The 69,550-nt window shown below is 50.6% G+C and overlaps 3 protein-coding genes and 1 long non-coding RNA gene across 12 annotated transcripts in view; 2 read left to right on the top strand and 2 right to left on the bottom strand.

The window, feature by feature from the left end:
- Positions 1-5,259, top strand: part of SIGLEC11 (sialic acid binding Ig like lectin 11) — a 7,822-nt gene extending 2,563 nt beyond the window's left edge. Inside the window, exons 5-9 of one of the 4 annotated variants that reach the window (XM_073886441.1) lie at positions 1,654-1,911; positions 1,994-2,278; positions 2,516-2,612; positions 2,850-2,931; positions 4,523-5,259. In XM_073886441.1, the coding sequence (XP_073742542.1) occupies positions 1,654-1,911; positions 1,994-2,278; positions 2,516-2,612; positions 2,850-2,931; positions 4,523-4,606 (806 nt within the window). In that variant the 3' untranslated portion in view covers positions 4,607-5,259. Of the gene's footprint in view, positions 1-1,653; positions 1,912-1,993; positions 2,279-2,515; positions 2,613-2,849; positions 2,932-3,651 lie in introns of all 4 variants that reach the window. The other 3 variants (XM_025850008.2, XM_025850009.2, XM_025850011.2) reach the window with 3 other exon arrangements.
- LOC141371403 (uncharacterized) lies at positions 1,194-3,382 on the bottom strand. 2 transcript variants are annotated; one of them, XR_012376345.1, is made up of 4 exons: positions 3,326-3,382; positions 2,510-2,625; positions 2,148-2,326; positions 1,194-1,279 (listed from the first exon to the last, which is right to left on the bottom strand). It is a non-coding gene; the product is annotated as an uncharacterized lncRNA (long non-coding RNA). The 2 variants fall into 2 exon arrangements; XR_012376346.1 differs by lacking the exon at positions 1,194-1,279 and adding an exon at positions 1,894-1,949.
- Positions 5,260-10,184: 4,925 nt separating the features above from the next.
- On the bottom strand, positions 10,185-43,305 carry VRK3 (VRK serine/threonine kinase 3). 5 transcript variants are annotated; one of them, XM_025850013.2, is made up of 15 exons: positions 43,140-43,305; positions 42,117-42,180; positions 40,354-40,499; positions 36,280-36,417; positions 35,031-35,351; positions 29,863-29,924; positions 28,225-28,291; positions 27,159-27,243; positions 26,795-26,900; positions 25,013-25,105; positions 23,564-23,696; positions 22,301-22,421; positions 16,519-16,577; positions 13,110-13,258; positions 10,185-10,541 (listed from the first exon to the last, which is right to left on the bottom strand). In XM_025850013.2, the coding sequence occupies exons 3-14, from the start codon at positions 40,496-40,498 to the stop codon at positions 13,110-13,112; spliced, it is 1,479 nt and encodes a 492-aa protein (XP_025705798.1). In that variant the 5' UTR covers position 40,499; positions 42,117-42,180; positions 43,140-43,305; the 3' UTR covers positions 10,185-10,541. The 5 variants fall into 5 exon arrangements, with proteins under 5 accessions (XP_025705798.1, XP_025705799.1, XP_025705797.1 ...); XM_025850014.2 differs by lacking the exons at positions 42,117-42,180; positions 43,140-43,305 and having other exon boundaries at positions 36,298-36,417; positions 40,354-40,522; XM_025850012.2 differs by lacking the exons at positions 42,117-42,180; positions 43,140-43,305 and having other exon boundaries at positions 40,354-40,521.
- Positions 43,306-43,760: 455 nt separating this feature from the next.
- On the top strand, positions 43,761-61,555 carry ZNF473 (zinc finger protein 473). Its single transcript, XM_025850007.2, is given in 5 exon segments — positions 43,761-43,869; positions 53,027-53,153; positions 55,282-55,371; positions 56,611-59,095; positions 59,097-61,555. Coding segments are annotated over 4 exon segments (2,745 nt in total). The 5' UTR covers positions 43,761-43,869; positions 53,027-53,053; the 3' UTR covers positions 59,167-61,555.
- The last annotated feature ends 7,995 nt before the right edge of the window (positions 61,556-69,550 follow it).

Below are 69,550 nucleotides of genomic sequence, written 5' to 3'. Positions count from 1 at the left end.
GGATCATGACCTGAGCCGAAGGCAGATGCTTAACCGACTGAGCCACCCAGGTGCCCCTCACATTCCACTCTTGATGGGCACTTGAGTTGTCCACAAATTTTAGTTTTCATGATGATGCCGCTTCAAACATTCCCCTCGTGAACAGAAGAGTGTTTCCCTAGGCCATACCTCACAAGCCCTGTTGAGCACACAGGTTTCTCAACCATCTTGTGACAATGCAGATGTGACTCAGGCGGCCCGAGGGGCCTCTGGTTCTGCATTTTTCTTTTTTAAAGATTTTATTTATTTTTTGACAGACAGTGAGAGAGGGAACACAAGCAGGGTAAGTGGGAGAGGGAGAAGCAGGCTTCCCGATGAGCAGGGAGCCCGATGTGGGGCTCGATCCCAGGACCCTGGGATCATGACCTGAGCCGAAGGCAGATGCTTAACTGAACCACCCAGGCACCCCTGGTTCTGCATTTCTAACCAGCTCCTGGAGGGTGCCAGTGCTCTGAGGGCTGGGACTGTACATTTTATGCCCAGGAACAAAACTGTGGGGTCTGGGGGATGTATATTTTCAATGCTCCTAGATAAGGCTGTCATAGAATAGTTCTGGAAGGCCACACAAGAAACGGCAATCAATGTTGCTTTTGAGGACGGGGGTTTGTTGCCTGGGGAGTCAGCATGGAAGGGAGACTCTGCTCTGAACTCCCCTTCTTCCTCTGTGAATTTTAGAATGCACAATGTGGATGCCCTACTTATCCTGAGACAAGGGGGAAGGCAGGGGGAAGGAGTTGAAGAGGTAGAGGTCACGTCCTGAAGAGCCTTGAAGTGTTTGGTACTTGACTTTTGGATACTCGAGTAAGGGGTGTTCAGCATTTCAGAACAGATAAGGAGAAGTGTAGTTGAGAATGTTCGCCTCGGGGCGCCTGGGTGGCTCAGTCGTTAAGCGTCTGCCTTCGGCTCAGGTCATGGTCCCAGGGTCCTGGGTTCGAGCCCCTCATTGGGCTCCCTGCTCAGTGGGGAGACTGCTTCTCCCTCTCCTGTTCCCCCTGCTTGTGCACACACTCTCTCTGTCAATAAATAAACAAAATCTTAAAAAAAAAAAAAAGAATGCTCACCTTGAAGAAGTCAGTGTCCATCAGTGGATGGATAAGCACAACGCAGTCTGTCCGTGCGATGAACATGATTCTGCATGAACACGAGCGAAGCCCCAGCAGGCGCCACAAGATGGGAGAACCTTGGAAATGTCATGCGACGCAAAAGGAGCCAGACACAAAAGGCCACGTGGAGCATGATTCTATTTACAGGCAATGTCCAGAATAGACAGATCCATAGAGACATAATAAAGTAGGTTAGGGGTTGCCGGGGGCTCGGGGCTTGGGGGTTGGGAGGAAGGGGGGAGGCAGCTGGGGGGTACAGGGTTGTTTCTGGGGGGTGACGAAAATGTTCTAAAATTGATAGTGGTGATGGTTACCCCACGACTCCCTATAAGTGGTGTGTAAATGGAATTGTCTGGTATGTGAGTTATATCACTATAAAGCTGCTTGCAAGACTACTCGTGGAGACCCCTTCCCAACTTAGAGGAAATGGAGAGGAGAGAGTGAAATAGGATCCAGGCTTCAGAGCCTCCGGCCTGGACTCAGAGTGCGCATTTTCTCTCCTCCCCCGCAGAACTGAAATACCCGGGGAATGGCTCGTCTCTTCCAGTCCTTGAAGGGGAGTCTCTGCTCCTGGTCTGTGCTGCTGACAGCAATCCTCCCGCCACACTGAGCTGGGCCCAGGGGAGCCGGACTCTGGGCCCCTCCCAGCCCTGGGAGCCGGGGGTCCTGGAGCTGCCCCGAGTGCAGCTGGGCCACGGAAGCAAATTCACCTGCCAAGCTCAGAACCCGCTGGGCTCCCAGCACGTCTCCCTGCGTCTCTCTGTGGTCTGTGAGTGTGGGGACCCCTGGGGGCTGACTGCCCGGGGCCTGGGGAGGAGAGACACCGCTGACCCCTCCCCTCCCTCCCGCAGACCCCCCGCGGCTGCTCAGCCCCTCCTGCTCCTGGGAGGGCGAGGGGCTGCACTGCAGCTGTTCCTCCCGAGCCCAGCCGGCCCCGACCCTGCGCTGGCGGCTGGGGGAGGGGCTGCTGGAGGGGAACCACAGCAACGCCTCCTGGACCATCACCTCCAGCTCTGCGGGGCCCTGGGCCAACAGCTCCCTGAGCCTCAGCGGGCCGCTGGGCTCCGGCCTCAGACTCAGCTGCGAGGCCCGGAACGCCCACGGGTCCCAGAGCGCCGCCTTCCTGCTGCTGCCAGGTCCGGGGGCTGTCGGGGGCCGAGGTGTAGGGGAAGGGAGTCTGGGTCCTAGAAAAGATGGTCTGGGTGGGGCTGGGGCCTGCAGGGGAAGGGGTGAGAGAGAGGAAGTGTGTGTGGGGGGGGCAGAATCCTGGTTTTCTGCTGGTCGGGGGCTGAAGAACTGAGAGCCTTGGGAAGAGGGAGCACCAGGGTCCTGGGGCTCGGAGGGAACTCACCCGAAACCCCACTCACCTGCAGGGAAGCCTGAGCTTGGGGGAGGATTCGTTCTGGGGACTGTCGGGGGCGCTGGTGTCGCTGGCCTGCTCAGTCTCTGTCCCTGCCTCATCTTTTTCATGTGAGTGTTGCCCCTGGGAGAAAGGGTGAGTGTGTGGGGCGGAAGGGGTCTGAGCCCTGGGGTCCTGGGCAGCCCCGGCCGGAGGAGCCTGGATGGCGCCCAGGCCCTGAGAACTGGGGATCCCAGCCATGCCCATTCTCACAAGTCGACAGGCTCTGTACGTCCCCTGTCAGCCTCTTAAGCCTGGGACGGTAGTGAGTCAGCTGGGCGGCTGACGGGTCCTGGCCTCCCCCTCAGGGTGAAGATCTGCAGGAAGCAGGCACCGGAGCCTGCAGCTGGTGGGAAGGATGCCGCCTGCACGTTGGGTCCCCTCTCCCAGGTGAGTGATGAGTCCTCTGTCCATCAGGATGCCATCTAGCCACCACCCCGGGATGGCCACGGCCGCACCCCTCTAGATGACTTAGATGGTCGTCATGCCCCAGACTTTTGTTCCCAGGTCCCCATGGACTCAGTCACCCAGGCCAGCGACCTGGGAGTCCCTCTCCCCTCTGCTCTCTGACGTCTTGCAGAGCTAAGGACCACTCACGTCTGTCCATCTTCCTGTGTTCACCTGGACCCTCCCCTACCCCCGCCTCCTCATCCCTTCCTGGACCCCAGACCCATTTTCCCCTCCTTCCTCTCTCTCCTCCCCCACACAGGATGCTAGAGGGATCACCCCAAAATGACAGAGTTCAGGGGCCCCCCAAAAGACACTCTCAGGTTCAAGAGCTCACCAGAAGGACTCACAGAACTCACTGGGATCTGTTATGTTCGTGGTTAGGTTATTACAGGGAGAGGACACAGATTACAGCAGCCAAGGGGAGAGCCACCTGGACTCTGCCCAGGGGCGTTCCGTGCACGAACCTTCCAGGTCTCTCTCCCGGCAGAGTCCCATAGACATCGCTGATTTTTCCCAGCCCCGGTGTGTGATAAGAGGTGGAGGGCAGTGCTGTTGCCACCAGAGAAGCTCACCCTAGCCTTGTCTCCTGGGTTTCTACTGGGGGTTGGTCACGTGGGTATGGAGCACGTGTATGTCTGACCTTTGTTACCCGGTCTCCAGCCCCTCTAGAGGTCAAGCTGATACTGTGTGGCCCAAGGCCCCAGGCGAACAGAGACGTACGCATCAGGAAGGACCTTCCATTGGCTTAGAGGTCCCCTCCCAGTGCTGGGGCAAAGGGTCAAACCTTTCTTTGGGCATGATGAGCCATTTACTGCGCAGTATCTTTTGCTTTTAGAGGTTCATGGTATCATTTTGTGATTGTGTTTGCCTGAACTTCTGATTCTGAAATGCTGAGTGGTCCCTGAGGGCAATTCAGTTCTGAGCAAATCCCTGTCCTTCTCACACCACCCACCCCATTCCTGAGCATCCTATCACAATCTGCTATTAGATAGTAATATAATTGACTACTACCGTAATGTCAGCTTCCCCCAGTGCGAGCTAGCTGGAGGTATTGGATGATGTCTGCTTTGTTCCCCACCAAAGAGCCAGGGCCTGGCACGGGTCAGCTGTTCCAGAAAGTGGCAGACACTGGGGCCAGACAGACCTGGGTGCTAATCTTGGCCCTACCAACAACTCAGCGTGTGATTTTGGGATATTTACTCAGCCTCAGTTTCTCCACCTGATAAATGGGGATAATTGTGTCTCCCTAATGGTTTGTTGTGAGGACTCTAGGAGTCTGGCAATTGATTACCAAGGACCAGGCATTATTATTCTCAAATACTTATTGAAATGAATGAATGAATGAATGAATGAGTGAATAGGGGCGCAGCCAATGTTTGCAGGATGAATAGATGAAAGACTAAGTGCTCAGTTTCTAGGTCTGCATGTGGATCCTCTTTGCTATCTGCCAGCTCCCATTACCCTAATTGGACCCCCTTCTTTGCTTCCACTCGGGGTTACCAGCCCGAGTATCCGTCAGATATCCCCTTAGCCTGCCTGCCCCCAGCCATGGCTGCCCCCACCTTGGAGGAGGACCAGGAGCTCCATTACGCCTCCCTCACCTTCCATGGGCTGAGGCCCTGGACGCCTCAGGACCCTGAGGGCCTCAGCACCACCAAGTATTCAGAGATCAAGATCTGCAAGTGATGACCCCAGACTCCAGCGAGCTCCCACGACCTCTGGGTAGAGGGCCCAGGGCTTCTCAGGAAGGGAGACATCGGGGGACAATTCCTCAGAGAATAGTTTGCCGTGGACACGGGTTACCAACTAGTGAGTGGGCATCCCACTGGTGTGGTGATGGGCAGAACGGGGCTCAAATTTCAGCCCGGCCCCAATTACAAGCCCGAGTTCGAGCAAGTCACGTTACTTCTCAGCCTCCCCCTCTGTAAAGCGGACGCAATAAACCTGACTCACAGGGTTGTGGTGGGGCGTCAAGGTGGCAGTGAACACGAAGGGCCCAACAAGGGTGCAGGTGCGGAGAGCACCTTGCCCGAGCTCACGCCTCTTCCCAGGGCAGCCCACCTGGTGTAAGGGTCTGCTCTGGCGGGGACATTCTGCAGGGATGTTCTAGCTCCAGAGGCCCCACCCCCACCCCCCAGGATCCCTGACCCCTGGGGTGCTTCCTCAGGAACACTCTGAGCCTGCTTCCTGGAAACCCAACTTGTGTATTTTCACCACACAGAAAATCATTCATGGCTTTTCTGAAATAAACGACAGGTTATCTAAATTCTATACCATTTTCTTTATACGTCCCGGATGATTTTGTTCTCCTCAACAGTGTCTTCTTTTTGTAGAACTGGCTTATAAAACTCCTTGCAGTTATGGTCTGTGTCCCATTAACATTGCAATATGGTGTTAACCTTAAAGTAAAAACCGCCAGCTCCTTTACCAGCAAAAATGGATCTACTGGGTGAATAAACGAGAGCTTGTGCAACAAAAAAAGTGCCTGCCCCCAAACCATAGGCAAGTCTGAGGATCAAAACAGAAGAACGTATTTATGGAGAAAAGGGGCAAATGGGGAAGGCTGTTATAAACTAAAAGTCCATTGGAGTAAACTGGGAGTTGGAAGTATTCTGGCTTCTCATTTGGGTCTGCAATTGACTATGCGTGGTAGGACATCAGAGCGCTCCCTGCCGAACCCACCCACTTCATTTCAGCGTGGGTTTCTTGTTAACTAATTTTCACTGTAGTTTTTGCAGTGATCACATCCAGTTTATTCCTTTTTTCCTTTGAATGTCCATTTACTTTTTTTTCGATTGTGTGCATTAATGAGAAAACGCGCTCAACCTTAGCATCAGGACCCAATATAGTGTCGAGGGGCGCCTGGCTGGGTTAGTCGGTGGAGTGAGTGACTCTTGAACTCGGGTGTGTGGGTTCGAGCCCCACACTGGGTGTAGAGATTACTTAAAAATAAAAATCTTTAAACAAAATTTCAGTGTGCCAAATTCCATCTTTCACAGCACAATTCGCTTTGCCCTTCTTCAGGATTATGCTGCATCACCTGATCGACATTGCTTTTTTAAAAGTGGTGTCTACTGACAAAATAGAAGCATTTTTCTCATTTCTTATTCCCTTCTTCAACACTGATTCCATTTGTTCCCATGCAGGTATTTAGTGACGTTCATGTAAAAGAATAAAATTCTTCAGGGATTAAAACCGTTTTGGAAAGGTCATCATGGAAAGGCTGCAGTAACTATCCACTTCAAATCAGAAATTCTCTTTCTGTTCTAAGTATAGCCTTGATAGGGGCGCCTGGGTGGCTCAGTTGGTTAAGGGTCTGCCTTCAGCTCAGGTTGTGATCTTGGGGTCCTGGGTTGGAGCCCCTTATCGGGCTCTCTGCTGAGCAAGGAGTCTGCTTCTCCCTCTCCCTCTGTGCTCACTGGTGCTCTCTCTCTCTCAAATAAAAAAATCTTAAAAAAAATAGCCTTGATCCATAAAGAGATAAAATTTTCATCAATTCTTTCTTTAACATATTCAAGAAGTGTGTGTGTGTGTGTGTGTGTGTGTGTGTGTGTGTGTGTGTTTTAAGACTGACTGACTTTGAGACAGAGAATGAGCAGGAGGGGCAGAGGGAGAGGGAGAGGGAGAGAGAGAATCTCAAGCAGACTCCATACTGAGTGCAGAGCCTGACCTGGGGCACCATCTCACCACCCCGAGATCACAACTTGAGCCGAAACCAAGAGTGGGGACGCTTAACACAGAGCACTTAACGCTGTTCTCTGTTCTTTCAATTTGCATAATTCTATTGCTAAACAGATATTGGAAATTAAAAGTAAAAAAAATAAAATAAAAATAGGCTTCCCAACATGGATTACTTTATTTTTTAAAGATTTTATTTTTATTTTTAAAAAAGATTTTATTTTAAAGTAATCTCTACACCCAGCATGAGGCTTGAGCTCACAACCCCGAGATCAAGAGTCACACGCTCCACCAACTGAGCCAGCCAGGCGTCCCCGTGGCTTATTTTAAACATCAAGAATTTGGGCGGCTTTTCTTCAGAATGAAAATATAATTCAGCACTTCAAATAAACAAACTGAGGATTTTCTCAACTTTGTTAAAGAGTATTTTCTTCAGAATGAAAATATAATTCAGCACCTCAGATAAACAAACAGGATTTTCTCAACTTTAGTTGTTAAAGAGTGCTACTGGGGGGTTTTGAATGAGAGAGAATTGAAAAATACTGCTTGCCAGCAAATCGCGACAATCCTTTGATCCCTCATTTGCAACAGCACAAAGGGTAAGAAAGGTTTCCCGACACTTCAGTGTCAGTACAAGAGCCCACAAGGCTGTTTGAGCGGCATTGTGTAGAAAGGCAGGGCAGCCAACGCCTCCCACAGAATCCTGCTCTGAATAAATATTGTCTACATCTTCCACAAACAGCCAGCAAAATTTATATTTGTAGTATCTCCCATCAAAAGCAGTAAAATTCTTCCTGTTTACTGCCAACTCATTGTGAAAAATAGGACAACAGTCCCAACATGGAGTTGCTTATGCTAAGCCCCACGTCCCCAAACCCAGGCATACGGTTTCGGCTCTCTCATATGCGGAATCTGAGTCACTCAGGAATCGCCCTGATTGGCACACGTCAGATAATCTGCCTGACAGACCCCTGAAGGAAAGCAACCTTGCAACAAGCAACCTGTTTTTTGGCCTCCTGTAACTTCCTTGCTCCTGCCCCCTTCGGCCCATAGAAGTCTTTCACTTCGTCCAGCTTGCTGGAGCACCTTTCTCTTTGCTCCATTGGATGCTGCCCAATTCATGAATCATGGACTAGAGCCAATAAGATCGTTAAACTTTGCTTGGTGGAGTTTTGTTTTTTTAACCTCAGTAAGGGAGTCTCCGTGAACATTTGCTATTGTTTCTGGGGTCTCATCTGGAAGGGATTCTACTTGTACAAGTCTTAGAAACAAGCTTTGATCACAAGAATAGTATTTCAGAAGTCAGGGGAAATGATTTTGTCCTTCCCAGCTGCTTACTGGGGGCCCCTCTTGGAGACATACCACATACCTGCATTTACTGAAGGCTCACAGGTGTCCTGTAGTAAAAATTATTTTACTTTTTTAAGATTTTATTTATTTATTTGAGAGAGTGAGAGAGAGGAGGAGCAGAGGGAGAGGAAGAAGCAGACTCTCCGCGGAGCAGGGAGCCTGATGGCGGGGCTCGATCCCAGGACCCCGGGATCATGACCTGAACTGAAGGCAGGTGCTTAACCGACTGAGACACCCAGGCAACCTGTAGTAAAAGTTATTAAAAAACAAACAAACAACCCCCCCCCCAAAACCCACCACCAGCCCCTGCACCATGAACATCTGATTAACTTTGGGCCAGAGTTTCACTTGGGGGCGGAGGCGAGGTGGAGAGGACAAATGGGTTCCAGCCACCCTCCACCACAGGGTGGCATGCGAGTCATTCCCACTCCCTTGGGCCAGGGGGTGCTCCTCTAATGCAGATGACAACACCGTCCTCTTGCAGAGGTCGGGGGACAGGATGCCAAGACACACAAGGTCCAGAACCTGGGCTCTGCAGACAGACAAAAGCGGGTTCGGAGGCAGAGGGAAACTGTTTACACTCTCCCTGCTCTGCCTGGTTGTGCGATTCTCCTGCTGCCTGAGCAACGCTGAGTCCCAGATGACTGCTAGCTCAGAGATGAGGGCAGAGGGCAGAGGGCAGAGGGGCTGTGGGCCAGTGCACCACGTGGCAGGGGGATGGGAGGGCCAGATGTTGACACTGTGACCATCCCGTGACCTGATACGGGGCCCTGAAGGGCAGCTGACGTCCCTATTCTTTTGTGGACAGACTCTTTAAGCAGGAGATTTTCAGGTGGGTTTTCTCTCTCATTGAGAAACATCCCCTTCTGGAAAGCTCTATACACATCTGCTTTCAAGTAGGAAATGATCATCAGTCTGCTAATCTAGCCTGCGTCCCCTGAGCAGGCAAGAATCGGGGAGAATCAGAGCAAGTTCTTCCCCGACCCGGCCTCTGACCTCCCCGATGCCAAAGTAATGGTGGATGAGGGGCGCCTGGGTGGCTCAGATGGTTAAGTGTCTGCCTTTAGCTCAGGTCATGATCCCAGGGTCCTGGGATCGAGCCCCACACTGGGCTCCCTGGTTGGCGGGGAGCCTGCTTCTCCCTCTCCCTCTACTGTTCCCCCTGCTTGTGCTCTCTCACTCTCTCTTCAAATAAATAAATAAAATCCTTAAAAAAGAAAAAGTAATGGTGGATGATTCCAGATCCTCAAGAGCAAATCTTGGAGGTGAATGTATCCCTCTGTTCTGAATCCCTTCCAGTCTAGTCACTGACCACACACTGCTGGTTGAGCTGCCTCCAAAATCTCTCCACAAGCCCTCCCTTCCTCCAGCCATGGCCACTGCCCAGGCCTCACGCTCCCAGGGGCGGCGGCTGTGCTTGCCTCCTCCACCGTCTCTCTATCCAGGCTCTCTGCAAAGGCGCCTCCCCTCCCTGGGACCCTTGGTCTCCATCACAGCACCGTGCCTCCTCTCCAGTGTGTGGAGCACAACCCAAAGTTGTCTCATTTAATGCCTTCTCCTTCCACTTGACTGGAGGCTTCATTAGCTCAAGGACCTCAGTGTGTCTTGTTCATCAGGATCCTCCTTGCAGCATGAAGAGTGTCAAGATATGCCTGCTGAATATTTGTTTCCTACAAAGAAGGGTAAACGTATGGAAGAGGAAGGGTACATGGATGGGAGAATGAGCAGATGGATGAAAGGATGAAAGGTGGGTGGGAGGGTGGATGATGGAAAAGTATATGGAAGGATGGATGGGTGGATAAATGGATGGATGGATTGATATATGGATGGATGGCTGGATGGATAGATAAATGGATGGCTAAATAAATGGATGGGTGGATAAATGGAAGAATGGATGGATGGATGGATGGATGGATGGATGGATGGATGGATGGATGGATGGATGGACGGATGGATGGATAGAAGGATGGGTGGAAAGATGGGTGGGTGGATAAATGGATGGGTAGATGGGTGGCTTGTTGGATGAATGGAAGAATGGATGGATGGATGGATGGAAGGAAGGAAGGAAGGATGGATGGATATCTGCATGAAACTTTGGATAGATGGAGGAAAAAAGGTAAACTTTTCCAAAAGGAACTCCTTTTGCAGACACTCAACTCTCCAACTGCAGTGAAACAATTTATTACCAAAGGATAGTGGTGATAAGAGTAGCAGGACGGGTCCCCACTGAGGGGGTGGCTCACCCCCAACCACGAGTTTCAGGGTCTTCTCTGTCTACAACCCCAGTGGCTGGTGAGAGATGACAGCTGAAAGGCCGGGACAGTCGAACGGAGGAATTCACATTATCTGGAGCTTAACTGTGGGTTCCCCAATGCTAAGCAAGACTGATTCAAAGTGTTGCTTAAAGTAGCAGGTATGCACATTCAAGGGATCTTTCTAGAAGCATATCTGTGATACTACAGCAGGCCTTGAGTCACATTTCTTGTTTTGTTTTTTCTGTTTCAAACCTCGAGTCAAAAGTTCTGGAAGACAATAAAAATGGCTGTTAGTGTCCTATTCATTCAAGAAGCACCCATGAAGCCTCTACTGTGTGACAGGCACTTTCTAGAGACAGGCAATACTACCATAAACAAGAACCTTTGCTGGGCTTATGATTTAGAAGAGGGGGTAGAGGGGCGCCTGGGTGGCTCAGTCGTTAAGCGTCTGCCTTCGGCTCAGGTCATGATTCCAGGGTCCTGGGATCGAGCCCCGCATCAGGCTCCCTGCTCCGCGGGAAGCCTGCTTCTCCCTCTCCCACTCACCCTGCTTGTGTTCCCTCTCTCGCTGTGTCTCTCTGTCAAATAAATAAATAAAATCTTAAAAAAAAATAATTAAAAAAAAAAAAGAAGAGGGGGTAGAGACGCTACAAATTGAACACACGCTTCCCTCCTGAAGGGGATGGGGCTGTGCGGGAAACCGGTAATGTGATGAGAGGGGTTGGGGAGGTGCCTCCCTGGGGCAGTCAGGGAAGGCTCAGGTCTGAGAGTCAATAATGAGGAGCCAGTCATTCAAAGATGAAGGGGAAAAAAATGGGAATGGCAAGTGCAAAGGTCCTGAGGTGGGATCAAGCTTGGCCTGGTTTAGAATCTGAGGGGAGGACGGTGTGGCTGGCACAGAGTGGACTTGGGGGTGAGGGGAGGTAGGTAGGTCAGCCTCAAAGGCCAAGGCAAGGAGCTGCCATAAAGCTGAGGTGGGATAATCTTCCAGTTACTCCAGGTCACCAGGCCCTTTGAATAGCACCTCCTCATTAAGTTCCTAACTATGGCACAAACCTGCTACTGAGGGGACTTACTCAGTTTTAGACCCCAAACCACCATGATCCTGGGAAGGGGCTGTTAGGTATTTTTAGTTTTAGTTTTTTTTTTTTTTAAGATTTTATTTATTTGTTAGAGAGAGAGAGAGAGAGAGAGAGAGAGCACAAGCGGGGGGAGGGGCAGAAGGAGAGGGAGAAGCAGACTCCTCACGGAGCAGGGAGCTCGACACAGGACTCCATCCCAGGACCCTGGGATCATTATCTGAGCCGAAGGCAGACGCTTAACTGACTGAGCCACCCAGGTGCCCCTAAATAAAATCTTTAAAAATAAAATAAAATAAAATTTCCATTGCACCACGCAGACAGGAAGGTGCTGCAGGACCGGCCAGCACTGACATGAAGCCTGGAGTCTCGGTCGGTAAATATGGGTGGGGTCTCCGTGCGTGTGGCCATCGAGGGGCCGGCGGGATCGCAGACACAAGCCAGACAGAGGAGACCCGCCCTCACGGAGCTCACCACCAGTAGGCGACTATGCCAAGTGACTGTGCCGCTCTTGGCCACCCCCAGGGAGATCCCAGGAGAAGGGGGGAGGCAGAAACCCGGGGGAGATGGACCAGGGAGGCTGGCCACTGCCTGGAGGGACAGGATGAGTAGATGAGGGTTGTGGGACAGGGTGGGGGGCAGGCGGTCTCCTGGACAGCTGTCTGCTGAGCTGGAGAGAGGCAGCGGGCAAGCTGTGTGGGTGGAGAGGGCCATGCCGTCACTTTTGGAGAGTCTCTGTGGTGGCGGCCCACTGTAGATCATGGGGCATTGAGTGGTGTCCCCAGCCTCCACCCACTCGATGCCAGTAGCACCCTTTCCCCGGCCGTGACAACCAAAAGTGTCTCCAGACGCCCCCTGGGGTCAACATGGCCTCCATCTGAGAACCCCTGGCTTAGACAAACACTGAGCTCTGATTCCGGCCCCGGGGAAGCTTCACTTCAGAACCCGTCCACGCAGCCTTGCCGGAATTAACTGGTGAGTGAACTTAGTTTATGTAGTTTTGACCTCCCCCAAATTTCTGTACACCCTCCCAGGGGCTAACGGGAGTGCAAACAGGTACACGGCTCTGACAGAGAGTGATCCAGTTCTCTTTCAAAATAAGAACCCCCTCCACAGACACACACGCACACCCGAGTGAGGCCCGTGCACACAGGTGTTCAAGGCAACGTTGCTTTTGTAGAACAAGCACCCAGGAAACCAAGCAAACCAGCCCAGCCGCTGGTTATGAAGAGTAGCCTTCCACCCACAGGGGAATATGGTGCCGCCATAAACAAGGTCGTGGACCTTCTGTGTGGACAGGGAAGAGCTGGGTGTGGCACCGGGCACAGAGCCAGCGAGTTTTGTGATGGGGGCAGGGGACGAGGGGGTGGGGAGTCAACCCAAAGGAAAGCAGAGGCTGCAGGTGGATGGATGGATGGATACAGGGATAGAGAAACAGAGGGATGGAGAAAGAAAGACGGAGAGAGCGATGGTGTCTTGATTCTATTTTCCTGGCCCTGAATCCAGTCATGCCTAAAGCTTTCCCCTTGGAAGTTTCTTGCTACAAGAGCCAATCAATCCCCCTTTTCCTTAAAGCCAATTTGAGTTAGCTTCAAGCTACTTGCCATTCCCGAGGGCTGGAAGGTTCAAGAACCCTGCGGAAAAATCCAGCATTTAACTGGGAAGTTGGCCCTGGAGTAAATGGTGTCCGGGAAGCAGGGGTGGGGGCATGGGGGGGTGGGGTTCAGACTCACAAACTCCTCCTATCAGAACCCACCTATGGAACCATGTGGACGTCCACGGGGTCGTAGGCTGACACCCGCAGATCCCGCAGCAGCGCTTCTAGACTGTTCCTCAGCACGGTGTAGGGCGGCTTCTCGTCATACTGAAGGGCCATCACCACCTTCATGTACTCCTGCAGGGTCTCTATGGTCAAGACATCCCCCACCATGAGAGAGGCCTGAGAAGGGCCCCTAACCCAGAGCCTGGGGGGCTGTGCCCAGTCTCCGCCATGGTACCCATTTGCTCAGCGCTTCCTCTGTGCCTGGAACTGCCTCAGGCACTTCGATTAAATTTTTTTTTTAAAAAAACATCAAACATATGTAACAATAGAGTGGTATCCAGCACCAGTATACCCCATCACCCAGTTTCAACAACTACCATCTCACAGCCAATCTTGTTCATCAATACCCCCATCACTTCCCCCTCTGGCATTGGGGTAAAGCAAATCCCAGCTAATTATATCATTTTCCCTATAAATATTCAGTGGGTATTCCTAAAACAGGGGCCAGCAATCTTTCACTGTAAAGTGCCAGAGGGTGACAGTTATGGCTTTGTGTGTGGGGGGTGGGGGGTGGGGGGTGTCTGTGTGCCTAGAAGTAGCCACAGATGACATGTAAGCCGATGGGCACGGCTGTGAGTGAGGCAACACAGGTCTGTTTATGGACGCTGCAGGCTGATTTTAGGCAAGGTTCACGTACCATGAGATGTTCTTCTGATTTTTTCCCTCGGCTATTTAATTTTTTTAAAGATCTTATTTATTTATTTGAGAGAGAGAGTGAGAGCACACACAAGCAGAAGCAGGGGTGCTGGGGCAAGTGGGGGGAGGGGCAGAGGGAGAGGGAGAAGCAGACTCCCTGCTGAGTGCAAAGTCCCCCCCAGGGCTGGATCCCAGGACCCTGGGATCATGACCTGAGCCCAGCCGAAGGCAGATGCTTAACCTCAGCTATTTCAAAATGTAAAACAAATTAACCAAACAACCCTCCCCCCACCACAAAACAGGCAGTGGCGCCAGAGATACAGTTTAAAAGGGCTACTTTAAAAGATAAAGGTCCTCTTGTTTTTTTCCCCCTAAATAAATACAATAGCATTATCACACTTTTAAAAAGTGCCAATTATGATACTAACAACAACAGTCAATAAGAGCTTGCACCTGGGGACTACCTATTGCAGGCTGGGCTCTCAGTTAGAAAGTACATTTAATTAGGGTTGCGGCAGAAGCCAAGGCAGCGCCCCTGAGTGTTCAGGGCAACTTGGGAGGTGGGGGCTTCATGGGCCCCATTTTACTCAATGGGGAGGCTGAGGCTCAGAGGGGCATTTACCCACTGAAAGTCCCCTGGCCGGTAGCGCAGAGCGGAGTGGTGGTGGGGTGCAGAACCTTCTCCTCCCCCCACACCCCGTGACCAGCTTGGTTTAGAATGGCTGAGCCTCAGGGAACTAACCCAGGGGCTCATTCCTCATGGCCCAAGAACCCAGGGCTGGAGGGGAAAGTGACTTGAGCAGAGCCATGATCTGAACCCAGGATTTCAGGTAACTAAAAAAATGAGCCCTTACGGAGCTAGAAGGGACAAGCTACTTCTGTCTTTTCTGCCTCATGTTTAGAGAGCAATGTGGAAGTTCTACAGAAGGGTCACTAGGAAAAAAAAAAAAAGGAAGAGTCTAAATTTCCAGTCATGGGGATTGGCTTTTTTTTTTTTTAAGATTTTATTTATTTATTTATTTGAGAGAAAGAATGAGAGAGAGAGAGAACACATGAGAGGGGGGAGGGTCAGAGGGAGAAGCAGACTCCCTGCTGAGCAGGGAGCCCGATGCGGGACTCGATCCCGGGACTCCAGGATCATGACCCGAGCCGAAGGCAGTCGCCTAACCAACTGAGCCACCCAGGCGCCCGGGGATTGGCTTTAAAAATGATGGTTTTGGTGGGGCGCCTGGGTGGCTCAGCCGTTAGGCGTCTGCCTTCTGCTTGGGTCATGATCCCGGGGTCCTGGGATCGAGCCCCGCATCGGGCTCCCTGCTCGGCGGGAAGCCTGCTTCTCCCTCTCCCACTCCCTCTGCTTGTGTTCCCTCTCTCGCTGTCTCTCTCTGTCAAATAAATAAAATCTTTAAAAAAAATAAAAATGATGGTTTTGGGTCACCTGGGTGGCTCAGTTGGTTAGGCGTCTGCCTTCAGCTCGGGGCATGGTCCTGGGGTCCTGGGATCGAGTCCCGCATTGGGCTCCCTGCTCAGCGGGGAGTCTGCTTGTCCTTCTCCCACTGTCTGCCGCTCCCTGCCTATGCTCTTTCTGTGTGTCCAATAAATAAATAAAATCTTAAAAAAAAATGATGGTTTAGCCAAATCATGGATATTGTGTGGCTATTTAAAAAAAAAAAAAAGGTTGCGGTGGATCTAGGAGTAAGAACACAGAAAAGCCAGTGTCAATTAATGAAAACAAGATGTTGACCAAAATGTATGTAAGGCGAGCCTATTTTCATTTTTAAAAATAATAGTTTTGTGGGGCGCTCCGTTGGTTAAGCGTCTGCCTTCGGCTCAGGTCATGATCCTGGGGTCCTGGGATGGAGCCCCGGATCAGGCTCCCTGCTTGGCAGGGAGTCTGCTTCCCCCAGTCCCTCTGCTGCTCCCTCCTGCTTGCGCCCCCCACCCTCTCTCAAATAAATAAATAAATAAAATCTTTAAAAAAATAGTTTTGTAAAAACAATGGTTCTGTAAGACAAAGCCAGGTGTGCACGTATTTATCTGTGTTTGCTTCATACATAGAGGAAGCCCCGGCAGCAGCTTGCAGAGGTGCAGCACCTCCCATCTCTGCCCCGTGTCCCTTTGCCATGTCTGCTGCTTCTCCCATATCACGGGGTGGAGCTACTTGGCCACCTCTAGAGTCTGGGACGGCCTTGGTGACTTGTTTGAACATGGCAGAGTGATTTCTGGGCCTCTTCTGCTCTGCAGAAAGCTGCCTCTGACAGAGTTTTGAGGAGAAGCCTAGAGCTGAGGCCTCCCAGACCTGCCAGTGACAAGCCAGCTCCAATGGCCAGACAGGAGAGAGGAGCACTGAACAAGCCCGCCCCGGTCGAGCTGCCGAATGGTGGCATCAGCATGCATTCCCCTGCCCCGTGGGACCAGGAAAAGAAGCACCTGACAGAACCTGGCCCGTATTGCTATCCCAAAGAAATTTTCGTAGAGAAATACAATATTGTGTGTGGCTGTGTGTGGCTGTGTGTGTGTGTGTGTGTGTGTGTGTGTGTGTGTGTGTGTGTTGTTCTTCAGAGACACTTCTGGATTTTGGGGGGAAGATTTTGGTTTTTCTAGAAGAGCACAGATGCACATACAATTTGGAGAGGCAACTCCAGGATGGACCCCAAGCCACCTGTCCCCACCATGGCCCCCAACTGTTCCGTTGCCCTGCAGGACATACCTGAGGGACAGATCCAGCGACTGCACTGTCTCACGAGGGTCTCCGGGTTGTCAAGAAACCTGACGGGACAGAGGTGTATGCAAGAGGTCTTTTAGGGAAGGGAAAGCAAACTTTTAAAGCAGAATGTCTAGCAGATGTACCATAGACTCCTGTTATTTGTGGTAGTTATGCCCTATAGTGGGGCTGCCAACACCCAATCAGTGAATGCTTTTAGGGGAAACGCAGCATCAGGTTCCTGCAAGGTTCTGGTTACAATGTTTTCCTTGTGACTTCAACTGATCCCTACTTAACTTTGTCTTACGTGTGTTTGTGTTTAAAGATACCTTGCTTAATATATTGTTAATTTACTCACATTGAACTCACAGCCAGCAGGACTATAACTCGTGCCTGAAGGATGCCCACCTAACACACCTGTTTTCTCTGTAAGGCACATCCCAGCCTTCTTACACTTTAGGAACACTAGACAGCTCTTCAGCACCAGGTGCGGGACCATTTTAAAGGGCAAAATCACCAACGAAAAGCACAGAAACCTGGCATTAAATGGACCGCATAAAGGACCCTTATTTATAGGGTGAGATTCAAAATGAGAAGGCAGAGCATCACCTTTTTTGACCTCAGCTGGGATTGTGTGCATCAGACAACTCAAAATTTTCTCTACTCTGCGTGTGTCTGAGAATGATCTGGAAAGCACCGTGAGTGCAGAATCTGCGGTTACAAATACCTTTCGGCGAACAGGCAAATTCACAAATACGGAAGTTGTGAATCATGAGGATCGATTATCCTCCTCTTTATAAATGCGCACATGTATTTGTACACACACACACACGCACACGCACACGCGCATGCACACGCAAAACCTCTTGGCCCACTCAAGAAAAAACAGACATTCATCTACTTCCTTTGTTCCGTCCTCACAGTCCTGGCCCACTGTGTCTTCTCTGGCCTGGACCCCCAGCATGGCTCCCCACTATCCACACAGTGCTTGGGTGCTGTCCGTGTCTCCCCCTGCCACAGCCCAGAAGTCCCTAAGCTCCACCCTCCTGCTCCCTGACCCTCTCTGTCCACTTCAGGCCTCATCCTCTCTCTCTCTGGAGCTCAGCCTCTTCCCCAGCTTCCCGTGCATCCCCCACATGGCGCTGGAGTTTCTATGCCCAGAACTGACTCTGCCCCTTCCTGCTCACAGCCCTCAGGGGACTCCCCAGTGCCCTGGGGGAAAACCCCTAGCATGCAGTGCTGCCAGGCCCTCTGGCCTTGCCGCTCTGACTTCCTCCTTTCATCTCATGCTCCGGTCACACCAAACCCTCTCAGGTCCCCTAACTAGGTCCAGCATCCACCCACGTCTCTTGGCCTTGGCACATACTGTTCCCTGGACAGTCTTCCCCCATCTTGGCCCCCAGCAGGTGACTGCTCTCCCTTCTGGACACTGCTCAAGGGCTGGTCTCCTGGAAGCCTCCCCATAACCCCTCCAGACAGAGAAAGAGATCCTTCCCGGGTGCCTGGGCACTGTGTGCATAGTCCCTGGATGCCCTAAGGCAATTGTCAAAAGACACAGGAAGGGCCATGCAGGTCTGACCCTCATCTCTCCCGGCAGCCTCAGGATATGTGTGGCGAATGGCTGAGTGATGGCACCAAAGAGCTGTGGCCCTCGAATGCCTTAAATTGCACGAGTAACTCTACCACTGGCTGTTGGTGTCTGTGGAACCTCCCTGCCAACCTGCAGCCTTAAGAGCGGGGACCAAATCCCACCGGCACCTGGGCTTTCGCAGAGGGGATTTGCACACCAGAAAGCCCTGGAGAACCAAAATGTCTCTCCTGTTTCTTTTATTCATTCATTCCATTGCGAACTAGAATGTACAAAAAATGAATAAATGTTGAGTGAATGGAAAAAGGCCATGCACACCAGGAGGACGCCCTAGAGGACAAGTTAGGGTTCCAGAAAATGTGCATGTGGCAACAATGCCCCTCGTAGTCTTTTGTGTTAGTGCACTCGAGGCTGGGCGCAGTGTCTATAATGAGCTCATCACCACCAACCCCATCCCCCTGTGGAGCATCTTGATGTTTCGGACCTTCCCTCTGTGGTTGTGATTGGGAGCCGGGGCTCAGGGAATGAACCGTTATCTGAAGTCATCTATTTTTAAAATTATTACTAGGACCTATCTTATTTACTCTGCACTAATTTGGTGAGTGCAGAGCCTCTTAGGGAAGCACGTCCCACTCACTGATGATCTCTTGTGAAGTGAAGGTGGCAGAGATGTGAAAAGGGGGATAGGGCTGTTCTTAGGAATTAGAGGACGCAGTGGAAGGAGGATTCAACCCAGTGAAGCCTCGAGGGGTGATTTCACCGATGACAAGTGGTGCCCTCCGCTAATTCACATCTGGGTCTTCAGCATTTCCTAGCACAAGGACCGGCACATAAATGCCCTCGGGAAACAGATTCTGGATGAATGAGTAGTTCATGTACGTGCTATCCTATCTGCGTAGACATCCTGCCTCCCTTGCCTGTCTGGGAAAGCCCTCTGCCCTGTACACACTGGGTCAGGCATCTCTTGGGTAAAGGCACCCAGTGGCCTGAGGCCGGGTGACCTGCCTCCCCTCTGCTCCCACGGTGCTCCTGGGGCTGCCTCCACCCTCATGGGCAGCACCTGCTTCCTGCCCAGGCGTCTCCTCCCAGCCTGGGAACTCCCCAAGGCCGGGGCCGCATCTGCCTGACCTGTGTGTCCACATGGAAGCCTGGGCCGGTGAATGAAGGCTCACGCATGCTTTCCTTGTTCATTCGTTCCGCAACTATTCCGTGAGCACCCACCATGTGCCAAGTGCTGTGCTGTGAGCAACACAGTGAGGGGGAGAGCTGCTGCGGTCCCTGCCCGCACAGAAATTTGGCTGAAGGTGGCACCGTGGAGGGGTCTCTACCTGCTGTCCACTGTCACTTCTCCCCTTTAAGGGCACAATCCCAAGGGTCAGCAGCCCCAGGCCAGAGATGTTTCCTAGCCCCCACTGCAGCTTGGGGTGACCATGTGACCAAGAGACGCATGCCATTCCCAGTCCTGCCCTCCAAAAGCAACGAGAGACGGGGGTGGCAGAGCTAGCCCCACAGGAGGATATATGCATGTTGAAGCGGCCAAGGCTCTGTTCCCGAGAGGGAAGTAAACATCTACCTCGTCTGAGCCACCGCGGTTTAGGATCTCCTTGTAAGAGCAGTTCAGCTTTGTCCTTAATACAACGGAAGTGCGTGAAGGAGCCGTTCACAGGCTTCGGGCACATTTAATGCTTTAGCAGTTGGGCCATACGCTCCTACTGCCACTGTTACCAATTCTCTGACTCCTTTTTACCTGGCTTCGCTTCAAAAATGGAGAGCTACTGGAAAACTAGAAAGATAGTGCAAAAATAAATTCTGAGGAAATAGGGCAATGGGCTCATGTTCTGGTGGGTTCTGAGGCTGGCTTCTGAGGCAGGGGTTGCTTGTGGAAGCCTGGAAGCCCAGGGCCTCTCTCTGTGTGTCTCTCCCTCCCTCTGCAGAGAGGTCAAGGGTCAAGGGCATGTCAGCGCCAAAGTGAGACATCCTCCTTGCCTTACTGCCCATCTGGAGGCGACTCACCTGTCACCATTGCCCGGAGACCTGCCCCGGCCATTAACTCTAAAGGAGTGGTGTGTGGCCACACCCTGACAGTCCTCTTGGTGGGCACCCAGGGCTCTGGCCCGACGGTCCCAACCAGTCTGGCCTGTGACATGCTCTGTTTCACTCTTTGTCCCTTTACTGTCACCTCCACTAGGATATGAGTTCCCAGAGGGCATTTGTCTCAGTTATTCCCGTAACCCCAGGGACTAGACCGCGGCGTGGTGCATAATAAGTGTTCAGTGAGTATCTGATGAGTGAAGGAAGGCTGCATCTGAATGCCACCAATCCATCTGTGATAAGCCTCCCACACAGCTACGAGGTGAAAGAGCCTTCTCTGGAGTCAAATGGCCTGGCTGTGAGTCTAAGGACCTCTCCTTAGTGGCTGTGCGACCTGGGCTGAGTCTCTCTGTGCCTCAGTCATAAGAGCATTTATCTCAGAACTGGTCGGAGGATGACACAGGAAGCACTTGGCACAGTGCCTGGCACAGACAAATGTATGATAAACACTGGCCTCAAACAGGTCATTATGAGCAAGCCAGTGTGATGGGGGCAGGTCCCTGCCTCTGAGCACCACAGGCAGGAAACCTGAGGCCCTCCCCTGGGGAGTGACTGAGCAGAAATCTGAAGGAGGAGATTCAGGGCATGGTACCATTTGTGCCAACCAAATACACACCCAACAGCAACATCACAGATTTTTCGAGATCTAGATACATCCAAACAAACAAATCCAGGAGCAGTATTTGGAGGCACTGAACTAGCAACTTAGCTAAAGTTAGAAAATACAGCACTAAGTGAAAGGAAGCAAGAAACAGAATGAAATTTAGAGCTCAGTACTATTTATGCAAATTAAATACACTCATCATAGATTATTCAAGGTCACAAACATGTCTATACAACTCATTGAAAAGCAGGAATCAGAAGCAGTAAACGCAATGCACGTGTAACGATGCGGCTAAAGTTGAAGAACACGGTGCTGAGTGAAAAATGCCAGAAACAAATGACATTTAGAGCAGAATAGTATTTATGCAGGTCAAACGCACATAGTGCCGCCACTACCACACGAGTTAAGGATACAGATATACTTAAGTAAATGTATTAGTAGAACATATGTTGAGTACGATCGAGTGGGTGTCCATGGTTGAGACAAGATGGTGGGGGGTTATAAAAGGGAAAAATACAACGAGAGAGAGGCTCAGCATGAACCAGCGACACGGCACACAGAGAACTGAGAAGCACGAGGGACTCGATGCCGTTCCCTGGAGTTTTCCCTCCTCCCACCAGGCACACTTTCCCTGGATAATCCCATTCTCTCCCAGGGCTTCTGCTGACGACTCCTGAGATAGCAATGAGGTCTGAGTCTCTGTTTAGACTTCATTCCTGCACTTCACACATGGATGGCCAACCATCTGCTAGATGGGCCCTCTGGATGACTCCTGGGCAACTCTCACCCCCACCCCCACAGCTGTAGCAGATCTTGAATCCCAACCTCCCGCAGGGCTTCCCTCGTCCCGGCTGTCTACTGTCCTTGGTGCTGAAGACCAAAGTGGCCGTGTGCACTTCCCTCCCAGCCCTGCTGCCTGCTGTCTTTGGTGCTGAATGTCTCTCCAGGGCCAGCTAGTCTCCCGCTGTCCTTGGTACTGAATGTCTAAACCAGAGCTAGCAGGATCGAGTGGTTTTACAAGCAGAGGGCAGGGACAGGAAGTGTGGACTCGGGTGGCCAGTGTTGCCACATGCTGAAGCAGGGCCCAGGCTTCACTGCCCAGGTTGCCCACTTGTCTGTGAAGGAATGAATGAGTCATGGTGTCCTGTGCACCATGAGAATTTTCTACAGGTCAGGCTCTGTGCTGAGTGCTACGTACCTGACTCCCCTGAGGTAGGTGCTAATAAGATGTCATCCCAGAGAGAACACCGAGACTTGTGGAGGTTATTAGGCTGCCCACCCAACACACTGCAGTGGTGGGGTCGGAATCTGACCCCAGGCAGCGTGACTCCAGAGTCCACGCTTGTCTGGTGGAACGGATGCTACGGGACACACCTGAGTACTGCAGAGGCCTTGGCTCTGCTGGACGCCGCCTCCCTCTTTTTGTTCCCTGCTCGGTTCTGAGCTCCTGCCCCACTTTCGGGGGTGCTGGGCCAGTGCTGGGTTCTGCTGACCCCCCGACTCACTTCTGTTTCAGCTTCATGATATTCTCGATGTTGGGAAGGCAGTTTGTCCAAGGCAGGGTCCCACAGAGCCACTTCAGCAAACAGTAGCCCAGGGTCTGGAGGTCACCGCGGCGGGAAGGCCCTGGGGAGGGAGGGCGAGAGGTGGCAGCTCAATCCGAATGCTCCATGCACCGACACCTCCACTCCTTTTCTCTGACTCAATGCACTCAACCATCCATGCGCACAGGCTCTCGTCTGTTCATTCACTTTTCATTCACCTGCTCTTGTGCTCTCATGAGTCTCTCAATTACTCTCGTTCACTCTCTCGGCTGTCCTTACCTCCCTGCTTTCACTAGCTTACTCCCTCGTCTAGTTGTCTTTCATTCATGCACTCATTCATTCAGTGGGTCCTCGGAGCTCTGTGCACCAGACCCCATTCCACATTCTTAAATCCCAGGCAAGAATTTGGTTGGCTCCTAACCAGTCTAACCCTTGACAGTCTAATGGAGACAAAGTATGGTGTGGGATTACCTGAGCTACAGAGGAGGCTTGAGGGAGCCCAGAAGGATGGACACCGAATGCAGCCTCAATAGAGGAGAGTAAAAGAGACTGTGGGATTTTTTTTATGCTTCCTAAACGGCATGATTTACACAACCATTTGTGTAAGCATATAACAAGGACCAAGAGTTGATTGTGCCGGACCTTCTGCTCCTCAATGCTGGAGGCACAGGCACCACCCCTTTCCTGGGGGAGCTCAGTCTGGTGGGAGGACATGGGTAGACACGTGGATGGCCATGACATCAAGGGATTTGGGAAAGAGGCTCAGCCTCAAGGAATCTTCTCCTTGAAGTACTCTCTTCATACTTACTCTGCACACTTTCCTTGGATAATCTCATTCCTCTCCCAGGGCTTCAGCTGACAACTCCCGAGATACTGCTGATATGTGGGTCTCCATCCAGACTTTCTCCTGTGCTCCAGGCATGGACAGCCTCTCCTGAATGACTCTTGGGCAACTCTCACGGGTTCCAAGTCTAAACCAGACCTTGAATCTGACCCCTGGACCTGTGGAACCTCCTTGTGTCCAGCTGCTTGCTGTCCTTGGTGCTGAATGGCTGCCCTACAACTCCCTAATGCAGGCTGTCCATGCTTTTGAATCCCTATTCTAGCTTGCTTAGCGTGATTCCTGTGTCTGGCTACCTGCTGTCTGTGGTTATGAAAACCTCGAGCTGCCCTTGTATGAGAAGCATGTCTCCATGGTCCTGAATCCCTTCTCCGGACTCTTACCACATCCCTTGTGCAGGTCAAGGCTAATGAACTCAAGATCCCCCTCATGTGGGCTCCTGCTGCCTTCCACGTACGCCACGTGTTTGCCGCCGGGGGCATAGCGGAAGGCGAAGCCGTAGCCTGCCAGCATCACCTGTGTGGACATGGGGAGAAGCCATATAGTTTGGAGGTTAGGAGCTTGGACTCCAGAGTCAGAGAAGTCAATCATGGGTGCAATGTGAAACAACTGAACGCCAAACAGTACAGAAGGGTGTGAAGTGAAAAGAACCAAACCAACCACCTCCAGCCCCCAACCCATCACTCATTAGTAACCACTAATAATACTAATTTCTTATGCCGTGTTTCAATCAACTTCCTTTGAATAACTGGTAAACACAGATGGATGCAGAGTGGGCTCTAGTTTTCTTTTTTTCGTTAAAGATTTTTATTTATTTATTTGACAGAGACACAGCGAGAGAGGGAACACAAGCAGGGGGAGTGGGAGAGGGAGAAGCAGGCTTCCTGTTGAGCAGGGAGCCCGATGCGGGGCTCGATCCCAGGACCCTGGGACCATGACCTGAGCCGAAGGCAGACGCTCAACGACTGGGGCGCCTGGGTGGCGCCCTGAACTTTAATAGTGGTTCCAGGCATTAACATTTGGAGCCAGACAGACCTGGTTCAAGCCATGTCTGAAGCCAATGAAGTTCTGGATTTTCCCACTCAATGGGCTAGTAATTTGCAATACCCCCTTAAACATTTTTTTTAAAAGCCATGTTAAATTGGGCTTCTGTCATTTGCAACTAATAAAGTAATTAGAATTTACTTTAAAACATTATAAGGGGCGCCTGGGTGGCTCAGTCGTTAAGTGTCTGCCTTCGGCTCGGGTCATGATCCCAGGGTCCTGGGATCGAGCCCCGCATCGGGCTCCCTGCTCCGCGGGAAGCCTGCTTCTCCCTCTCCCACTCCCCCTGCTTGTGTTCCCTCTCGTTATGTCTCTCTCTGTCAAGTAAATAAATAAAATCTTAAAAAAAAATAAAAATTAAAATTAAAATTTTGACTGCTATATCCAAATGACCTTCCAGAAAGGTTGGCCAATTCACACTTCGAACAGCATATAAAGAATTTCCGTTTCCTTACATCCTTATCAGCAATAGAGACCATTCTTTTTTGTCCACCCCTAAAATAGGAAGTTTTAATTTTTTGTTTCTATGATTACCGACATTATTTAGCGAGGCTGAGCATCTTTTCACATATTTAACCTGTGGATTTCTTTTTCTATGAACTGCTTTTCCTAATCTTTGTCCATTTTTCTACTAAGTTGTTTATCTCTTCTTATTCATTCAAAGGAGCCTTTTACATATGATGGATAGCAATCCTTTGCGGTAAGCATTGTGAGTTACATGGAGGTTTTGAGGCAGATGAGATCCTGGGCCCAGAGAGTCCCTAGGGTGGAAGGGACTTGGCTATTACCTGGCTCAGGTCCCCTGGATTCACAAAGATGTTCTCAGCTGTCACATTTCCATGGACATACTCATTCTCATGGAGGAACTCCAGGGCATCCAGCTGGGGGAAGAAAGCAAACATTTCCATGATGACAAACAGAAAGAGGCTCTGAGGCAAAGCCCAGTGAAGGAACCTCCAAGTTAAGCCTGGGGTCAGGAGGTACTACTTGTGATTGGAGGGGAGAAAGGTGTTTAAACCTTACTAATTCTGCGTGAAGCAGTAGGAAGCCCACTCTTGACGACATACCTAAGCATGTCTTCTAATTAGACTTCTGAAAAATCAGCATTAAAGGTAATACTGGTTTTCCATGTATCTCTTTTACCTATTTCTCAGTTGACTGCAAACTCAGGAGGGGAAGATGTCGGTTACTTATTGCCACGCTGTACCCCCCAAACCCAAAAAGCAAAACCCAACACCCACCTATACTAAAGACTTCTCATTTCTCCCAAAGAGCAGAAATATGTTTAGTTAAGCAATTTGTATTTCTTATCCCTAGCTCTGACTTCTCCACTGAGCTCCAGACTCATACACTGAACTGCCTGGGTTTAGTTATATCCTGAATATATCCCCAGGCCCACCTTGACCCCAAGGCTTACCTATCCACTAGGTTCTACTTGTTCTATAAACTCTCCGTCCCCACAGCCCATCTCCTCAGGACCATCCTCTCGTGCCGACCTCACCTGGCCTCCTTATCACACCCTCCAGTCCATCTACATGTGCCCCTGGGGTCTTTCTGTACCCAGAGCTGACCCTGCCTTTCCTCTGCTCCCAATCCTCCCGTGGCTCCCCAGTGCCCTCAGGACAGAGTCCTCAGCTTGGTGTTCTGTGTGATTGGTCACTATTGACCTTTCCATGCCAACCCTACCTTACCCTTTCTCCCCACACACGTCAGCACAGAGACCTTCAGGACACACCTAATAGGTCACTTCCTGGCCACGCCCGGGTCTCCAGCTATTTAAATCGGGTCCTCATATCCTCCGTCATAGCAAAGGGATATTTCTATTCAGAGAACTTTCACAGCTTGTGAAACTGTTTAATACCATCCTCTCCCACTAGACATAAAAACCATTACTCCCGGCCCCTGGGACAGTGTCTGACACCCAGCAGCAACCTGATAAATATTTAATGAAAGGATGGATGGGGGCGCCTGGGTGGCTCAGTCGTTAAGCGTCTGCCTTCGGCTCAGGTCATGATCCCAGGGTCCTGGGATCGAGCCCCGCATCGGGCTCCCTGCTCCGCGGGAAGCCTGCTTCTCCCTCTCCCACTCCCCCTGCTTGTGTTCCCTCTCTCGCTGTGTCTCTGTCAAATAAATAAATAAAAAATCTTAAAAAAAAAAAGGATGGATGGACAAGGGAATAAATCAATGAACACATGCCTTATGCTCCCCTCTCCTATATACACCTTTACCTAAGCTGTAACCTTGGCCGGGGATATTCTCTCCGCGTATCTCCACTCCCACTCCACCCAGTACCTTGCTATTTCTCACTCATCGCTTAGAAACAACCTCTACCAGGAAGCCCAATGGAGCCCCTCATTTTGAGGCAGGGGCCCCTTCCTCCAACTCCCACATGGGAATGTTTATCTCTCTGGCTCTAATGGCCTAGTGTGCACCTGTTCCAGTCAAGTGCTAGCCCCCAGTGTCCAGGAGAGGGAGGCACGGGCTGAATGTGTCAATGAACAAGCCGACTGATAATTTAGGATCCAGTTCACCATCCCCTGGACGGGAGCCAGCAGCTTCTAGGTACATACCAGTCGGCAGGCCATCTGGAACACAGACTTTACCGACATTACATGCTTTGGGTTGTCATCCAGGGCCGACTGAAGGCTCCTCCCCAGCATGGGAAACACCAAGAACCTGGAAGATAGGAGCGTCCCAGGAGGTGGGAGAGATGACCACGGGAAGGGGCAGAATATAGGCCATCGAGGCTGGACCCTGGCTGGGTGGCTCTAAGGTCCCAGTCACGGGCAAGACCAAGGGTTCCTGATTGTGAGGGGATCAGCCTGGCTCAAAGGTGGGGAGAAGGAAGCCACGGACTGGCTCCAGCGTCCCCGGAACATGACACAGAGAGAAAAAACGGGACCAGCGACATGGCTGGCAAGCAAAGCGACTCACCTGTACTTGTCCTGGTGAATGCCAAAACCGACACAGGTGGGGATGGCCAGTAGGGGGACTGCGTTCAGCTTCTTCCACTTGTTCACTGCGGGAGGCAGGGGAGCGAGAGTTCAGAGCCCCCCGGTCCCGGGGCCCAGGGCCCGTTCTCAGGGCAGAATCAGAGAGTGCCTGAGCCCAGGCCAGACTGTCAGGTTCCTGGTTAGAGATGCCACCTCTGTGGGTGGGTGACAGCAGGGTGGTGACAGGGTGCGCATCACTGACCTCTGACTGTAACCTACATCTGCAAGGGACAGGGGGTGAGCCCGGCCGAAAGCATATACAAAGCTGGCATGCAAGGGACAAGGACAACAGAGTGACCTCTGAATTCACGTGTATCATTAGTAAGGTCAGGAAATGTCTCGCTGGTCATGGCATCGATCAGAGGCCTGCCTGTCTCCCAGGATCTCAGGTGGATGGTACAGAGCCAGTGGTGTGCTGATAAAAGTTTAATGACTGGCTGTCCAGGGAAAAATACTCCCTGACTGCTCGTGTTTGCCAATTTTTGTGGTCTGAACACTTCCCACCATGGCCCATTTCAGGCCACGGATCTGAGATCACAGAATGTGGAGCTGGGAGAGACACCAGCACACCACCATATGGTATTTTCACCAAGCAGATACAATGGATGTGAGCAATGGATGAGGTCTGTGTTTCAAATGGCCTGCTGGCTGCTAGGTACCTAGACAAACAATTAGGAAGTGAAGAGTGTTGAGGATCTGAATATTTACTATTGATCTTGACATAATGTATTTGATTGTAAGTTGATGTAGTTAATTTTAAATAATGACTCTGTTTAGCAACTGCCTTGTGGTCCTGAAAATTGAACGCTTGGCTCTCCAGAGCTGGTATAGCCGGCCTCAGCCCGTGCTGTCTGTCTTTTGAGGCCTAAGGCCTGACGGGTGACAGGGCACAACTGGGTCTGTACTGTCATCCCCACCTTTCCCACCCCTTCAGGGGGAAGTTAGCTGTTTTGACCAAGCTAGTAGCCCCAACTCTCTCCCCCTTTGCCCACTGCCCTGCAGAATACCTTGAAAAGGCTTGGCAGCCCGCTGGAAGAAGTTCTGCTCGTTGAACAAGCGCCCATCCTTGGCATCCTAGTTGGGAATGGCAGGGGGAGAAGGCTGTCACAGCGGAAGTTCTTAGACAAGGTCATCACTGGCCATGCATCACCCCAGGTTAATGCCAGCAACTGCCACCATGACCCCCATATCAGAACCAAATTCCCTAGGGTGCTGCATGTGAACACATGATCTCCCACTGCCCAGATTCCTCTTCTTTTATGCTAGGATCCACAAGTTTTCCTAGGCCTGTGGCCTTCAGCTAGAAACTACATTTCCCAGCCTCCCTTGCAGTGAAGAATGACCCTATGACCAACTCCTGGTCTATAGAGATGTAAGCAGATGAAATGTGGGCAGCTTTCGGATTATGCCCTCAAAGGGCTGGGCACGCTCTCCCTTTCCTCTTCTGTTCCAGTTGGCTAGAATGCAGAGGAGATGGCAGGAGCTGGGGCAGCCACCTCAGCCCATGAAATGGAGGTTATACACGAGTGGTACAGCTGGCTTCTTAAGAGGACAGGGTTAAAGAGAGCTAGGTTCAAATCTCAGCTCTGCCATTCATTCCTTCTTTGTACAAAGCACCTATTATGTGCTGAGTAGTCTACTGGCATTGGAGATACAGGAACTTGCATGCTGCGTGCCCCTGGGCAAGTGATCAAATTCCCATTTCCTCATCTGTTAAATGGGGGGAACTAAAAGTAACTACCTCCCCCAGGCTTGCTTGTGAGACTCTTAGCCCAGGGCTGGGCACAGAACAGGCTCTCTCTTTTTTTTTAATTTTTTAAAATTTTACTATTATGATGATTATTTTTTCAGAACATGCTCTCAACAAGCAGGTGCCATTACTCATCTGTGAGCCTGGCTCCAGAGCCCACTCACACAGCCTCCGTCTAGGGCCATGGCGGTGGGGCACCAGGACTGGCTGCCCCAGTGTTTTTGGGGGTGAGAAAATCCGAATAAATGAAGGGAAGAAAATAAAAGTCACCCATAAGTCCAGCTCTCAGGGATAATGAGGCTACTAGCTAGGATGATACGCTCTTATCAGACTCTTCTTCTATGATGAGGGATGTGACTCGCCTGCCTGGCTGCTCTCTTTCTTGGTTGGTTGGTTTTCCCTTGGGGCCCCCTCGAGTGCATATTTCCTGTGTGCTAAGATTGTGCGTGATTTCACAGACTCCTCAGTGCAGGCACCCCATCTGATTGCTTGTCTGATGGGCCCCATCACCCGGCACAGCGATATATAGTAGATGATCAAGAAATACACACTATGAGACAGATAGGCAAGTGGGGCACACAATGTGGATATTAGGGGCTCCCTCACCCAGATGAGGAAACTCGGCCCCAGGACGGGAGAAGACACCTGCCTAGACCGCACAGCCAGACAGCACCAGAACCAGGGTGTGGGGCAGACCTCACGGCAGCTTCCGAGGCCCCCCACCGTGATAAAGAACCTGAGGCTGGAGGGAGATGTGCCCAGCCCGAGGTCCCACTGACCCCCACAGGCCAAGGCAGGGCTCTGCAGCCTGTGCCAGCCCTCGGAGGGGCCCTGAGGTTGACGGTGCCCAAGCCGCAGGTCCTCTCCTCTTGGCACCGCCCCTGGGGATACTCACGAGTTTAAGCGAGAATGTCTGTTTCTGACTTGACTTGCAGGCGAAGGTGGAGATAGCCTCAGCTGCGGGTGGACAAAACGAGCCAAGTTATTATCTACCGGGAAGATGAGAGTCATGGGCCTCAAACTTCCTGGTAACGAGTGGCACTTCTGCTTCTCTGGTTCACTCGGGGTCAAGTGTATTCTTGGCTTTCAAGACCCCTTCCTTCCTATTTTCAAACAGGTTCTTGTTTTTTTTCTTTGTTAATATTCAGCTACATAAAAAAGGTTATTGACGAGAAGGCCTGACTGCTCTCCTTGGAAAGACTTGCTTACAAGGGTGGCCCTTGGCTGGTGTCTGGGACCCTGGGTTTGAAGAGGGATCCAGCATTCTCTAACAATAACAGGGGCCCCCTGTGCCCAAACTATCAGGCGGAACAGCTGCTTTCCTTCTGGGAGTCTAGAATTTTGGTATGTTCCAGGCAGAGTGCGCCTATGTGACCAGCTCTCAGTAAAAACCCTGGGTGCTGAGCCTCTCAGGAGTGTCTCTGTTAGACACATTACACGTGCTGTCACACCTCCTTGAGCATCCTGTGTGACTCCACGAGGAGAGGACTCCTGGAAGCTGGTGCTGGTCTCCCCCAGACTTCATGTGTCTTTCCCCCTGTTGCCTGTGCTCTGTGTCCTTTTGCTGTAATGAATCGTGGCATGAGAACAGCTATGTGCTGAGGCTTGTGGATGGGTCCTCTCTGTGAATAATTGAGCCTGGGGGGTGGTCCTGGGGACCCCCAACACACCAGCTTTTTGCATTTGTCTACACATATGGGGAAGTACAGATGTAGACCCCCTGCGAGGAAGGGCTTGTTGCCCCAGCGCCGCCCACCCGGGAGTGCTGTCACAAGTAGCCTTCAGCCGCTCAGGAGTCCCCTCAGCTGCAATCCCGGGGTGGCCCATATCCAGCAGGTTTTCAAGGGGGATATAAAAGCCCAGCTGTGTTGGCCAGACACAGAACCATGCTGAAAGACCACTCCCGCTCCAGAGTCCCCATGGGGCCAGCTGAGGCTATAGGGCTGGGCTGCACCCACCATCCACCTCCTTCTTCCCCTCTGCCTCATAAACACTGTGCGTGTTTGTCCCATTCTGTTCAGTTACCAACCCCATGCTAAGTGTGGGCTTTACACAGATGGTTTCCCTTTAGGGTCTACTACGATGTTATTATTACTGCTGTCGCTGTCGTCGCTCACGCCACCTGCTGGAGTAGATGAGAGAGGCGGGTCAGAGAAGCCGAGGGACACACTGGGCCACCAACTCTCTGTGTGCCTTCGCACGAGGTGCTAGACCTCTCTGGGCCTCCACTGCCACGTCTGTGCAATAGGAGTGATGAAGCCCGCCCCCGGGGTTGGACGCAAGGGTTCAGACGGGCCCGCAGGCACGATCACGGTAGTGGCTGAGCGCGCATCATAGGTAGCTTCCTCCTTCAAATGCACCACCCGATGAACCCACCAGTCCCAGAGCCGAGCACTAAGCCTGGCTCACAGGGAGTGCTAATGTGTGGCAGCTCTCAAGATATCGTAAGTAGCACAAGGGCCCACCGCCGGTGAGTGGCAGAGCTGGCTCCGCCTCGCTCACCCAGAGCCCACGAACTGAAACACTAGAGTCCATCCCCGCGGCTCTCTGAGACCTCCCTCCCTTTCTCTCGTCTTTCCTACTCCTTAATCATCCAGGTTGGTGCTGTCTAGGATGCCGAGCTGACGGACAGGAAGGTGACAGTTACCCATCCTTGCTCTCAAGAAGCACCGGTTGGAGCAGGGTGGGAGCCCAGGGTTTACAAATTCAGGGCCAAGGGCGACCTGAGCCCAGTCTATAAGAGGGAAATGTGTGAAGGGCTCAGATCTCAGGGTACAGAGGGGTCCTTTCCAGCTACGAGAAGGGGGCTTGGGGAGACTGTCAGCAGGTGTCTGGAGCTCACTGTGGCACCTCTCACGAATACTAACCCTGCTCAGAGTTCCCTCATGGGCAGGTGACAGGTACACGCCTGACGCTCAGAAGCAAGTGGGAAGAGCTGGTAATTTAAATACGATCTCCTGCACTACTCTGTGGATTATGAAGGGCTTTTCTCTTCCACTCCTCTAACCGGCCCCCCTGCCAATAGCCTGGGGTGCTAGCTGGGCCATTCCCATTATAGAGGGGAGCCAACAGAGGCCCAGGAGGGGCAGTGCGCTTGGCCAATGGCTCCTGCAGAGCCTGGCTATCGACCCAGGGCTCCAGACTCTGGGACCCAGGGAGACCCCTGTCTGATGCACACCTGATACATGGAAAGTCCCTACGTGCTCCCAACGCCGACAAGGGCATAGCAGGCGAGCAGGTGGAAGCCCCCGACTGCCAGAAGATGAGCGATGTTGAACCTGGAGCAAGAAAGCTGCTCTGGGATCCATCATGACCAGAACGGCAACAGGAAGCACTTGTACTGTGCTTGCTGCTTTCCTGTGCATTGGTCCACCCATGTAACTTTCCCAACAATGACCCTGCGAGGTCAGTACTATTATCATCCCATTCTGCAGGTGAGGAAACCGAGGCATAAGGTCATGACATCACTCGAACCTGAACGAGGTCAGACAACTAGCTGCCAGCAGAGGCAGGAGGACAGCTCACAAGGTCGGGCTACACTCTCCCACCTCCCTGTGAGGGGAGGGCTTGCTGGAGACTCTGGGCACCCCACACCCCTCTCACTGCCAGCAATGCTAGGGTCCTGACGCTTCCTGCTCCTGCTCCTGGGTTTCTAGCCTCTGAGTCTTTGCCTATGCCCTGCCTTCGTCTGGCATGCCCATCTCTTTCCTAACTTATTTGTCATGGGCCCAGTTTGGAAGGTGCTTAATAAAATTGTAGCGCCGGGGCGCCTGGGTGGCTCAGTTGGTGGAGTGTCTGACTCTTGGTCTCGGCTCAGGTCGTGATCTCACGGTCATGGAGTCGAGCCCTGCTTTGGGCTCCACGCTCAACGGGGATGTGCTTGACGTTCCCTCTCTCCCTCTCCCGCTGCTCCTCCCCTACTCATGTGCACTCTCTCTCAAATAAATAAATCTTTAAAAAAATAAACTAAAATCACAGTGCTTCCACCTGACAGTTAGCAACTGATGGAGTCTCCCCACAGCTGGAGGCACGTTTGGGATGGCCTGACTCAGTGGGTCTCTGTCACTCCCAGTGGGCATCCAACAGTGTCTGGAGACAGTTTCGGTTGTCACGATAAGGGGAGGGGAGGGGTGTTACTGGCGTCCATGGTCTTTCTAGTGGTGTCTAGTGGTTCTCCCAAACTGTTCTGGGGAGACAGGGAGGATGACATCATAACTCAGGAGCTGACAAGGAAAAGAGTGCCCACTCACAGGGCTGCACGAGTAAGGGGGAGTAAGATGAGCTGATTGGTGGGATGAACTGAGGATGGGGCACAGAGTGGCCAACAGTGTCAGTGGCTGTAAAAAAAAAAAAAAAAAAAAATCCCAATTCTGGCTGCTGTTGTTGTTTAACTGTTATGGTTTTAACCACAGGACATAAAACTGCACCACTTCTTGACTGGTGCAAGCTGGCAGAGGAGAAAGGCGATGTGCCTAGGGGTGACGTGGCCCCAGGAGACATGCAAACGCGCTTCGCAGCCCTTACGAGCCCTGCTCCCCGCCCCGACAGTGGCCTGTGCCCATCTGGCACTTCCAAATCAAAGATTTCTGGGCAAAATCCAGATTTCTGGCCTTTCCTGCAAACTTGGAAGATCTCGGAGCCAGATCTCCGGCTGGTTATTGACATCTCCGGGACTCATGTCCCTCTTCTAGGCCATGGGGACAGTGACAGTGCTGGTGCCCACCGTGAGTTAGGAAGTACAAAGCAAACACTCACGGCAGCACTAGTCTTCACAGCCCAAAGCGGAAACAATCCACACGTCTGCCAACCAACCGGTAAATGGGGAAACTGAACACGATATACATACACCGAGGAGTACTGTTTAGCCACAAGGCGGAATGAAGTTCCGACAGATGCTACGATGTGGATGGGCCTTGAAAACATCATGCTGGGGGAAAGAGTACAGATGCAAAATCTGAAACATCCACAACAGAGAAACCCAGAGATAGAGGACAGATTAGCGGATGCCCGAGGCTGGGAAGAGGGGGATGGGAAGCGAGTGCTTTGGTACGGGGCTTCCTTTAGGGGTGATGGGAATGTTCTGGAACGAGATACAGGTGATGGCTGCACAGCACCATGAATGGACTATAACCCACTGAACTGCAGACTTTAAAATTGTCAATTTCATGTTATGTGGCTTTTATCTCAATTAAAAAAATAACAAAACCTCCCACAAAGCACTTACAACACAGTGTGGCCTTGAATAAGCACTTGATAAACATTAGGTTGGTTAATACTAATGCTTCCAGCATAGATCTTTTTTGCTTCATTGTAACAAGGTGTCTGACTCCATTTTTTAATGTTTGATGACACCAGCCTCTAAGCCAGGTCCTGTCTCTTCCTCTCTGGCCCCACACCTGGGCAGGCTGATAAGCAAGCCTGGGGGGTGGGGGGTGGGGCTCCCTCCTTTGCTGCTCGTGGGAGATGCAAATCATGGGAGGCCCTGGCCCCAGAGTGGGAAGCCTCACTCCAGCCCCACCCCTCACACAAATAAAAACCCAAACCAGGCGCCTGTCCTTCCTCTCCTCAGGGGGGTGAAGAACTGCTTTCCCCCAGAAACCTCAATTATGCAAGCAATTGGTCATGCATATCCTCCATCACCACTCTCAACATTCAAACCAAATTTCAGGGGGAGGGGGTCCCACGCCACCTCTGCAGGACACATAGAACACTCAACATCATCCTTTTCATTCACCCACCCTGGGCCTGCACTCCCCAACGACGAAGGTGGAGGTGGGGAGTGCCTCTTTACACAGGGCACATGCTTTCCAGTTGGCCACAGTCCCCACCATTCCCAATTGCTCATTCTCAGACCCCTGCACACATTTACCCTACCAGACCAGCCTCCGTGGGGCTGGGTGGGTAGCTTTGCAGTCCCAAGTCTATAAGAAAGTTGTCCAGAGGCAGGTCTGCAGCTGGGAGATGGCTTCCATTTCCATTCTCAAAAAGGGGTTCCCCTCCCCTTGCCCTGGCTCGAAGACACCCCGGCCCATCCCAGTGCCTGCCAGCCTGCGGACAGTGTACCTTTATAGAGAATGCCCTGGTCGTCCCTGGTCTGGAGGGGTCCCAGCTTCCAGTGGCGCCCATTCTTGTCTGTCACCACTGTCCCTGTGGGCAGAGCCTCAAGTGAGGAAGTCACCCGGCTCCGCTTCAGTGTCTGTGGGCTTCGCTTGGTCACCTGTGGGCTTCGCTTGGTCGCTTGTGGGCTTCGCTTGGTCGCCTGTGGGCTTCGCTTGGTCGCCTGCGGGCTTCGCTTGGTCGCCTGTGGGCTTCGCTTGGTTGCCTGTGGGCTTCGCTTGGTCGCCTGTGGGCTGCTTTTGGGGGTTGGGGGTCTGCTCCAGGACCCTGCAGGAGGATGGTCAGAATAAAGAAAAAACAGCATCCAGGAGAGAAAAGTTGGACGGGTAATAGGACAACGCTTGTCATACAGTTCATTTATTCATTTGCTCATTCAACACATGCTTCCTGGGACCTTTCATGAGTCCGGTCCTTGTGTGATAAAGCTGGAGATCCAGACATGACTCAGACCTGGACCCTTCCCTTGGGAGCCCCTAATTTGGTGGGGGAGTCTGACCTGGACACAGCTGGTCAGAACTGAGTCTGAAACACGGCAGTAAAGAGGAATATGAGAGACTGATAATGCCTTGAGAAGTCAAGAGAGGCTTCCGGGAGGAGGGGACATTTGAGTTGGGTCTTGTTGGATGAGCAGAGGTTTACCAAGGGGAAAAAAGACACTCCAGACATTCAACCAAAGACATCCTGAAACAGGACCTGGCCTTGTGCTGAGTATAAAGAAGGTTCAGAAATTTGTTAGACAGAGACCCTGCCCTTGAGGGGCTCCCAGGCTGGCAAGAGAATGGGATGGCATGGTGAGAAGAGAGGTGTGAACACAAGAAAGGATATTATCTACTCCATTCCTCCCCCACCCCCAACATCCACCCAAGGCACAGAACAGGAAGAGGCAGAGGGCTCTGGAGCATAACAAGGGATGGAGGGGAGGCACCGAGGGCTGTGACTTTAAATCCAAGGGCCCCCTAGGAAGGAGATGGGCACATGGTCCTCAAAACTCCCATGCTCGCTGGCTGGCACCAGGCCTATGCAGATGAGTCTACCTGGTCTCTGCCCACGCAGGACTCTCAGTCCATCAAGTGAGGCAGAAAGGATGAGGGTCCAGGCGGGGTAGGGGATCCCTGAGCAGGGTAACAAAGCCCCAAACTGTCCAACAACCCACCTTTTCCCCATCGAGTCAGGCCAGATTGACCCCAACTCTCACCTTTGGATCTCACAGTACCTTCAGACCCAGAACTGTCACCATCCAAGCTGCGCGATGATGAGGGGGAGGTGACAGAGCTAGACCATTTCACTTTCTTGGAAGGGATTTCAGGACTGGCACTGCTCTGTCTCCTTGAGCCTAGAGGAAGGGAGATCGGATGCAGACTGGGATTACAAAGGCCTTTTCCAGAAACCTCTAAACCAAGAACCCTGAGGGCACATTTGACCACTCTCTTCCCTCTGATCCCTAGAGCCAAGCCAACCCTCCCCTCCATCCCTTGCTTCTCCTGTCACCTAAATATCTAAGCAAACTGTCCCTTCATTTTAGTTATTTTTTTTTTCCTCCTTGGGTCTTGGTGTCTCTTGTGTGTCTTTTATCGCTTTGTCATCCTGCTCTCCACTAGGTAATTTCTTCGAACCTATCTTCCGGTTCACTAATTCTCCCTTCAGCTGTGTCTGGTCGGCAGTTAAACCATCCAGCGAGTTTCTGGTTGCCACATGTTTGTTTTTATCATTGTAGGTTTGATTTTGTTCTTTTTCAATTCTAACTTCTGCTTCTTCACTGTATTTTGAATTTCTTCTTTTATTTCTTTAAACATGTTAAATGTGTTTTGGACATATTCTCATCTGTTAATTCTGAGGTATCTGGTCATTGTGGGTGTGATTCTGTAGTTTGCTGTTTGTCCTGACACTGGCCTTTTCCTGGTGTCTTTTTTTTTTTTTTTAAGATTTTATTTATTCGAGAGAGTGAGCAAGCAAGAGAGCACAAGTGGCAGAGGGAGAGGGAGGAGCAGACACCCTGCTGAGCAGAGAGCCTGGTGTGGGGCTCAATCCCAGGACCCTGGGATCATGACCTGAACTGAAGGCAGACGCCCAACTGACTGAGTCACCCAGGTGTCCTTCCTGGTGCCTTCTGATTGACTGGGAGCTCCTGGTTCTAAGAGAATTCTCTAAGGCAGAGGCAGAGGGAGAGAATGTCAAGCAGACTCTTTGCTGAGCATGGAGCCTGACTCGGGATTCCAACTCATGATCCTGAGATCATGACCTGAACTGAAATCAAGAGTTGGATGCTTAACTGACTGAGCCACCCAGGTGCCCCCAAGGCCTGTCTTTAAAGGGTATTCCCCAAGAGAAGGTTTGCCTCTGTCGGAGAGGGGCACCCATACCTCATGGCTTTTACACTAACTTTCCTGCTTGGGTTTTTCTAGGGGCTACATGTATCAGTACAAATTCTGGCCCCAAACTGGTGAGGATGTGAGTTCTTGGTTAGGAATTCTCAGAGAGGACATTCTTCCATCTTTCACTCACAACCAAGGCTGAGACAGACAAATGTCTTCACCAACTTTCTCCATGGAAATTTTTTGTTGTTTTTGTTCCAGTTTACCCACTGAGGAGTCCCGGATTTTAAGTTTTCCAATCTCACCTCTTGCACTGTTCAGGCCATAAGTTTTGTCTCTTATACTCCATTAAAACCCAGGCTCGAAACCACCAGTGCCTGGCAAACAGTCCAGGACCACCACCATCCGTGGCACACACTCAGCCCCGTGGGTCTGTGCTTTCTTACTGTTTATCATTTCCACGGAATTCACTCACTGAGTGATAGGACCCACTCAGTTCTGCTTTTCAAAGCAGATACTTTATGTTTTATCCAGCATTTTGTGGTGTGCTGAACCTTAAGGGGCTTTTGCCGATCATTTAGTCTGCCATATTACTAAAAACAGAAGTCTTCTTTCAATTGCTGCTAACTTAACTAGCGTGGCTGGTTCCTGGACTGCTGGAATGAATGGCCTCCTAACTGGTTTCTCTTCTTTCTTTTTTTTTTGAGAGAGAGAGCATGCGAGTGCAAGTGGGGGGAGGGGCAGAGGGCGAGAGAGAATCTTAAGCAGGCTCCGCACTGAGTATGGAGTCCGACATGGGGCTCCATCTCACAACCCTGCGACCATGACCTGAGCCAAAATCAAGAGCGAGACACTTAACTGACTGAGCCACCCAGGCGCCCCCACTTCCCGCTTTCCAGAGAGATCTTTTCAAAATGCAAATCATATTCTATCTCTCACTTGGTAGAAACCCTCCACAGCTCCCGATTACGTCAGTGATTACTAAGCTTACCTATGGTCTACATAGCCCTGCCCATCTACCCCCAGTCAAGATGTCTGTCTTTATTTTTCCAACATGCATGGCTCCTCCCACCACACGGCCTTTCCCTTTACCACGCCCCAAGGCCTGGAACTCTTGTGACTCCCTCACCTCGACCCCACTCTTCACTTACCTAGCTTTTATCATCCCTTGGTCTTGGCTTAAATGTTACCCACTGAGGGAGGCCTTCCTCAATCCCCCCCCCCAGAAAAAAAGCTCCCTTATGTGGGTTCCACGGTCCATCCATTTCCCTTCTGTTATCATATGCTCTCCCGGTAGTTGCTTATTCAATGTCTGTTTGCCCTACTGGCTTCCAAAAGCTCTGAGAAACCAGACACCAGGTACCTGTCATGTGTGTTACTACCTCCCTGGAACAGACAGCACCTAAGTACACAGTAGGCAGTCCATGTATATTTGTTGCCTGATGACTGGGTGAATGAATAATGAACTGAGTCCTAGGTTGGCATTAGAGAAGGCTGTGGTTAAAACTCAGGCTCTGGGGGCGCCACTGGTTAAGTGTCTGACTCTTGGCTTCGGCTCAGGTCATGATCTCAGGGTGGTGAGATCGAGCCCTGAGTCAGGCTCTGTGCTCACCAAAGAGTCTGCTTGAGATTCTCTCCTCCTGCTCATGCTTGTGTGAGCTCTCTCTCTCTGAAATAAACAAACAAATCTTAAAAAAAAAAAACAAAAAACTCAGGCTCTGAACTCAGTGAAGGTAAATACTGTTGGCATCTCTCTGGAATGCAGAAAAAATATTGGGGATGAAGAGCCATCTTGAAAACTCAAGGCAATAAGCATGGTGGGGGGAACCCATCTCCTCAGGATGGCTGAGCAGAAAGACAGGAGGAGGGGCGCCTGGGTGGCTCAGTTGGTTAAGCGACTGCCTTCAGCTTGGGTCATGATCCTGGAGTCCCGGGATCGAGTCCCACATCGGGCTCCCTGCTCAGCAGGGAGTCTGCTTCTCCCTCTGACCCTCTTCCCTCTCGTGCTCTCTATCTCTCGTTCTCTCTCTCTCAAATAAATAAATAAAATCTTTAAAAAAAAAAAAAAAAGACAGGAGGAGCCTGGGTCCCTTGTGGCATCACAGGGATACCATTCCTCCACTGCACTGGCCCCTGAAGACTTTTTTAGTATGAAAAAAATAAAGCCTTTTTTTTTTTAAACTCTTGAGGAAGCATTTTCCTGTTACTTGCAGCCAAATGCAATCTCAAATGATAAAATGTCATGTATGCCGAATTCCTTCTGTGGCCTTCAGACAAGTAAACTCACTTTGATTTTTCAATGCAGGACCTGTGGTTGGGCTTCCCATTGGCCAGGACCCACAGCTGATATTTCATTCATTGAGTGTGTCAAGCAGTGAGATTTCTCAGCACCCAACTCTGCCAGGTCCTGGGTGCCAAGCAAGAGAGCAGTGAGAGGTGAAGGAGGGACGGACCAGGAGGTGGCAGAAGTGGGCTGACCGGGCATCGATTTTGAAGGGAGAGCGGACAAGATTTGCCAGAGGGCTGAAGTTGTGGGGTGCAAGAGAAAGAGGCCTAAAGGATAATGACTGCAGGGTCTGGTCTAAGATTACCATTCCACGACTCAAAGTCTACGGAAGGGACAGATAGGCAGGTGGCAGTCACATCAGGAGCTCAGCTCTGGGCATGGGTAGAGATGCGTATGGGACACACAACAGGTGTTGCAGGCAATCTGATATGCACATATGAATTTGGATTTCAGGGGAGGAGTCCAGGCTGGAGACAGAAATGTGTGAGTTGTCAACTTTAAAGCCACGAGGCCGATCAGATGCCAAGAAACTGAGTGTAGACAGAGCCTGAGTCCTGGGCAGCTCTGGGATCAATGCAGGGTCAGACAGCCTGCAAAGGCGACTGTCCTCCCTCTCCAAATGCACGCATGCACACATGCACTCATCATCCCTCGGAGGCCTGGTTCTTACCTCTGAAGGATGATGTAAGCGGTCTGACAAGGGTCTGGGGACTTTCATGCTCAAAACATGGCTCAGACAAAGATTTTCCGCAGTAGGGGCAGAATCTGAATGCTGCTTCCATACTTTTGCCACAGTCTGGACAGAAGGTGATCATGCTAGGAAACAATCGGTGGAGGGAGGGAAAAGGAAGCTGAAAGCAAAACTGAATGCACCACCAGTGAGTTGTCATCTGAGCTCCCCGTAGTGACGGAACTGCAAAAAGGAGGGAAGTTATCCCGTTGGAACAGACTCTCTTAGGAAGTGGCCACTTCAGAAATGAGTTCCTGCCCACTGCATCCAGCCTCTAGCCATGCATCTCTCCCTTGTGGCCCAGGGTGGGTAAAAAGCAGAAAAATGCAATGTGAAACTGCAGGTTTCACAGGAGACACGGGAATGCCTCGGAGTCCAGGGAAGTCATGCAGGAGATTTGCTCCAGTCATGGGAGCACGGAGGGTCTCCCGCCATTATCCGTGATGTTCATTTTTTGAAACACACGATAGGAATCGGAGAGACAGTGAATGTTCACCAATCAGCTACATGCTCCCCTACACTTCCCAGGTTCCCCCGCCCCCACCCTGCAGTTAGACTGGGGCCATGTGACTAGTTCTGGCCAATGGCATGTGAGTGGAAGTCACTTCCCAGCTGAGGCGGTTAAGAGCTGGATGGCGCGCGTCCACGCATGGAGGCCTCTGGGAGCCACATGCTCCAGGTGGCATAGCTGCAAGATGGAAGAGGGTGGCCTGGTCCACACTGGAATCTCATGATCAGCAAATGAACTTATGTTGCGTGAAGCCACCAGGACTTTACAGACTGTTAAAGCTACACAGCCCGTCTTATCCTGACGTACTTAGACACATTATCCTCTAGACCTTGTGTGTCTCTGGAATATTTCCTAATACTTGTAAAAATCAAAACCAAAGCCACACACAGAGCCCATTACAAATGAGGACAGGGCAGGAGTATTCATTTACTTAGATTGCCATCCCTAAACACCACCCACTGGGTGGTTTCAATGACAGGAATTTATTTTCTCAGAGTTTTGTTTTTTTTTTTTAAGATTTTATTTATTTGAGAGAGAGAGACACAGCGAGAGAGGGAACACAAGCAGGGGTAGTGGGAGAGGGAGAAGCAGGCTTCCCACCAAGCAGGAAGCCCAATGTGGGGCTCGACCCTGGGATCATGACCTGAGCTGAAGGCAGATGCTTAACCGACTGAGCCACCCAGGCGCCCCTATTTTCTCAGAGTTTTGGAGGCTAGAAGTGCGAGATCAAGGTGTGAGAATGGGATACCTGGGGGGCTCGGTTGGCTAAGCGTCTGCCTTCAGCTCAGTCATGATCCTGGGGTGCTGGGATTGAGCCCCACATCGGGCTCCCTGTTCACGGGGAGTCTGCTTCGCCCTCTCCCTCTGCCCCTCACCTCTGCTCATGCTCTCTCTCTCTAATAAATAAATAAATAAGTAAATAAGTAAGTAAGTAAATAAATAAATAAATAAAAGAAAATCCATGACAGTTTTAAGTGCTTTGCTTTGTCTGGAATTTTCCCCAGTGCCAAGTGCCTTGGCTAAAGACAGCCTCTAGGATGGGGCAAGAGCCTAACTCAGTGACCCTGCCATGCCCATGGTAACCTTCCTCCTGGGAGTGAAGTCTGAGAGCAGGAACATAGAGGAGATGGAACAGGAGCAAGCTGTGGGTGGTGAAAAGGCCTTAAGGGGCATGTCCCTGAGGGGATGGTACCTTTTATGGGGTCACGGTCTGGCCCTCAGATTCACTGGGCTGGCGAGTCCATCTTAACGGTATCCTGTAAGTGAATAAAAGTGGAGAGGTTGACTCAGGCCCACTTCACATATGAGTGGAAGATAATGGTTAGTGTTTATTGATCATTGGCAACATAGCCAGCATGTGCTAAGTTCATTCATTCATTCATTCATTCAGTAATCACTCACTGACTCCTGATATGTGCTAACCACTGAGGATACAGTAGCGAAGGCAACAAACAGGCTCTTGACCCGGGGAAAGTTCACATTCTAGTGGCAGAAAAGGAAACTAATAAACAAATGAGCAACTGTTTAATAGGTCAGATGAAGGTAGTGCTATAGTCAACGCTCAAGAAATATGGATGCAAGAAGGGAGTCTCAAAGTGAAGTCACCTGTCCAAGGTCACATGGCTAGGACTTAAACCCAAGGCTCCAACACTCAGGGGTCTTTATCATCCACCCACTGATTTATTTTATTTATTCAACAAACATTTACTGAACATCTGTTATGTGTTAAGAATTGCGTCCCTCCTAGAATATTCTCAGCCACAGCACAGCAAAAGAGCTAAGGGCTGGACTCCACCTTCCCGCAGGAGGGACAAGTGTCCAGATGCCCAGGATTCGCCTAGGCCCCGCCCTCCAGAGAAACCAGGGATGACGTAGTGCCAAGGAGGGGCATCTGTCAAGCTCTCCACTAGCTCCGCCCACCTCCGTCGTAGTCACGACTACCAAGAGCCCACAGTGGCTTGCAGGGGTCGCAAGGGTAGGTCGCTTATCCCGGCGACCAGAAGTTTCTTTCATCGAGACCCCAGCCCCCGGGGACTCTGTCTCCCAGAAAGGATCGTGCTGACGTCACAGGCACCGCAACTGGACTGTGGTTAGTGGATCGGGAGACCTCCTCCTGTTCCGCCTCACTTTCCCCTCACCTCTGGACTCTGCGCGGGATGGGGAGCCAGACGTCTGCGGCCAAATTCTCCGACCCTTCCCGGAGAGTAGGACTCACCTTCTTTGTTGTCGCGCGCAAGCTTCCGGGTGGCGGAAAGCGCTGCGCGCGCATCCTCCACCCGAAGGGAGGACAGCGCCAGCGCAGGCGCTGATGACCGCCAGACCGCCCCCGGGTCGTGCCGGGGAGGGATTATTTCTTCATGGTCCACCCCAATTCCACCCTCTTTTGGAAGGCTCCTTGTTCTACTGCGCATGTGCCAATTTAGAGCCAATCGTAAGGAGGTATGAACTACGAGCCATCTCTCCGCCTATCAGAGAGAGGTCATATTATCATTTTCCCGCCTCACCTCCGCCCCTTACTTCCAAGCGTCTTTTCAGGAACTGCCTTCTCAACGCGTTTCCATGGCAACCCTCCGTCGCCTTCAAGCCGGAGTGCGCTGAGTAGATTGTCGTTCAACAGGGTAAAAACTGGACTACAAAAAAAAAACTGGACTACAATACCCACACGCCACCTGGTCCCGATTTTGTTTCTACTCTATTTCCCAGAGTGCTCAGCGGAACCTGTAAGGCCGAGGAAGCGGGTGGAGATAGGAAGACAAGGGGCGGAACCCGCACAGTCTTCTGGGAAACGGAGTCCTCGAGCTGGCGCGGAGTCTCCTGGGTGGAGTAGTTTGAGGAAATTCACGCGACGCCGGAAGTGGTTACGAGGCGCTAGTGAGAGGAGTTGGGTCAGCGTTTTTTTCTCGGCGGGAGTAGCGTCTGTTAATCCGGCGGACTACAGTCTTCAGGTGAGGAGACGCCGAGGGTGGCGTCGTTGAGTACTTCGGAGGCTTGGGGGCTCGGTCCTTCCTGAGGGGTGACGGAATGCTCACGGGGCGATTTCGGCAAAGGGCGCGCCGTCTTGGGCGGTCGGTGTCTAGGTGAGGTGTTGAAGGCTGTCTTGTTTAGAGCCTGTTCCGGGCCGGGCTTTCTGGAAACCTGAAACGGTTTCCAGTCCTTACCGGAGCCCTTGAGAGGAGCGGTTAGGTTTTATTTTGAGTGAGGAGTCTGAGGCCGAAGGAGTGGTTGAGTTGTTCGAAGTTGAAGCGAGGCAAATCTCGAGGGATGAATGAATGGGAGGACTTCTTCACGAGGTCGAAGTATTTCACATTCGAGCGCCTCCTGTGTGCCGGCCGCCGCGCGGTTCTCGGATTTCCTAATGTGATCACCGCAGCAGCGCTAAGTGCAGCTCCTCGCTTGTATCGGCTCCCTTGGCAGGATCTCGGGAATCACATATTTTCATAGTTTAGAAAGTTAAAAGGGTGCATATTTTATAGTTAGTCAACACCCCAGAGGGATCCGGGGCAATTCTTGGAAATTGATGATTTCTGCTGGGAAAGGCGTGAATCTTCACACTACACGCATCCTGTGGCGATTCGGGTTCGTTTTGCTGTCAGTTTATGAATAAAGTTCTGGTTTTCAGAGCTTTTTTGGTTTTTAGAATGAACAGATACGGGACTCTGGATCTGTTTCATTTGTCCCATTTTGTACATGTGGAAACCAGCCACAGAGAGCGTGAATGATCTAGATCTAGCCATGGCTCCACACTAAGCCGCAGCAAGACTTCCCAACTCCAGGGCCCAAGATTTTTCAGTCCTGTAATTGTTCGGCTCGAGTTATTCTGACAGGCTGGGTGACCTTGAACTCCACAGTCGGGCTCCTGTTTCTTCTGTCCCGTGGCTCAAAGTGTATGAGATGTGGACAGAACGTGATGTGAAAACTGTAGACGGAGGTCTCAAGCTCAGATGTCTCTGAGAGTCAGGCAGATAAGTTAAAGGAGAGAACCTGTCTGGAGGAGGGCTGTGGGGCATCAGGGAGCACTTGCCCCATCTAAGGGGGGGGTCGCTTTAAGTAGGCACCAACTGACAGATCAGCGGGCCAAATCTAGGATTTTTTGGACACTGGAAATATAATTTTTAAGCGAAATAACTTTGAGACTACTTAAAATAATTTATTTCAAAACCTCCTATCTGCCAACACTGTGGGCAAAACAAACCAAACAAACAAACAAAAAAACACCACATCTGTGGACCAAATTATACTCACAAGTTGAGGCTTAACTTCCGTCATGTGAGGAAAACACTGATGAGTAGATGTTAGCACTTACAAGTCTGCCACATTGCCTAATCTGCAGTCAAAATCTGGAAAGCCCTGAAGATCATATTTTTCCATAAATTTCGTGTCCAGACCTGACTGGAACTGCTAAAAGTGATAACCTTTAATTATCCTACCTAGAGTGAATATTTATACCCTTTACTCTAGAAATATCGACGTGTTCAATTACAAAATGCTGCTTGTCCCACACTGCACTGTGATTTTAAAGAAATATATTGTATATATGGTATATCACCTTCCAAAAAATCTGAAAATTTCTGAACTTCAAAGCACATCTAGCTCCAGAGCCTTAAGACTTGTGGGCCGGTCATTATGACAGTCCTGCTGCTTTGTGATAGGGGTAGTTTCCTCACTTCATAGATACGTGCTGATTAGGAAGTTCACAGGGCTACCGATCTGTAAATAGCCCTATGGTACAGTGTTTTGTATATTATAGGTCATGAAAATAGCTCAGTGGGCAGTGGCCATAACCCTTTTTTTTTTTTTTTTTAATGAAGTAAAATAGAAGAGACCAGAATAGAAAAGATCCTGGTACATTCTATTTTTTAAGATTCAGTATTATTTCATGAAGCTTTTGTTTAGTTATGTGTGTGAAGGAGTAGTAATGGTATATATTGTCTTTGTTACTGTGGGTCATGGTTTAAAAAAAAAAAATAGTTGGAGAAATCTTGCTGTTGTAGAAATAGCAGGTTTTGGAGGCCAACTCACCTGGGTGAGATCCTAGAGATGGTAGATCAGAAATCCCAGAAAGGTCATCCCAGGGTTTCAATTAGACATTGTGTCCTGTCAAGAAAACATGTAAAAAGTATCTACTGTACTGGGCCTGAGACACAGTAGTGAGCAAGAGGGAAGGTCCCACCACCTTAATGGGCACCTCTCCCAAACACGTATCTACTGACCATAACAAGTGCCAAGAACAGTTATGAAGTTGCTTTGTAGGTTCTGATGCACAGTGGAAAGGAAGGGCTGGGGTAGTTTCTTTTTTTTTTTTTTAAGATTTTATTTATTTATTTGAGAGAGAGAATGAGAGATAGAGAGCACGAGAGGGAGGAGGGTCAGAAGGAGAAGCAGACTCCCTGCTGAGCAGGGAGCCCCATGTGGGACTCGATCCCGGGACTCCAGGATCATGACCTGAGCCAAAGGCAGTCGCTTAACCAACTGAGCCACCCAGGCGCCCCAATACAAAGTTGTTGTGATTCCTGCAGGAAGCCTCACGTTCAGCCTGATCCTCCTTTTTTCTTCTGCCCCTGAAGGCAGGCAGACGCCCAACCGACTGAGCCACCCAGGTGCCCCCAGCCTGATCCTCCTACTTCAGGACATTTTGGGGGTTCATCCAGCATGGCCAGGGAGTCAACCCTTGGAGGAAGGGAGACTTTGCCCCAGCTCCCTTGTCCCCCCTGCATCTCTACCAGTGGGGAACGTGGAGGGGAAGGAGAGGGAGCTTAAACGAGACCTCCAGCTGCTGGGCCCTAGTTGGCTGTGACTGAGGGCCCCCTCTGTCCTAATCAGTCATCCCCAAAGCCTGCACAGCTGGCTTGCCTTTATTCTGGGCTCATTGTCCTCTGGTGGCCCCCAAGTGATCCTCTCTTTATACTATTGCTTCCCTGTGCAGTACCCTTCCAGGAATCCTTGCTGCTTATAGGATAAGATCCACATATCTCAGCACAATCCTGCATGATCTGAGTCCCACCACCTTCCACGGCATCTTCTCTGTCTCCCTAAGTAACCAAAACTCCTTTCTTGGCCTGGTGGTAAAATGTTACACTGTACTTTCCAGATTTGCAGCCTTTGCTCAGGCTCCACCCTCTGCCAGAATACCCTACCCGCCATCTCTGGCTGGTGAGTCTTACACAGCCTTCAAGACACAGCTCAGTCCCCCCACCTTCTCTGGGCAGTCAGCTCTTCCCGGCTCTGCTCTCCCATAGCGTCCCCTGTTGCCTCCACCGTAGCACAGATCCACCTGGATGTGGTTGTTCCTGCCCCTGTCTGTCAGCCCCACCAGACAAGGTGCTCCTTGGGGATGGGTACTGATTGGGACTCACCTCTGGGCCCCCAGGGAACAGCACAGTCCCGGTACACAGGAGTTCTTGAGGCGTTGCTTGAATGATGAAAGAAAACCTTCCTCTACCTGCTAATATCTGCTTATCCTTAATGATCCAACTTGAATATCTCACCCGACCAGGCAGCTTTCCCTAACTCCAAGGCAGTGTTTTCACGCCCTTTCCTGGCCACAGCCCTGGATACTGCCCTCTGTTATAGCCCTATCTCCTTATGCTATTAGCATCCCTGAATGTCCCCTCCAGGCCAAGGACAGGGTCTGACACCTCTGTGCCTCCAGCATCCTCAGAGGGGTCTGGCACACAGGAGAAATGACTGTTGAATGAATGAATGCATGCTCTGACCTTGTCATTGGCCAGTCTAAAAAACTCTGTGGCTCCCCAGTGCCCCACGAATCAAGTCCAGGGTCTTCCCACACCCTCCACCACTATTTCCAGGGGTGCTGCTGTCCAGCAAAGTCAAGGAGTCCAGGAAAGGAAGCTTCTTGAGACTCTCTAATCTGGCTCCTGGTGAGAAGACCTCTTTGGCTAATCCCTTCCGACAGGGTATATAGACAGCAACAGTTTCAACTACAAATAACAGAACACTCGACTCAACCCAGTTTAAACTGTCAGTAGATTCTGTAGGGCACATAACCGAAAAGTCCAGCGGGGGTGCTGGCTTGATCCGCCAGCTCACGCAGTGTGACCAAGACCCACTTTATCGTCCCCATCTCTCAGCCCCACTACCTCTTGGCTCCATCCTTGTCCCGAAACAGCTGTCAGAACTGCATGCCCCCACGTGCTTCCTGCAGGTAGGCTTTGTTCTAGGTGCTGTATTGACACACTAGGGAACCAGCTGATGTGGTCCCTGCCATCATGTAGCTCACATGTTATGGGGGGGTAAGAGCGTGTCTGTTTGCGAGGGCTGCAGTAACAAAGTGCCTTGAACAACAGAAATGTATTGTCTTAGTTCTGGAGGCTAGAAATCTGAAGTCAGGGTGTCCGCAGGGCCCCTTCCTTTTGGAGGCTGCGGGGGAGAATCCTTTCCATGCCTCATGCAGCTTCTAGAGGGACCTGTGTTCCTTGACTCATGGTCACATCCCTTTCACCTCTGCTTCCGTCATCACCTTGCCTTCTCCTTCCTTTGTCTCCTTCTGCCTCTTATAAGGATATTGGTCATGGCAGTTAGGGCTCACCTTGATCATCCAGGAGAACCTCCCCATCTCAGGATCCTTAACGTGTCACACCTGTGAAGTCCCCTTTGCCATACAAGGTAACAGTTGTGGGTTCTGGGGATTAGAACGTGGATGTCTTTGGGGGACTGTTATGTCTAAGGTCTAAAAGGGTATCTGAAACTTAACTCGCACCAGACCAAACTCAGACTCTGCCCGGAAACCTGCTTATCCCACGTCTCCGGAAGCTGCAGCTCTATCCTTGCGGTTGCTTGGGCTAAAATCTTAGAGACGTCTGGGCTCCTCTCTTTCACTGCTACATTTGATCTCTTAGGAAATGTTGTCAGCACCATCATCAGAATGTCTACATCTTGTCCTGCCACCCCACTCTCCATCCCTGTCTCATTTCTCACCTGGGTCATGGAATTCATCTTTTTGCTCATCTCCCTGCCTCTGCCCTTCCACCTTTTATCTTTTTCCAGGAGGAGCGTCCTGTTTAGAATATGCTTAATTAATACGCATAGTTTTTGAGAAATCTTTCTGTTGTATTTTTTTTTTTTAAGTAGGCTCCATGACCAGCACGGAGCCCAACACGGGGCCTGAACTCATGACCCTGAAATCAAGATCTGAGTTGAGATCAAGAGTCGGACGCTCAACCAACTGAGCCACCGAGGTGCCCCAAAATCTTCGTTGTAAAATGAAGCACAAATGCAGAAACCCATGCACATCAAATGAATGACAGTGAAGGCAGACACCAACCAGGTCAAGAGTGAGACCTTGGCCATCCTGGAGCCCTCTCGTGTACCCATAAATAACCTGGTTTTTGTAGTCATCACTTCCTTTTTTAGAGAAGTGGGGGTAGAGGCAGAGGGAGAGAGAATCTCAAGCAGACTCCATGCCCAGCATGAAGCCTGATGCTGGACTCCATGCTACAACCCTGAGATCATGACCTGAGCAGAAATCAAGAGCCGGACACCCAACCAACTGAGCCACCCAGGCGCCCCTTCCTTCTGGTTTTTGGAACATAGTTTTATCACCCAAATGCACGTCCCTGTTGCCCCTTCTCTTTTTTTAATGTTTTGGGGGTTTCTTAACATATAGGTTCCTCCTCTATCCCATTCTGTTCTTAATAGTTTGTCCATTGAAGAACCAGGGCTGTTTGACCTGTAGAATTTCTCCCAGTCTGGTTTTTTTTTTTTTTTTTTTTTTTTTTGCTGGTTACTTACTTTTGGTGCTGTGTAGCACACTCCCAGTTGATGGCTGGATTCAGGGGCTTAGATCAGCCTCAGCCAGTCCTTTTGGGAGAACTCGGAGGGGTGCTTGAGTGGCTCAGTTGGTTAAGTGTCTGCCTTCGGCTCGGGTCATGATCCCGGGGTCCTGGGATTGGGCCCCACGTTGGAATCCCTGCTCAGCGGGGAGCCTGCTCCTCCATCTCCCTCTGCTGCTCCCCCTGCTTGTGCTGTCCTTCTCTGTCAAAAAATAAATAAGATCTTTAAAAAAATGATTGGATAACTTTAAAAAAAAAGAGCTCGGGGAGGCCCAGAATGTCCAGTTCTCTCTTTTTGTGATCCTGGCAGGAATTGATACTTACTGCCTTCTCATCTCTGCATTCCTCAGGGCTTGCAAGATGGTGGTGCTCTAATTCGTTCCTTTTCATTAGTTGAAATACTCTTATAAAAAGATACCTCCTTGGGGTGCCTGGGTGGCTCAGTTGGTTAAGTGTCTGACTCTTGGTTTTGGCTCAGGTCATGATCTCAGGGTTTTGAGTTTGAGCCCTGCATTGGGCTCTGCAGTGAGTGTGGAGCCTGTTGAGATTCTCTCTCCCTCTCCCTCGGCCCCTCCCCTGCTGCATGCACTCTCTCACTCTCTAAAAAAAAAAAAAAAAAAAAAATGTCCTTTCATCTTCTATTTTGGTAACCCACTGGTACAGTTCATATAGCAGAGGTGGGATAAATGCTTGATTCTTTCCTCTTATATACCAATTTTCAATATAAGATCAGTTCCTATCATCCTTTGAAGATGAGCATTTTTTTTTAACATACCCACGTGTGTGTTGACTGTTATTAAGAGTTTTACAAAGCATTTTCCACAAATATCAATATGACACACCCAGACTAACTTCCATAAGAACTAGACTCTTCTCTGCTCTGCCATATGCCTGGCATGAGGCAGGCTCAGAGCAGGTGCTCAGTGGTCCCTGGACGATGGGTGGTGCTGTGCAGACGGTCCTCGGCTCACTGCATCCCCACAGCAGCAGTATTTTAGAGATGAGGAAACAGGGCCTTAGAGACAGGGAATAACAAGGTCCCATGGTTAATAAATAGCAGAACCAGAATTTGATTTGGGGGTCTGACAGACTACAAAGTCATGCCTCTAACTAGTTGGCTTCCTAGGGTCACACAGGGGACTCTCACTCCTTTGCCCCCACTTAGCGAGTGTGTGACTCGGGGCAGGTGAATTTGATTCTCTGGGCCTCAATCTTACCTTCTATAAATTGTGGACAATCCTGCTTTCAAGGAATTGGTAAGTGAGGACTCCTGGATGAGATTTGTGATGGGGATGGAGAGGTGTGGAACTGTCCTTTGGTCCCTTTGGTTGGGTCCTTTCTACATGGTAGGAGGACTCAGTCGCTTCTTGGAGCAGCGACTCATGCCATGGGGCTCATTAGTCCCATCTTACTAATTGGGTAGGAATCAGGGTTCAGAAGGGGCATGTGACTTACTTGCCCGTGGTCATCCACAGCAGAAGGTAGCTGGGCCAGGTGCCAAGCCCAACTAGAGACTCAGGTTCCATTCTTAGGTAAAACATGCCTGTAGGGGCACCTGGGTGGTGCAGTTGGTTACGTGTCTGACTCTTGGTTTTGGCTCAGGTCATGATCTTACGGTCATGGGATCAAGCCCTACATTGGGCTCTGCTCTCAGCATGGAGCTTGCTTGAGAGTCTTACTCCCTCTCTCTCTGCCCCTCCCCCTCATGCCCTCTCCCTCAAATGAATAAATAAATCTTTTTAAAAAAACCCATGCCTTTGTGTGCATTGATAGCAGTCTGGAGGGAGCACATCAGAGAGCCATGGGTCCTCCTGGAGACGGGGTGCTTGGGGTAAGGCTGGCACTTTTTTTTTTTTTTAAGATTTTATTTGAGAGAGAGAGAGGGGTGAGGGACAGAGGGAGAAGCAGACTCCCTGCTGAGCAGAGAGCCTGATGTGGGGCTCCATCCCATGACCCCAGGATCATGACTTGAGCCAAAGGCAGTCGCTTAACCAACTGAGCCACCTCAACCCTTTTTTTAAGTAGGTTCCACACCTAGTGTGGAGCCCAACACAGAGCTTGAAATCATGACCTTGCGATCAAGACCTGAGCTGAGATTAAGAGTAAGATGCTTAACCAGCTGAGCCACCCAGGCACCCCAAGGCTGGCCCTTTATTATCAATACTTCTCGAGTATTTGAGGGTTTGTTCTAAGTACCTACTCACTAGGAAGTTTTCAAATTAAGAAATGATGTCACTTACAGTTGGACATTCGGGTGCCTCAGGCAGTCATGCAGCCCAAAATGGACTCAGCACCACCTATGAGGGCTCTTGCTTCCCCTCAGAAGTCGTACTGAATCTAATCAGGCCACTTACCAAGCAGTTTCTGGGAGATGCAGTGGGCCAAGGAGCAGCCAGATGACAGTGAGAGAAATCGCCACATCTATAATGTGGGACGGTGGAGGGGTGGTGGAGGGATGAGAGGGCAGAGGGTGCAGCTGTAGATTAAAAACCTTCAGAGTCATGTCAACCCAGCGCAGGGCGTGGGCCACTTTGGCTTCTGATTCAAACAAGCCAGCCAGAAAAACATACCATTGAACCCACAGTGGTCAAATCATAGCAGAATGGTGATGCCAGGGGCTGGGCTGGGGCTGGGCTGGGGCTGGGGGTGGGGAGATGGTGTTTAAAGGGGACAGAGTTTCAGTTCTGCAAGGTGATGGCTGCATAATGTGAATGCCTTTGATGCCACTGGATGAAGTGGCATTTTTTTTTTTACAATTAAAAAAAAAGGAAAAAACCACCATTGAGATGTCAGACAAATCTACACTCAGACTTTGAATATGGTCTAGGTATTCAGTGACTAAGGAGTTCTCTTGTAAATATTGAAGTATTCACAGGGGAAATCAGATGCTGCCTGGGATTCATTTTGAAATATTTTGTCTCCCCCCCCCCCCGCAAAAAAAACTAATGAACAAAATAGACCAGTGTTAACAAGGGTTGAAGTTGGGTGATGGGTACATGGCGGTCTGTTACAAACAAATCTCTACTTCTGTATATGTCTGAAATTTTCCATAATAACTTAAAATCTTGAATGAACACTCAAAAGCAAGAGCCACAGTATGTAGATTTTAGCAACAGGCAGACGTGGATTTAAGTCCTGCCTGTGTGACCTTGAGGGGACCTCAACGTCCCCTCTCCAAGACTGCATATCTTGCCCAGTCTCTTATGTCTCAGGACTCCCAGGAGATGATTTTTGTCAAAGGCCTGGTATATTGAGAGCGGGGTGCACGGAGTGAGCCCAGTCCCAGTGTCACTGACAGTGTGTCACATTTCAGGAATTTGTGCCCCTTGGGGATGCGGCCATGGACTTCACATTGGAGGACTGGGAGCACCTGGGGCTGGACCAGGGGGACCTGTTCTGGGACACAGCGCTGGACAACTACCAGAACCTATTCCTGCTGAGTAAGTGTCCACTCCAGCCCCGGGGGCTTGGTCACTGCCCTGCTCAGTGGCTCCTGTCCCCCAGGATAAACTCCTGGCTCCTGAGTGCCAGAGAACGAGCATAACATGGCCCAACAGTGCTCAGCTGGCCAGTTCTGGCCACAAACCCCCCTCCAGGGACATTGGCAATGCCCTTGCTGATTATCAGCACTTGGGAGTGGGGGGTATGCACCTAGCATCTCGTAGGTAGAGCCCAGGCTTGTTGCCACATGTCCTGGAATGCAAGGACAGCCCCTACAGCCGAGGATTATCCGACCCCAAATGTCAGGAGTGCCAAGGTTGAGAAACCCTGATCACCCCCACCTGCTGCTCTGGCTTCGTCAGCACTTTCCTCTTTGTCATTGTAAAGTTGATAGGCAGAGTCCTCGCATCTGCCTTCCCCTCTGCTAGAAGACTTGTCCCCTCCCTGCCCCCAGGACGGCCTGTGAGCAAGTCCTCCTCTGTCTCCTGCTCTGCTCACCTACCACCCCTGCACTTGCTAACTGCTCATTTGATGCTCTGTCTCCTGCAGCTGGGACTGGTGCCCCCTGAGGGTAGGGACTGTTCACCTATGCTGCTCACGGGTATATCCCCAGTGTCTGGAACAGTCTGTACCTGCTGTGGGGACTCACTGAGCGGCAGCTCAGTAAATGCAGGAGCAGCTGGGTCAGGAGCCGTGTCTCACGCTGGGTCAGTGCTGAGAACTGCCCTTCAATCCTACCATCCCCCCACGAGGAAGTCTGACTCCCTGTTTTGTGGGCCCTTCTGAAATCGAGGTCCACAGAGGGGAAGTCGCCATCTCAGCTATGCTGAGGTCCCCACAAGCACCCTGTGTTTGGTGGTGCACAAGGAGGACTCGCAGGACTCAGCATGTAGTCGTACTCCTGGCCATGACATATTAGAGAAAAGATCTAGCACGGGCAGCAAAGGGGAAACCAGAGCCAGCTTCCAGAGCCCTCTGCCTGTGGAGTCCCACAGGTTGTGTACCAAGGTGACAACACATGTGAAATGTCTACCAGGGACGCTTGTTAAAGAGACTCAGTGCCCATAATTTTTACTGGGGGCTGGTCACAGAGGCGCACTCTGCCTGGAATGTACCAGAATTCTAGACTCCCAGAAGGGAAGCAGGTGTTCAGCATGACCCTTGGGGCACAGCTCATCTTGGTTCGGGAAATCTGGCACCCTCCTCAAATCCAGGTTCCCAGACACCAGCCAAGGGCCAGCCTTGCAGATTTTCTCTCAGCTCTGCCCAATGTGTGCTATAGAAGCAGCTTGGCTCAGACCTCCATGTCTTTTCTATTTTTAAACTACGGGCCACAATAAATGCCTGTTTCCCTTGACTCCCCTGCACACGTGTGTATACACCCGAGCAGTGTATTAGCTTCCTATGGCTGCTCTTACTCATGCCACGAACACAGCAGCTTAAAACAATTCTTACAGTTCTGGGGGTCGGAAGTATGAAACGGGTCTGACGGGGCTAAAATCAGGGTGTTGGCAGGGCTCGATCCTTTTGGAGGCTCCAGGGAAGAGTGTTTCTTTGCCCCTTTTCAGCTTCTAGAGGCGCCTGCATTGCTTGGCTCACGGCCCTTTCATTTTCAAGCCAGAAGGGGCTTTTCCTCCACTGTAGCTCGGACCCCCAGTATTACGACTCTGCTCCCTTCCTTAAGGAGTTAGTTTGCAGGGGGCAGCGTGTGGGGCTGACTGGGCTGTGGGAACCCAGCATGCTCCATCCCAGGCCCGGCCTGTGGAGGCCTCAGGTGATGCGTGCTCCCTGGGTGAATGCGTGAGCCACGGATGGCTGAGTAAGTACGAGCCTCTCCACCTGGCAAACCGCTCATTCCTCAAGAGCTGCTGCAAGTCCTTTGTATCCGCAGCCCCGGATGTCACAGCTCTGATTGTCCTAGATCGTGACTGTCTGCGTCCCTCTCCTCCACTGGACTGGGAACCCAGCAGGGCAGGTGTCCCTGGAGTCACCCAGTGCAGCATCTGGCCCTCAGGAGCAGTACGCTGGATAAAGCATTGGCTAGGCAGGAGAGCCAGGAGGTTCTCGCTACGCAGCTGCCTGGTCCTCCATGTCCTAGTTGATGACAGTGCTCTTCTCTGCCTGCAGACCCCTCCAAACCCAAACTGACCTCCCATACAGATGGCACCGAGGAGCTGAAGGTCCTGGTGAGAGAAAGCCCAGAATCGGCGGGCCCTGGTGAGTGGGCAGGGAGGGGAGGGCAGTGGGCCCGTGCCACATGGCCCCTTGTGTGCCATCCATCTTTGGAACTTCCATCCAGATCCAGAATGTTTATCCAGACATCTTGACCCTGGACTGATGAGTGTCACTCTGCCATGTGCTGGCTTCTGTCCGCTCATCCTGGCAGGTTGGGACCATCCCTCTGCCGGCCTGTCTTGTCTCCATCTACATCAGTGTTCAGCATGCGGCTGTTCTGGTGCCTTTCCTCTGTCCCCTCGTCCATCTTTTCAGGCTGAGCAGGAGGTGGCCTTCTAGGCCCTGACTCAGTCTGTCCACCTTCCTGCCTTGTGCCTGTTGAGCCCTGTGAACCCCCGGTCTGTTTCACCCCTCTTTGTACAAGTCTGTCCCACAGGGCACAGCGGGGGGCTGCATCTGTGAATAACGCAAGCCCAGGCCTTAATGCAGCCAAGAACATTTGTTTGGGTCTCTCCTAGGCTGTGCTTCCTCCGGGGGGAGCAGGTTAGGCAGTGAGGGTATTAACCTGGTTGAGATGTCCCCAGTGGGAAAAGGCAGAGCAGGGGCCTTGCCTGGGGCACAGGAGGCTTTTCTCATGGTCAGATCATTAACACGAGAAGGGCCCCCGAATCAGAGATCACAGGGGGTGGCCGCATGGCTTGGTCTCAGCCTCCACCACCCAGTCAGGATGCAGCTCTGTTCTTGGCTCACTGCTCATGAGCTCATGAATGTGGACCCTCTATAGCCTCCTGTCAAGTGCACCAGTGTTTGTGCATAGGTGACCAGCCCAGGCACAGAATCCGGCCACCTCAACAACATATGCTGTTTCCAAGCACACGTAGCTGTGCCTTTACCAACCAAATCTGTCCTCCGGTGGTAATAACGGTACTGCATTACTATTATTTATAATTTTTTCCCCGTTGAACAGTGCCCTTCTCCAGGAAGTGGGCCATAGCTGATGGGGGTAGTGGCAGAGAGTATTTGCTGAGAGGCTCCCCTTCCCAGTGGAGCCCCTGTGGCTGCCCAGTTCCCCGCTTAACTGTCCTGGAAATGGGCTCTTTGTTTCCTGTGATGCTAGTTCCAGCCAGGTCACGACTTCGGCCCCTTCTCCTTCATCACCTTGAGGACAGGCTTACTGAGGAGCCATCACCTGTTCTCCCTCTTGTCTGTGTTCTCACCCTGCAGCTCCAGACTTTTTTACCCTTGGGAACGGGAGACAGCTGCACTTTCTCTCTCTTTCAGACACAGCTGAGGTCAAGAACTGTCTTCTGGCCCAAGACTTCTTGGAAGAAGAACTCTCTCAGGAGATCGTGGAGACGTTTTCCAAGGATGGCCTCTGGAACTCCAGTTGGGGGAAAGTCTGTGTAGGCGAGAGTTGGTTAGATAGTATCTTAGAGGATCCAGAAAGTTTTCAGAGGTCTGACTTTGTTACCAACAAGGAAAGTCCCATAGAATGCAGGAGTCACGAACTCAAGAGAGACCTTGATCCTGAGTCTCTCCTTTCCACAGGAGAGGATTCTGTGATTCACAGTCCTCCTGAAAAGAGCCTGGCACCAGCTACGTCTCCAGAACATGGGAGTGACTTTGGCTGTGACTTAGACCAGAGCCGGCAGGAGACTGTCCAGGAAGGGGAGAAACTGTATAAATGTAGTGAATGTGGGAAGAGCTTCAGCCAGAGTTACCACCTTATCCAGCACTGGATTATTCATACTAGAGAGAAACCCACTGTACATCAAGAGTACGAGGAATGTTTCAGCCAGAGTTCTTGCCTCTTTGTGCCTCCAATGACTCACACAGGCTACAAATCCTGTGTGTATACCAAGTACGGGAAAACTTTCAGTCAGAATACACACCTTCTGTGGCATCAGAAAATTCACACTGGAGAAAAACCATCTAAGAATCAAGATGGTGACCAGCTGTCAGGTCTCGGCTTACAGCCTGCTGAGCATCAGAAAACCCACACGGAGGGTCAGTCCTACATATGTAGCGAGTGTGGCAAGAGTTTCAGCCGAACCTTTCATCTTAGTCGGCATCAGAAGACCCATACCCAGAAACGCTATGAATGCGCCAAATGCAAAGCGACCTTCAACTTCCCCAAATACCTCCTCCAACACCAGAAAATCCATGCTGCGGACACGCCCTCTGAGCGTCAGGAATGCGGGAAGACCTTCAGGCGGAGTTTGCTGCTTGTCAAACACCAGTCTGTTCACACCGGAGAAAAGCCTTACAAGTGTGATCAGTGTGGGAAACCCTTCAGGAATATCTCAACCCTAAAGATCCACCAGAGGGTTCACAGTGGAGAGAAGCCTTACAAATGCAGTGAGTGTGGGAAAGCCTTCTACCGGAACACTCACCTTAATGAACATCAGAGGATTCACACTGGCTACCGGCCCTATAAATGTCACAAATGCATCAAGAGTTTCAGCCGGCCCTCCCACCTGATTCGACACCAGTCCATCCATGCCACAGAAAAGCCCTACAGCTGTGCCAAATGCAAGGAAACTTTCAGCCACAATGAACACCTTGTCCAACACCAGAAAATGCACAATGTGGAGACCCCCTATGAGTGTCAGGAGTGTGGTGAGCGCTTCATCTGCAGCTCCACCCTAACTTGCCACCAGACTGTTCACACCAGAGAAAAACAAGGACTTGGTGAGAGCAGGAGGATCCTGAATCAGGACTCAGAGCAGAGAGAGCAACCAAGAATCGGTGAGAAGCACTTTAAGTGTAAAAAATGCGAGAAAACCTTTAGCCGCAGCAAATACCTGACTCAGCACGAGAGGGTTCACACCAGGGTGAAACCCTTTGAGTGTAACCAGTGTGGAAAAGCCTTTGGCCAAAGTACACAGCTCATTCGCCACCAGAGCATCCACTCTGGGGCGAGGCGGTATGAATGTGGGGACTGTGGGAAGGCCTTCATCCACAGCACTTCCCTTACCAAACATCAGTCTGTCCACAAAAGCGAGCACCCCTTTAAATGTAATGAATGTGGAAAGACCTTCAGTGAAAGTGCACATCTCTCAGAACATTGGTTAATTCACACTGCAGAGAAACTATCTCAGTGTAACAAATGTGACAAAGCCTTTGCCCCTGGTAACTACCTTACTCAGCATCATAAAGCTCATTCTAGAAAGAAGTCCTTTGAGTGTAACGAATGTGGAAAATCATTCCATCAGAGCTTGTGCCTTTCTAAGCATCAGAGAGATCACACAGGTGAGAAACCCCACAAATGCAGTCACTGTGGGAAAACCTTCAGCATGGGTGCTCAACTCATTGAACACCAGCGAGTTCACACCAGAGAAAAGCCTTATGTTTGTCAGGAATGTGGGAAAGCCTTCAGCCAGAGCTCGTGCCTTTCTGTTCACCAGCGAGTTCACACCGGAGAAAAGCCTTATGTTTGTCAGGAATGCGGGAAAGCCTTCAGCCAGAGCTCGTGCCTTTCTGTTCACCAGAGAATTCACACCGGGGAAAAGCCTTATGTTTGTCAGGAATGCGGGAAAGCCTTCAGCCAGAGCTCGTGCCTTTCTGTTCACCAGAGAATTCATACTGGGGAGAAGCCTTATGTGTGTGCTGAATGTGGGAAAGCCTTTGCCCAGAAAGCAAATCTGATGCAGCATGAGAGAGTTCACACTGGGGAGAAGCCTTATGCCTGTAGGGTGTGTGGGAAAGCCTTTGGCCTCAGTGCCCATCTCAGTCAGCACCAGAGAGTTCACACCCAAGAGAAACTAGCAATGTCAACCTTGTCAGCCCTTTGCTGCAGGTCTCAGCAGACATCAGCAAGTTCACACTTACAGGTAACAAGGAGTTAAGTAGAAAGTAACAAGTAGCAGTACTTCCTAGTACTGGGTGGCAGCAAACTCCCAGACATCTGAACATGGTTCATCTGAGTCCTAAAGTTGAAATCACATTGTAAGCTCCCTCTCTCCAAATAAATAGATCTCTTTATCCATAAAGAGTGATTAGAAAATTTGTACACGAGTTTCATGAAAACACAGTAGTTGAGAACATGGGAATTCAGAGGTAGACCCGAGCCAGTTGGCTGAGTTAAATCCCAGCTCTGACATGTGCTACCTGAGTGATCTGGGGAGAGTCATGGGACCTCCTAGGGCATCCTCATCTGTAAAATGGGCACAAGACAATTACCTACCTCAGAGGGCTGTTGTGAGAATAAATAAATAGATGTAAAGAAGCACTTTGAACTGAGTGCCCAGCACATAGCAAGTACTCACCAAATGTGAGCTACAAATACTTACGATACACGACAAATATATTGAAAAGGGAAGAATTAGCAATCCTCTATTTACTGCAGTTAATGTTCTTGCTAAAACTATGCAGTGGCTTTCATTTTTTAAAAAGATTTTATTTATTTATTTGAGAGAGCACGAGCAGGGGTGAGGTGCAGAGGGAGAGAGAGAAGCAGGCTCCCCATTGAGCAGGGAGCCTGACCCAGAACTCGATCGCAAGACCCTGAGATCATGACCTGAGCCAGGCAGATGCCCAACCAACTGAGCCACCCAGGTGCCCCTCATTTTTTTTTTTTTAAGATTTTACTTTTAAGTAATATCTATACCCAACGTGGGGCTTGAACTGACCACTGAGACCAAGAGTCATATGCTCTTCTGACTGAGCCAGTTAGGTGCCCTTTCATCACTTTTATTTATTTATTTTTTAGATAGTTTTTTTTTTTTAAGATTTTATTTATTTTAGAGTGAGTGGGAGGGAGAGGAAGAGAGAATCTGAAGCAGATTCTGTGCTAAGCGCAGAGCCTGATGTAGGGCTTGATCCCACAACCGTGAGATCACAACCCCAGCCAAAACCAAGGGTTGGATGCTCAATTGGCTGAGCTACACAGGTGCCCCACATAGCTTTCATTTTTAAAGGTTTCTCCAAAATGCCCCTGGCTAAATTTGGTTCTCAAAACCCAGCACCTTGCTCTTTTCTTTAAAAAAAAAGTCTAGTCTTTTCCTTCCCTCTGCTCTTGTACTTTCTTAATTAACCCACAGAAGCCAAGAAGAGCATGTAAACTAACACCAACTAGTTAGAACTTTCCACTCCTAACCTCCAAAACCTCCCACTCAAAAGGACACCCTCCCACATATACATGTCACCCTGTCCCATAATTTAAAGTTGATTATACAGCATGAGGCCCAGTTTGCTGTGGGAGTTAATGGTACTGGAAGCAGTGGGATTCATCTGGGAAAGCTGCATTTTATATTGCCACAGAGTTCACAGATGTCCTTGGTGGTAGAAATTGTAGTATACAGAAATGACAGCTAACATATTCCTCATGTACTGTTTGTTCAAGCCAGCCACTCACCAGGCACTTTGTCAGGCTCCAAGGTAGAGAATACCAATGCGGTAAGCCCTGCCCTTGCCTGGAAACTTCTGGAATCAAAGGGAAGTGGATGGCCCCATTTCCACAGAGAAGTACCATTCATTGACAAGTGACATCTTAAATTCCCTCATGTCACAGCAAGTTCTGGGACTGTGGCGGAGTGCTGGAGAGCCCAGGGAGGACGCCATCCTGTTGGAGCCCTCAAGTCAACTGCTTAACCTTGGCCAGGCCTGTTCTACAGCTGAGACACCTTGTGGAACCACACGATCAGCTCCCTCTTGATGATACCTCCTCAGCTCTGGGTTTTTGTGTCTCACTCACTGAATGACCAGTGACATGTTTCCTGAAGCACAAACAGAATCTAATGAAGACATTGACACTTGTGATATCTTTCATGTTTTTGGTGCTACAAAAGCTTAGGAATATGTGCTCTGTGCTCTTGAGCTTTTTAAACCTCACACCTTGAGTTCTGCTGGTTGGTTTTGTTGTAACTAAGAACTGATTGGCTGACCACTGGGCCCACACCACGGTGGGAACATACTGGTTTTCAAATGGCCAAAACTTCTAACTCCCCGCACATGGTCCCCGCCCTCCAATTGCTGTGTAGTCTGTGCGACGGGCCTGTTCTCTACCAAAGGGCAGAACAGAGGCAGGAACTCGAACTGATGAGTGTGTTCAACGAGAGTTTTGACACCAAAGAGAGAGGTCAGAGGCCCTGTGGAAAATTGGCAGCCATGGTGGGGGCAGTCTCTGTAACTACTGACCTGTGTTGCTGTGGGGCAGTGCGGAAATGCCGTTCATGTGTGCGTTTTGGTTCTCTTTGGTTCTCTGATTAAAGTTTTGAGTCTATAAGCGTTGGTTGCCTCTCTCAGCCTGCCGCCACATACCTGGCCAGATGCTGGGCACACGGAGACCCCCAGGCCTGCCAAGTGCTCACGTTCTGGAGGAGGAGGGCTTCTCACGGTGAACACTGCCCCATGAGAGGGGATAGTTATGTCTATTGTCCCAAAGTGTGGGTGGAGCATGGACACCGGGATAGTTATGTCTGTTGTCCCAAAGTGTGGGTGGAGCATGGACACCGGGGAGCCACACAGTTTTGCTGGTCCTCAAATACATCATCAGACCACACTTCGTTCTAGTGTGATCCTGACTGAAGCATCAACCTCATGTCGTTCACGCCTCTCTGGATACAAAGACACAGCAGGCCTCAGGTTCAGGCAGTCATTGTAGATAGAAATTAATACTATTTTCCTCTCGGTATTTATTTTAGTTCCTCCCCCCCCCCCTTTTTCCTTTACTGACAAGAGAAACTAGTTTCCCACTCATGGCAGTAGTAGAAAACCCTCTTGAAAAATAAATCAATTTAGGGGCTCCTGAGTGGCTTAGTTGGTTAAGTGCCTGACTCGATTTTGGCTCAGGTCATGATCTCAGGGTCCTGAGAATGAGCCCCAAGTCAGGCTCCACGCTCAGCGGGGAGTCTGAGATGCTTTCTCCCCCTCTCCCTCTGCCCCCTCCACTTGTGCTTGCTCTCAAATAAATAAATCTTTAAAAATTAAATCAGTTAGGGTTGCCTGGGTGGCTCAGTTAAGCGTACAACTCTTGATTTCAGCTTAGGTCTTGATCTCAGGTTGTGAGTTTAGGGGGGAACACTGAGTTTGGCTAAGGCCCAAAGGATATCATCCTGCCAAGGATAACTAAGCGTGTCAGATCAATGCTGTGCCGACACAGTTAAGTGTCACATCTCAGTGGCTGAACACAAGTTTATTTTGCTCACTCACGCTACATGTGCACTGTGGGTTGGTGAGGGTGAGGTGGGGTGGGAAGGAGGTGGGGCTGTGTCTCTATCCACCTGAGAGGTCAGGGTTCCCTTTTTGAGTCTGTTGATCCTTCTGGTCACCTCAATGAGGAAGCAGCTTTCACACCTGCATCTCCCCGTCTCCTCTTTCAGGCAGAGCAGGACTCTGCGGCTCTGCACTTGGGGTGGACAATCTGAAGTTGTTCCTTTATTTACTCCTACAGCAAACTTCCATTCATGGCATACGATACTGGTTGTCCACTCACAGTTGTGGGTGAAAGGCTTAAGGGGTGTTGATTGAAATCAGTGGGTCAGGAGAATCTTGGTGCAGGTACCTGGCATCTCAGGCAGGCAGAAAGAAGGTGGCTGCTCGGCAAACACCCAAGCAGGAGGCACGCAGACGCCTAACGTTGAGAAGATACTGCTCTACCTAGGAAACTACCTAGGAGCCTACTGTATAAAACATGAAAGTGGATGCATCCCGGCCCCCACCATGGCCCCAGCCCCAGGAAAAGCCCACAAACCTCTCTTCTGGAGGCGCTTTCCAAAGCTGCCTGGAAACAAACATGGAGCCCTGTGACAATATCCCAGGTGAGGCAGATCCACCGAGATCTGAGCAAGCAGCAGAGATCTTGTGGTGTTCTCTGCCAAGGGGACTCCCTGGGAGGCTGGGAAGTGCAGCAGTCCCGAAGGAAGTGGTTCCCCACCTTGTGCCATCATGACCCAAATGACCACAACATCCCATGAACCTCGTGTGCGCTGGGGTACGAGATAAAAGCTGTTGGCATTGCTGGTTACAGTGAACATCTCTCACCTCTGAGATCCACCCTTCACCTCCCCAACAGTCCTGCCTTCTCTTGGGGACACATGTAGCTCTGTGTCCTCTACATTCCATCCCCCATTCTAGGCAAAGAATATATGGCCTAGTTTGGCCAATCAGCACTCCCATCCCTGATCACTGTGATTAATTCAGAAATGGGCCTGACCTAAGCTGGGCCAAGCACAGCGAATCTCAGGACCTCTGCTAAGAATGCTGGAGCAAAGATGCTTTCTTACTGGCCATGAGCAAAAAATGCACAGAGCTGTTGCTGGCACAGCCACTTAGAGCTGCTAGGGACGGCAGTGGGTTAAACAGTGTCCAGAATTCACACTCATCCACAGAGAATGTGGCCTTGTTTGGAAATAATGAAAGGATTGAGGTGACATTATACTGGGAATCCAACCACAGGCATCCTTACAAGAGGAAAGGCCACAGAGAAGAAGGTCATGTGAGGATGGAGACCGAGGCAGGGGTGATGTGGCCACAAGCCAAAGAACACCAGGAGCCACCAGAAGCTGGAAGAGGCAAGGAAGGATCCTCCCCTCGAGCCTTTGGATGGAAGACTGCCCTACGTACACCTTGATTTTGGACTTCTGGTTTCCAGAATTGACAGAATGAATTTCTGTTGTTTTTTAAGCCACCAAGTTTGTGGTACTTTGTTACCACAGCCCTAGGAAACTAAAACAGGGACTCACTTAAATGAATCAACATTTCAGGAACTGAAGTAAGCAGACAGGACAAATCTGGTAAAACTGCTGACCTCCTAGATCAAACCTTACCTGAGCACATTCACTTTGGACTTTGAAGTTGGCCAAAGCCCATGACTCCCCTATTTGTTTAAGCCAGGTAGAGGTGGGTTTTCTATTCATCCCAGCCAAAGAATTCCTGGCTGATAAACTGGTTTAATTTGCCACTTCATCCCTCCGTCAGAAAAGCATGTTAATACATCAAGTGAGGGAGACATGAATGAATCTATTCTCATTGAGGTTTTTAAACTGATTGCTTGCAAGCTTTGGTGCCATTTTAACTATACAGAGAAGACCTCATAACTGAGCAGGACCCCCCCGCGGCTGAAAGGTATCATGGTTGAGATCGCTGGTCTCACTCTAGACCCAAAAGTTTGCTTAAGTGCCCCCACTGGGTGGATCCCCCTAAATGAAAACCATCTGAATGCACATGAAAACACTCTGAATGCACATGAAAGTGATCATGCATGACAGATGAATAAACAAAATGTGGCACATCCCTGCAGTCCCAGGGCTACACTGGGAAGTACCAGTGTCAACTGGGGGCAGGAAAAGGAGAGAAAAGCGAGGCCAGTTTTGGGGGGGGGGGTTTCCATAGGAAAGCCAAAGCAAGGAAGAGCACAGCTCAGGTCTGGCCAGTCTGGATGATTCCAGTGGGCTCTGAGGCACCAGGGCTGTCCCCACTTGCCTGGTACCTGGCCCCGGGATGACTTAGGGCAGGGGAAGTTGTGGCTTGGTGGTTGGGGGGTATGGGCTCCAGATGGGTTGGTTTGCAGCAGAGAGGCATGCCCTTCACTATCTCTGGGAATTGGCTGGCTCTGGGAGAGGCAGCCTTTCCTTAGACACATTAAAAAATATATATATATATATCTAATATACAAAACTATATATAAAATAATATATAGTATAATATATTAATAATAAAATATATATTTATTACATATAATTATATATAATATAATAATATAATATAGCCCCGGTATATTATATATAATAGTATAAAATATAAAATAAGTATATTTTAAATATTTATTTGAGAGCGAGAACACGGGGGAGGAGCAGAGGGGGAGGGACGAGTAGACCCCGTGCTGAGTGTGGAGCCTGACATGCAGCTCAATGCCACGACCCTGAGATCATGACTGGAGCCAAAATCAAGAGTCAGATGCCTAACCAACTAAGCCACCCAGGTGCCTGGCCACTTACATATTTTTAAAATATCAGAGTATCATATTATACAAAATTTAAAACAGGGTTCATACAGGGGGCTCTTTCCCCACCTCTTCCAGCTTCTGACCGTCCCAGGTGTTCCCCAGCTTGTGGCTGTGTCACTGAGTGTCTGCCTCCAGCTTCTCACTTTCTCCCTGGATGGCTTCATATGGTCTCCCCCTGTGGGTGTTGGATCTGAGTTTCCCTCTCCCTATGAGACTCCAGTTATACTGGATTGCCCCCCCACCTCCAATAGGACCTCATCTTAACTAATTCCATCCGCAACAACCCTATTCCCAAATACAGGCCCATGCTGAGATCCTGGAGGTTAGGACTTCAACACATATTTTTGGGGCAACACAATTCAACCCAGAGCACTGGTGATCATAATGAGTGAGCGCGAGAGGCCCATTATCTCCCACCTGAGAGACCAGTGTCTTCTGCCTGTTAGGAACTGAGGAACTGGTTTGTTTTTCTTTTTTTCTTTTCAATTGAGGTAAAGTGCACATAAAGATCAAAGTAACCAGCAACCCTTTAAAAGTAACAATTCAGGGCACCTGGGTGGCTCAGATGGTTAAGCGTCTGCCTTTGGCTCAGGTCATGATCCCAGGGTCCTGGGATCGAGTCCCACATCGGGCTCCCTGCTCAGCGGGGAGCCTGCTTCTCCCTCTGCCTCTGCCTCTCTCTCTCTCTCATGAATAAATAAATAAAATCGTTAAAAAAATAAAAGTAACAATTCAGTGGCATCTAGTACACTCAGTGTTGTGTGACTATCATCACTATCTAGATCTGAGATATTTACATCACCCAAACAGTAGACCCCCGCCCCATTAAGCATTTACTCCCCCCCATTCTCCAAAGCCCTGCCCTCCACAGCCACCGATCTGCTTTCTGTCTCTATGGATTTACCTATTCTGGAATTTTCATATAAGTGGAATCATATGATAGGTGACTTTTTAATGTGGTTGCTGCTGAACACCTGCTCTCCTTCTGGAAGTCTCTAATTTTGGTGCATCCCGGGTTGAGGCTGTCTATGGCACTAGCCCCCAGTACAAACTCTGGGCAATGACTGGGTCTCTGATGAGCATCCCTGGTAGAGAACGTTACACATGCGTTGTCACACCTCACTGCTGGTGGAATTGACGTGGCTTGTGTGGCTCCGTGGGGAGAGGACTCTGGAAGCTGGCACTGGTCTCCCCTGGACTTCACCCCATACGCCTTATCTCTTTGCTGATTTTACTCTGCATCATTTTACTGTAATGAGCTATGGCCGTGAGTATGACTATAAACCGAGGCCTCTTCATGAATCATCAAACCGGGGATGGTCCCTAGGGACCTGCAGGCTTTACAAACACTATTGGCATGAACACAATGTCCTTTCCAGAGGACAGCGGACTTGCCAGGATCACACTCTGAACAGGGCTTCAGAGCAGTTTCAGAAGACAGATCCCAGGTGAGCCATGCAGACAAGAAATGCTCTGAATGCTCCAAAGGTGAGCCAGCCTTCAGCCACCATTCGAATTTCACAAGACCTCAGAACACACACAGATGGACCCCACGGGTTTGACAGCTATGGGAAACCCCTGGATCAAAGCTCACCCCAGCCGAACGTGGGCCCTCCCACCCGAGAGACAGATACTCATGCACTGATGTGGCAAGGCCGTCCCTGAGGGGAAAGCCTTTCTGACCAGCCTGGGGCAGGGACCATGGCGACAGACACACCCTCACCCCAGCCCTCCTGCTATGTTTAATCTGTCACCTCAGGCAGTGCTGTCCTGATGCAGATGTTCCATCCATGCTGTCCAATTTGGTGGCCACCAGCAAGTGTGGCTCGTGAACTCCGGGAACGTGGCTCCTCAGAAGGGTTTTCCCTTGGAGGTGACCCTATGGCCTCTGTCTTGGCAGGCCCAGTGGCCCAGGACTCTGCATTTCTAACAAGCTCCCAGAAGCTGCTGAGGCTGCCGGTCCTCTGGGGCATTCGGGTGACTTGCAGGGGCCCTTCCCACTGTCATGGTGACTAGCGTACAAGTGGGTGGGAGCTGGAAATGCCAGACCCTTCCAGGGGGCAGGACGGCCCCAAGTAACAGAGAAACTTCCCGGGTCCCTCTCGACTTCTTGATGTCCTTGGAACATTCATGTGGAGGAAAAACTCATTACCCGAGCCAAGAATCCCATTCTGCCATCCATATAGACTCCCAAGTGTTTTTAACACAGTTTTAATATCACTAAATGTCCCAGGGATCCAACTAGTGGGTAAATCAGAAGACAGTGTTTTGTTCATCAGAATGTTTGCAATAACCTTTGCCCACCTAGTAAGGACAATGACGTCCCCAATGACTCTGCCAGGCCACCAACAGAGCAACACGGCAGCCTTGCGTCTGGCTGATCTGTAATTACTGGCTCACTACGGATGTGATCACCCAGCCTGTGTGTCTTCTGCGTGCTCACTCCTGAGCTCTACGGAAATTATAAATTACAGCAATCAGTGCTTTTCCTCTTGTTTCTTCTCTGCTGTATTATAGTCAGCTATGGAATGGCACCGATTTTATTTTTATTTTTTGAGATGAATTGTGGAGTTAGCTTATATTATTATAAATTTCATGTTGGGAAAGCAAAGGGGACATTTAAAAAAATGTGTTGGGGCGCCTGGGTGGGTAACTTGGTTAAGCGTCTGCCTTCGGCTCAGGCCACGATCTCAGGGTCCTGGGATCGAGTCCTGTGTAGGGCTTCCTGCTCTGCGGGAGTCTGCTTCTCCCGCTCCTCCCCGCTCATGCTCTCTCTATCTCTGTCTCACTCTCTCAAATAAATAAAAAAAATCTTCAAAAAATGTTATAAAAAGGGGGTGCAGAATGGAGAACCATTGAGTTAGGTTACAAGTTTGGGCTCAGGATTCATAGGGCAGGCTCCCCAAGCCCTAGGCCTCAGTTTCCTCATCTGTTAAAAGGTGAAAGGTTTATATGATCTGAAGAGAAACCAGAGTGTTCCTCATCTGTTAAATGGGGATAGTAATGGCCCTCACCTCACGAGGTTGGTGAGAAGATGAATGAAAATACAACCTGGCAAAGTGCTTATTCCCCCCAGGGCGGCCCTGCCAAGGATTCGACTCTGCCATCACCATCGCCATCACTGTTATTATGTGGCCAGGACGATGATCGTCATAACTCCTTGGTGGCATCACCAGTGAGGAGTCTCTTTATGCCCTTCAGTGAGGGCTATGTAGTGAGTGGTTCAGAGCCCAGGTTCTGGGGCCCGATGACTCAGGTTCAAAACCTTCTCTACCGTCTACCTGAGGCGTGTGTCCTTACGCAAATCACTGATCCTCTCTGAGACTCTCTCTCTACCGCCCACATGATGACTCAGTCCCCGTCATGCAACCAGTGTTCCCTGAGCGCGGGCTGTATGCCACACAGCAAAGGTGAACAAAAAAACCCTCAGTATAAAAATAATGACAATGCTAAACACACAGGCCTGACCCCTGCACTCTTGAGGACACAAAAATAAGTGTAAGTTTGTTATTCTGTTTGGGCCCCATGGCACGCACTCCTTCCAGGGTTACGAGATGCTTCTGTGACATGCTGCTTGTGAAAAGTGTGAGGCAGGGCCTGGCCCCCAGACTTGGCCCAACATGGGTCCGGCCCGCCCAGCAAGCTGGGAAGAGCTGAAGGTGCCCTGCATGTTTCTTCGAGATGCCTCCCCTGATTGTGCCACGGAGCCCTCCTATAGTTTTGTCAGAAGAAATCATTAATATTCTCCTAGTCCTGAGATTTGCTACACAGTGGAGACTAAAACCTGCATGTTGTGGGGAGGCTGGGTGGCTCAGTCTGTTAAGTGTCTGACTCTTGATTTCAGCTTAGGTTAGGATCTCAGGGTCGTGGGATCAAGCCCTGCGTCTGGCTCCATGCTGGGCGTGGGGCCTACTCGGGATTCTCTCTCTCCCTCTTCCTCTGCCCCTCCCCCCATTTGTGCCCTCTCTTTGTAAAAAATTAAAAAAATAAAACAAAACAAAATAAAATGTACATGTTGTGAACTCTAGGATGAAATGGACCCATTTCTATGTCTCAGTTTTAGTTTCCTTTCCTACCTACTAGCTGTGTGACCACTGGTGAGTCGCTTGGCTCCTCTGTGCCTCAGTTTCCTCATCTGTGGCATGGGGTGATACTACAGCCCGCCCCCATAGGGGTTGATGTGCAGTCCTTACACTTCAGTGAAGCTGGGCAATATATTCAGAAGGCACCCTGGGTTTGGTCTGGAGTATAGAAGTGTGAGCCAGGGTGGCAGAG

Source organism: Callorhinus ursinus, unplaced genomic scaffold (assembly GCF_003265705.2).
Source record: "Callorhinus ursinus isolate GAN/ISIS: 27379988/994484 unplaced genomic scaffold, GSC_fseal_2.0 scaffold71, whole genome shotgun sequence".
Lineage (NCBI taxonomy): Eukaryota > Metazoa > Chordata > Mammalia > Carnivora > Otariidae > Callorhinus > Callorhinus ursinus.
The sequence above is the reverse complement of the archived record's forward strand: the minus strand, read 5'-3'. Positions and strand labels throughout refer to the sequence as shown.

What these genes read in the sequence shown, in the direction of transcription:
- VRK3 (XM_025850013.2), bottom strand. Translation starts at nt 40,498, where the DNA reads ATGATCACCTTCTGTCCAGACTGTGGCAAAAGTATGGAAGCAGCATTC. An exon ending in AGACATTCTCGCTTAAACTC is followed by an intron (nt 28,292 to 29,862) that starts GTGAGTATCCCC and finishes ATTCCCAACTAG; the next exon opens with GATGCCAAGGATGGGCGCTT. An exon ending in ATCATGAAGCTGAAACAGAA is followed by an intron (nt 16,578 to 22,300) that starts GTGAGTCGGGGG and finishes CTGTCCCGTCAG; the next exon opens with GTTTCTTGACAACCCGGAGA.